At 45.6% G+C, this 70,652-nt stretch overlaps 3 protein-coding genes and 1 long non-coding RNA gene across 4 annotated transcripts; all 4 read right to left on the reverse strand.

Annotated features, from left to right (window-relative positions):
• Positions 1–633: 633 nt before the first annotated feature.
• Positions 634–6,127, reverse strand: LOC115383621 (polyadenylate-binding protein 1-like). Its single transcript, XM_030085752.1, has 10 exons — positions 6,112–6,127; positions 2,642–2,812; positions 2,301–2,494; positions 2,091–2,209; positions 1,844–1,983; positions 1,676–1,770; positions 1,441–1,578; positions 1,185–1,280; positions 836–974; positions 634–644 (listed from the first exon to the last, which is right to left on the reverse strand). Exons 2-10 carry the CDS (start codon positions 2,757–2,759, stop codon positions 634–636), a joined length of 1,050 nt encoding a protein of 349 aa, XP_029941612.1. The 5' UTR covers positions 2,760–2,812; positions 6,112–6,127.
• A 6,178-nt stretch (positions 6,128–12,305) lies between these two features.
• LOC115383662 (complement C3-like) lies at positions 12,306–37,548 on the reverse strand. The gene is made up of 43 exons (XM_030085798.1): positions 37,472–37,548; positions 36,510–36,705; positions 36,268–36,430; positions 34,290–34,384; positions 33,431–33,519; positions 33,185–33,267; positions 32,781–32,868; positions 32,486–32,588; positions 32,087–32,207; positions 31,871–31,986; positions 31,553–31,699; positions 30,949–31,048; positions 30,765–30,859; positions 30,500–30,688; positions 30,247–30,402; positions 27,733–27,862; positions 27,434–27,508; positions 27,102–27,302; positions 26,924–27,041; positions 26,740–26,828; positions 26,509–26,648; positions 25,871–26,083; positions 25,472–25,523; positions 25,299–25,388; positions 18,166–18,372; positions 17,960–18,035; positions 17,225–17,384; positions 17,008–17,097; positions 16,568–16,718; positions 16,044–16,129; positions 15,331–15,408; positions 15,077–15,232; positions 14,898–14,960; positions 14,728–14,809; positions 14,600–14,648; positions 14,403–14,493; positions 13,784–13,873; positions 13,595–13,697; positions 13,426–13,518; positions 13,214–13,306; positions 13,026–13,109; positions 12,547–12,691; positions 12,306–12,447 (listed from the first exon to the last, which is right to left on the reverse strand). Exons 1-43 carry the CDS (start codon positions 37,546–37,548, stop codon positions 12,306–12,308), a joined length of 4,965 nt encoding a protein of 1,654 aa, XP_029941658.1.
• A 5,750-nt stretch (positions 37,549–43,298) lies between these two features.
• LOC115383665 (uncharacterized) lies at positions 43,299–49,440 on the reverse strand. The gene is made up of 3 exons (XR_003930726.1): positions 49,235–49,440; positions 43,485–43,629; positions 43,299–43,387 (listed from the first exon to the last, which is right to left on the reverse strand). It is a non-coding gene; the product is annotated as an uncharacterized LOC115383665 (long non-coding RNA).
• A 15,299-nt stretch (positions 49,441–64,739) lies between these two features.
• Positions 64,740–70,404, reverse strand: LOC115383622 (polyadenylate-binding protein 1-like). The gene is made up of 10 exons (XM_030085754.1): positions 70,389–70,404; positions 66,762–66,932; positions 66,421–66,614; positions 66,211–66,329; positions 65,964–66,103; positions 65,782–65,876; positions 65,547–65,684; positions 65,291–65,386; positions 64,942–65,080; positions 64,740–64,750 (listed from the first exon to the last, which is right to left on the reverse strand). Exons 2-10 carry the CDS (start codon positions 66,880–66,882, stop codon positions 64,740–64,742), a joined length of 1,053 nt encoding a protein of 350 aa, XP_029941614.1. The 5' UTR covers positions 66,883–66,932; positions 70,389–70,404.
• Between the last annotated feature and the right edge of the window lie 248 nt (positions 70,405–70,652).

Consider the following 70,652-nt stretch of genomic DNA (forward strand, 5'->3'; position numbering starts at 1 on the left):
TGGAGCACCCTGTGGATGGTATAGAGCTGGTCCACTGTTCCACGACCAGGACGAAAACCGCATCAGTCCTCCTGAATCCGAGGTTTGACTATCGGTCGAATCTTCCTCTCCAGTACCCTGGAATAGACTTTCCCGGGGAGGCTGAGGAGTGTGATCCCTCTATAGTTGGAGCACACCCTCCGGTCCCCCTGGACTGCCAATCCAGAGACACCGTGGATTGGGTGGCAGCCGATGGCAGGGTCCCCGGCGACCCGATCCTCAGACACAGAGATGCAATGATGATATCACTTTTTTCTGAGGTTTTCCTTCTTCAATGCTTAATTTCTCTTTTCTTTCCTTCCATCCTTCCCTCTGTGTTTGGAAAGTTGATATCAATTGTTTTTTTTCCTGAGTTTTTGTTTCTTCAATGCTTCATTTTACGCCCCCCCCCCCCCACACAATTCTTTCCTTTAGTTAACTTTTTATAAATCTATTCCACCTTTTCACACATAGGGTCTATATTGGGGGTGCATGTGAAGATTTTGCTGGGACCACACATAGGGCTCATAACGGGGCAGTATGTTGGCCCCCCACTGAGGGTTTGAGGGGGTCCCCTCCTGGGGGAGCATGTGGGGCCCGTGATGGAAGCGTGCGTCAGGCTCCCACTGAGGGCACACGAAGGACTGAGATTGTGGAAGCAGCCAGGTCCCACACTGGGGGCATCTGAGGAGAAGCTGCTGCTGTTGGAGTGGGAGAGGCTGCTGCTGGGGGTGTACCTGTGTCTCTCGCTGGGGTTGCATGTAGGCCTCATGTCGGGGTTGGACAAAGGGTTCGCGCTGAGGACGCGCGTCAGGACGAGACCGGGCCAGCACCACGTAGAGCGCCTGGGTGCCCAAGACGTGGCCGTTCATCCCAGTCATGGCCCGGCTGGCCTCCTCAGGGGACGAAAAGCAGACAAACCCAAATCCTTTGCAGCGCTCCCCCTCCGTCATCACCTGCGGAAGAGACACAAATTAAACTCAATCAGTTCAGGTATGAAAACATTCAATTAAACATGCTCTTTCTCAGAGTTCCTACTTATATCTTTAACTACACCTATACCTGTCACCTCAATTTACACAAGACTCATTGTGATATGACAGGAATTACCATAAGGAATAAGAAATAAATTCAAATTTGTAATTCACTGCTAGTTGACTGCTCACCTTGACACTTGTGATGGTTCCAAAGGGACTGAAAGCTCGGTGCAGACGCTCCTCATCCATGTCGGAGTCCAGGTTGTGGACGTACAGATTGACCCCCTAGTTTATTCAAGGACAAAGGAGAAGTTAGTGCCACCCCGAATAACAGTCTTTAAACAGTACAGCCTGGGCTCAAAGGTCCTTTGCCACTTTCATTTTGAGCATGACGGATCTGCTCCTCAAAAAGTGACTGGACGCTGGAGTTAAGTGACCTACTGACCTGATACCTGGATCCGCGATCCAAACTCTCAGGCTCAAACCTGCGCGTGAGCTCCGTCTGCCGCTCTGCCTTCCTCTGGGCACGAGACACGTACAACCGCCGGCCGTTCAACACTTTACCGTTCAAGTCGTCCACCGCCTGAGAGGAAATAAACATGGGTATCGTGATTTGAAGCAAGCAGAAATGCAGAGAATATGTGATCTACCCATCAGTCTTCCTCAGAAGTGGTTCTTACCTTCTTGGCGTTCTCGTGGCTCTCAAAGCGGGCGAATCCAAATCCTTTCGAATTTCCATTGTTGTCTGTCATCACACGAACGCTGGATGTGGGTCCTGTCCAAAAAAAAAAAAGCAGCTGGTCAACATCGGTTCACATCCTCAGCTGTGAATGCTGAGTGGAAATTACCGTATTTGCTGAACAGCTCCGTCAGCCTGTTGTCGTCCATGTCCTCTCCGAAGTTCTTTATATAAACGTTGGTGAACTCCTCTGCACTTGTGGCGAGCTCCGCCTCCCTGTCTTTAAACGATCGGAACGGCTCAATAGTTCTGTTGAAGAAAACATCATGAAACATTAAGTCAAATGTGTCAAAACCTGACTTCGGAACTTGTAGTAAGCAGGTTCGAAAAGTTTAAAGAACGGAAATCACACTTACACTATCTGGTCATTGAGCAGCATGCCGTTCAGCCTCTGAGTGGCGCGCTCAGCCGCCTCCACGGTCTCAAAGTGCACGTAGCCGTACCCCTTTGAGACGTTGTTGTCGTCACAAACCACCTGGAAAGAGGAAGAGTTATGAGTCAAACACATTCACAAGCATCATGAATTTTCCTAAAAAGTTTTAACACTGTTATGACCCCATACTCACTTTACAGGACAGCACAGTCCCGAAGGCTGAAAACGTGTTCAGCAAGGACAGGCTGTCGATGGATTTGTCCAGGTTCTTAATCAGGATGTTCCCCGCTGCGTTGGTTCTCTGGGAGGGGTCTCGTCGACACCACATGATCCGCACAGGCCGGCCGTTGACGACAGTGAAGGCCAGGTCGTCCAGCGCTCGCTCAGCTACACAAAGACCACAAGAAAAGAAAAAAAACATAAGCGTATTCACAGGTTCGCCCCTCAAAATGCAGCATCAGACATGAATTGAAGAACATTAAGATCGACTGGAGGCACAGCGCCTCCTTTAGAGGTTGTTTAGACAAAGCTCACCATCTTCATGTTTCGTGTAGTTGACGAAGCCATAGCCGAGAGAGCGGCGGGTGATCCGGTGTCTGCAAACCCTGACAGAGATGACCTGCCCCACCTGGCTGAACTTCTCATAAAGCATCACCTCTGTGGTGGTGGGAAGCAGGTCTCCCACATACAGAGAAGCTGATGGGTTGATGGGCGCAAACTGGTCCAGAATTGGCTTTGTCTTCCTGTAACCTGACATCTGTAAATGCAATGTTCAGAAGGTCATTATTTTCATAAATGTCCAGTAACACATCAATGACAAATACTATTTCCAGTTTTAGTGGAAACTCTCACTTAAAAAACACGTGTTCTTACATTTGTCGGTGAACAATGCTCTTGAGGTTTCCTCGTCTGGTCAAACATACTCAAATATCCTCTGTCAAAATGAAATCTGAAGAGATCTAGCAAACACAAGCTAACTCAGTGATGGATAACTTGGTGGGTGGGTGATTCTTCTCCAAAGCGCAAAGCTACGACTGATCCGGGCGTCTGAATAGTTCAGAGTGGTGAACTGCAGGCTGAAGATGCTGGCTGTCAATGCTGGTGATGACATCACAGGTTTGATTCAAAGTTGCCAGGCAACTCAGGCGACGATGTCATATAATTCCCCCGGGGTAACTTGGACACACTGTTACTATGGAAACCAGGTTAGACATTACATGCAGTATTAATGCAGTACAGTTTTCTGGTCCCCACGGCCACATTTCTGGCTCAATCTGAACATATTATACATCAAAACGTAGCTAGAGTCCTTGTGATACTGGCAATGCTTTTATTTTTTCTGTATCTCAAATGTTTCTCTCGCCAGACGCGTTTGTTTGAGGAGACGGCAGAATTTCCTCGCATCCGCTCCAATGCATTCTGGAAAGAGATTTTCTAGCTGAAAACCAAAAGTTTACGCATTTTTACGAACTCATTCCTGCAACATGGATGATCCTACAGAAATAAAAATGTCAGTTTAATCCTATGAAATGCTTCTGACGGTTTTCACTTCAGGTTCACCAGCGGTTTTCACTTCAGGTTCAGTCGTTGGTGGGCTTACTCAAGACACTAGGCCCCGCGGGAGAGGTTGAGCTCAACTCCGGCTCCCGTGTAGCTCGCCTCCTGACCAAGCTCCCAGCAGACCAGAGAGCTGACTTCCGCCGCCATCAGTTCAAGCAGCCTGGAACCGTTCACACCCTTCACGACCTTTCCGAGTGGCTCAGCTGCGAGTCCTGGTGCCTGAGCTTCGACAGCCAAGTCAGTACAGCAACCAGCAGGGAGAGACAGTTTCCCAGGCCGGACCTTCGCACCAAGCCTCCAGTGGCAGTCCTGCACAGCCTTAACGAACCTTCCGGGGCTGTGTATGCACCAAAACCTGGGGAGAAGAAACATGTGAGGAAGGCTTATTGTCCCTACTGTCAGAGTGAAGACCATTACCTGAGTCAGTGCGGTGAGGTTGCCAAACTCACCCAAGAGCAGCTCAAGCAGTGGATCACAGTCAACAAGCGGTGCTGGCGCTGCGCGCGCAACCATCAAGCAGCTCGGTGCACCTTGAAGAAGCCTCGTCACATCTGCCAAGGGAAACACCTCCTTGCCCTCCATGAGATAAATTTCAGGCCTGAGAGGAATAATAGAGAGGCTGCACCTAAAGAAGAGAGTTGCCTTACTAACTCCGCCTCCGGCTCCCTCCTCCTCAACAGGCCTGAAACCAGTAATCGGGTCATGCTAAAGGTGGTTCCAGTACTTCTCCATCACAAGGGAAGAACCATTAGCACCTTCGCCCTGCTGGATGATGGTTCGGAGAGGTCCATGCTGTTACCAGCCGCAGCCAAATCCCTGGGCATAAAGGGCACTCCAGAGAACCTCCCCCTACGGACAGTCCAGCAGGACATCCAGGTGCTACATGGACAAAGGATATCCTTCCGGGTTTCCCCAGCTACTAACCCCAAGATCAGCTACAAGGTCGACGGAGCCTTCATAGCCGGTCGCCTCAGCCTAGCCCAGCATACTTACCCTATCGAGCAACTGCAGAAAAAGCACAGACACCTCCGTGGTCTTCCTATATCGGCCCTGAAGGATGTCAGGCCATCGCTGCTCCTTGGCTCCGATCAATCACACCTTATAACACCTATAGGACCGGTCCGACTTGGATCACCTGGCGGACCGGCAGCAGTCCACACTCGGTTGGGGTGGACCCTCCAAGGTCCAATCGGTTCCATGGGGCGGCCAGCTAACTCTGTGCAGTGTCTTTCCACCTCTGTTCCCCCACAGATGGACGGACTGAACCGCCATGTCAAGAGGCTTGGCCAGATGGACGCTGTCCCTGGTCGACCTGAAAGAGAGGTGACCCGGTCCAAACAAAACAAACAGACGGTCGCCCGGCTGGATGTCAAGACAACCTGTGTTGAGGTCAACAGGGTGAGAAAGTATACCACGCCCCCATTGCAGGCACCGAAGAAGTCCGTCATGGCCTGTCTGCGGAGAACGGAGCTGCGGTTCCTGACAGACCCTGGGCGGGTGACAACCTACCAAGCCGGTGAGCAGAAGCTGACTGGAAGCTGTACTGGGCGCCACGTGGTTTCAGCCCCTAATCCTGCAGACATAGCCAGTATGGATCCGGTGACACCCGACAGCTTCCTCATGGGGCGGCCTGATGGCTCGCTCCCCCCGGTGGTGCACCCCAAGACGGAGCAACTCAGCCGTCGCCACTGGCGACGCTCCCAAGTCCTGGCGGACCAATCCTGGTCCTCTGGGTTTACAGGACGACACCGTCGTTATGTGGATGGAGCCCCACTACCTCCAGCCCATGGCCGACTGGACTGGGCTGGAGTCTGCAGAGCAACGACGGTCACTTCAGACCTGCGGACATTGACATCAACGGACACCTCTTCACACAGCCCGTAGGCCGACTGGCGAGGTTGCCAGTCCTCCAATCGGTAGAAGACCTTCCTTCAACGTCTGGACTCTGTAAGGCTGATTGAGCCTCTTATGGCATGCAAATGTTCTATGCACATTTGGGGGCGGCTGTATAAAAGGCTGGGTTTAGGGAGTGTCCGGGTTGGTTCCTGGTGGCCGGAAATGACGACGGGTCGTCAGCTGTGGCGTGTTAATGTCCCGAGGAGCGAGTGGATTAGCAGATCCCCCTCTTTGAGTTACCTAAATCCTTGGCCTACGAGTCTGTGGTACCTCCACCTCGCAGACGTGTGCGTTTGTCCCGATCAGCTGTGATCCCTGTTCCTTCTGCGCCGCGCTGGTCTCCCTCGTTACAGCAAGCATTTCGGCTGCGACCAAGTCGTGCCTGTGTGTCATCCGGTAGTTTAATCCGTTTTTATTCCCTTAATTGATAAATCGAGTGTCGGAGTTCTCGCCGATGGAAGCGCTTGGTTTGTTCACCCACACTGCGAGTGGCGGGTGGAGTTAGTCTAGCTTCCGTGTTGTGGGAGCGTTTGTCCCTACACCCGCACAATCCGGGCGGGTGGCGTTTATTTGCCCCTATGTTTGTTGTTCTTCATTCAATTATGTATTTTTTTGTGTTGGTGTATATCACATGATTGATGTGAATGATTTATGTTAATGTATGAGAAATAGAGACTGAAGCTGATTTCTTTATTATTGTTATTTCCAGAAACTGATTTGTGATCATGGGCATCAACTAATAAATACACTCCTGAAGAGCCAAACCTCCTCATCCTCCTGTGTTCTGACCGACACCCATCTTGGTTGCTGAATCAACCTAAAGAACTGCGCCTCACGCCTTTCCTCATTTACACTCACAGTAAATAATAATCTTTTTCATTTTCACCTCTCGGTTATCGACGCACGACATTTCTTCAACGATACAAACTGGATGAAAAATAATGGATGTGTCACACTTCCTGCAGGCAGGTGGGGGCGTTTCTGCAAACGCACTGATGAGAGACGAGGCAGACCTTGTCATCGATCCGAGCAGAGATGGGGCGCCAGTCTTTGGAGGATCCATCCGTCCGGCCACCCGGTTCATATCCAGGACTAACCTATCGCTGTTAATTGGAAAATCGGTTCTCTTTCAGTCTGTGTGGTTTTTGAAGAAGTCTTGATGCAAAAGTCGTCCGTCTGTGATAAAATTGAGATTTTCTTGAATCCAGCTTGATTAAAACTGACAGAAAATATCGGGGACACGCCTTTTCTCTGTCGCGAAAACGGACATACATCATCAAATTATCCCTACATATGTCACATCATCTTTTTCGGAAGGACCTTGCGACGCTCCACATGTGCTCGGTTTGTTGATGGGAGACAAAGTTTAGCCACACTCGCCACTTGCTCGGGGCGATTTTGACGCAGAGAACGTTTATGACAGTGAGCTTTCACAGGGGACCAGTAGGGGGAGCGCGAGAGCAAAAGTTGCATGGTTTTGCTTTCAGAATAATTGTAATCAACAGGTATACAAGGCGATGAGGGTGTGTGTTTACCTGACCGTTAGATGAGGTTGTTGTGCTGTGAGGAAGAGGATCCTGGCTCCAGGGTGGGAGTGGGCAGCCTTCATCTCTCCTCCTCAGTTCAGGGTGGTCCTGGCATCATGCAGGCCCTTCAGGAACGCCAAATAAAAAAAACACAAGCAGCCCATCAGCAGATGACATGCTGCAGTCTCATCTAGTTCAAGAAATATGTTGCCAATAAAAGGAACATTACTGTACTGACATGTTTTCATGTTCATAGTTCTTGAAACCAGCAGGCTTACCAGATCAGTGTGAGCTGTGGGCTTGCTTCTGACTGGAGAGGAGATCCACGTCAGGTTCCATTCCAGTTTCAGAAAGTCTCAGAGACTGACGCAGGTGTCGATCTGACTGATGACACATCCTGGGTTTGAAGGGTTGTTCGAAACAGAACATTCTCCTGCTTCTCAAAGCTGCATCCAAGCCATCAATGGGGTCTGGGCCTAACAGAACTGCAGCTGAAGAGAGGAGACAGAATGACAATGGAAGAGATTACTTTTTTTTTAAGTCACGAGTGAATTAAGCAATCACATTTGCACATACAGCAATTAAATTACCGCTACCTTCCTGAATGCAGGCTGTGTTACTCAACCATGCATTTCTTTAATGAACATTATCGCATGACAATTCGGTATTGGTGGTGGACAACCATAGACTTATATGAAACAGACATACTAGCCGCATTTCAGCTGTGCAGCTGGAGCCGGTGCAAACAATAGACATATGTACTGATGAACAGACAGGGCAGGATCATTTAGATGTTTAAAAATACCGACAACATTTTGATTTGATTCAGTGAAAGGTTGGAATATGCAGAGCACACCAAAGAACATTTTCATCCACAGCGAAAAATTCCACGTGAGCAAAGGAAACTCAGTGAGGAGCCCATGGATGAAACCACTGATACGCCTGCTGTGGAGACCACACCCCCACTAGGAGAACCTCCGAGGATGCAATGTGCATAAAGTTGAAAAATTGAAACTAATAAGTTTCAACACTTTATATTTTCAGGCAAGTCTTAGGTTGAATGTAATCCTCTTGTCTGCAGCTACAAACACTCAATATTAAACCTATCAAATATTTAATACTTCCGTCTTCGTTCTGTTCTTTCTTTCAAGACAACATTGATTGTAACATTTTTGTTAAGTTTAAATCAACAACTTTTGGCTGAGAATTTGTCAGACATTCATGATGCTCTCGTTTCAGTGTCTATCTGCATTTTTATGGAATTTCTTTCCAACATAACTTGGGAACAGACGCAATTTGAACTATCCCCCACAGTCATTTCTCTTCGTGCTTTCACTGAAGGAGACACGTCTCGCTCTGAAGAATCACTGTTACTCTGTTTTTCCACCACTGACTGTGTGAATGTGTCTCTTTTTTTAAACGGCAATCCATGTCTTTGCACTAGCCTGCAGATAAAGGATGGCCAGACCCGTCACTGCCAAAGCGTGGCCCGTGAACATCTCTGTCTCCCTGGTGCCTGCAGCTATTGGGCCTCTTCAGATGCCATTTCCATGGACACACTTATTTAAATTGCTTTCTTGAGAGTCAAGTCAGTTTCTGTCAGTCATTTCTTTTGAGCTGCTTCATTTTTCAGTCCACATACAAGCCTGTCCCTTTATGAATCACTTCATGTATCCCCAAACTCACCCTTGCTCTATACTTTCATCAAAGGGATCAATCGAGCAAATAACTCGAGCCATTCTGTGTCACAGCTGTTGATTGTGGCACTACTTGGTTGCATATGATTCCCACAATTTACTCACAGTGTTCGTTGTTCCTGGTGTACCGTTGCCGGTGTTGCCGGTCCACTCCCCCTCTCCTCCTCCTCCTCTCTGTGCTGTTGTACAAGTTACATATTGATCTATTTTAAATTGAGGTATGAGTAGCGAGTCACGAACCCTTTTTCATCTGTTGACTAACTTGTAACACCACTTCAAGTGTTTCCTCAGCTCACAGCAGCAGTGAAGCTAAACTTGTTTAAAACCTAATCTGAAAGTATTCAAAGAAAGCGGTTTGTTGTGTTTACTTGTTCTGACAAAAATTAATGTTACTTATGATTGTCTCACTGTTTATCTTCTTTCTAAACCACAATACTCCACATTTTACCTTTTTAAAGCTTTTTTCCAGCATTAAACAGTGGACGGTCTCTGAATTATATCACTGCATGCAAACCTATGATTGTTAACAATAAACTCATCGATTCAGATCATTTTAGTTCAACTAGTTTAGTTTGAAAATTATTTTGGACACGGACAGTGACTATCCATTTTATAAGCATGTCATTAATGAGACTCAAGTGGTTGAATATCACGACTTTGACCTTTTAAATACAGTGCTGAATAAATACGTTTTGTTCATACACACGTTGCTGATGTGCTTAAAATCTCACTCATGGCGTCGACGGCCTGAAACATCTGGTGCTGCTGTGCTCCCGGTCGACGGTCATGAAGTTCAGCTTCCAGTCATTCAGAGTGGTGAATAGCTGTAAGAGTGACAATTAAAGATTTTCATTTAATTGCGATCCATTAAATTTTCCCAATTCCCTGGTCAGAAGAAAGGATCTTGTTTGCGGTCCGGGGCACGATCATTTTCTGAGGGAACCAAACGATGGACAGCAGAGCACACACAAACACAATGTTTTGACTAATTCAGCATGATGACCGATGTAAAGCATGGCAAGGGGATTCGGTGTTGGGCGGGAGATTCCAGCCAGAGAATCCTTTCATCGGCATTAATGTCCTTATATGGTTACAATGACATGTGTGTGTATGTGTGTTTGGTTGAAAGAGAGAAAAATAGACATAATACAGTCTTATAAACAATAATCAAGTAATAAACAGTTATAAACACAAAAAGTAACAATAAATAAAGTAATAAACTACCGTATTGACCTGAATATAGTACGACTCTGATTATGAGATGACCCCTATTTTTCAAATATCATTTTGTGAAAATAAAAATATGTTGACAACAATAAGGTTACTCATAAAATAACTTTTTTTGTACAATTATTCTAAACTCAAAAACTCACAACAGAGATAACATTTCACGTGATTTAAGATAAAATATAAATTATTGTAGTCTTAAATAAAAAATATTTTCTCTTTCTCAAAATAAGCAACAATTAAGTACCTCAAAGGTTGAATAACTGCAATAATGATGTAAATAACTTTATAACCATCAAATCCAAGTTCAATTCAACTTCATGAACATTCATAATTTTGGCCTCTGTGAATGTTGGATTCAGTTTATCATGTAGGTAACAGTTCTTCAGAAAGAAAGCATGAGATTTCAGCAGGTCTGAGTGTTTATTACTTTCTCCTGAAGGCACTGTGAAACTGAAACAAGATGGTATTTAAAATCAAAGCCGCTAGCTCAATGCTAACTATTAATGGAAACGCCATTATCATGCTAACGGCATTGGCATCTGCGTTGAAACTTCAAAAAAAACGGACAAACTCACAAGAATCAATTTCACCTCTATCCTGAACATCAACTAAGTATATTCGAGTACTTACAGGCAGATATTTTCGATGCAGTGTTTGAAATGAACCTTAGAAAAACAAACACCAGCCACGCTGCTCAGCCTTCTTCTCACACTGCTGTAGGCTTACACTCTGTCCAGCTCACTAGCTCCCCCTAACGGGGCGGCGGAGCCACTGCATGCAAGCAGAGGCAGTTCAGGTCACCGGTACTTTGGCTCGTCCTCCATTATAGCACGACCCCATTTTAGTTTAAACCTGCTAATAATCGGCTCTTTTTGGCAGTGGCAAAGGATTTAAATAGCATTTCGATCCGGGACGATTGACCCTGCAAGTGACCCGGGTTTCAATCAGCTCGCTTCAGTGGGAAAGGCAGACCTGGGTCGACGAGGTAATTTACGTGATGACGTCGACATAGCGTGCCTTCGTTAGTACGCTTGTTGTTTTTGGACACAGCGTGAGATATCCTTCATCAAGATGGACCCAGCATTGGCAAGATAGCGAGATCAGAGAGCTTCTCTTGATCTGAGGGGAAGAGGAGATTCGTCAACGGGACTGTGCGCTTCTCCGTTGTTTACATCGCTGTGCACTGTCGCGCTGATGATGATGTCATCAACGTGGGACACCATATAAAGCTTTGTTGATACATGAATTTTAGTTAAGATTTACACTGTCAAAAAATGTGTACACAAGCAAAAATGTAACTGGGGGTATTCGTTTTAATAATTCTTCCTAAGAATATTGCAATTTTGAATTTATTGTAGAGTTCCAACAACGGAGCAACAGATAGACGTGTTCTTTGAATAAATGTTCAAACGGCCCTACTGCTGGCGATGTTTCCACGACTCCCCTCCTGGAATATTGTCTGAACTTCCCGTAACACTCCAAAAACTCACCTTGGCCCCGCCCTTCTTCCTCCTGTCTGCTCCTTCAGAAAGGTGCGCCGCCCACCGCTGTTTCACCTGTCTGACCTCAGACGGCGCAGTCCATTGTTCGGACCCTGTAGGGGTGTGCTGTTTATGTATGTGGTTCTATACATACTTTTGGGGAACTATTAAAAGGTTATACAAAAAAAAAAGGCGTTGTATATATTTATGAACTGTTGTTATTTATTCTATCTACATCTAGTTATGTCCTTCGTGAATGTAATATTCTTAGTTTCAAACACCCCTCGGGTTTTGGTTTAGCCCAGCCAGTAACGATGGCCCAATTAAGGCACAGGTGCTGATCCTGTGCATTTTGGGGGGGATTTTTCGTATTTTATATAAATTAATCTATAAGATAGCCACATCCTTAGTTGAGGTGACTTTTCAGTCCTTCACAAATACAAATATAACAATATAATTTTAAAAAAAAATCTAAAATAAAGGAACATTTAATCAAGATTCACAAAACAATGGAAAAATATTGAAAAGAAAAATATTAAATGAGGATATAAACAAATGTTCTTGAAAAGGGGAAGAGAATTACAAAAACACCAAGAATTTTTTGGAAGTTGACACAAGGTCAGATTGGACCTCCAGAACCTCAATGAGGGCCGGCCGGCCAAATTATGAAGTTTACAAGGACTGGCAAAGAGAATTGAAATGAAAAACACCAAATTTTAAGGACAACATACTTTATTCTCCCATGCAATGTTGCATAGAAAACACATCAGATGGATGAAAAATAAAGGTTACAGTTCCTTGGACTTCGTCATTGTCGACATGAAAAGACTTGAAACTGATCCACCATGTGTTCCAAGCCCGAACAGGACGGTCGGTGTTCATCTGTCTGACACTCTTCTGTTGTGGGCCAGTACTCAACCCAGGTCTTCTCATCAAGCATGTACCAAAACCTGAAGAGTGGAAAACAACCAGCCAGAAACACAGGAGCTCATGATGAACTGATGTGAGAATAGATTATATATATAGCAGAAAAGTCTGACTGCACGTACGTCTGTTCTTGGTCGTCTCTGCGGATGTCTTGGGACGAGCCCATGATGAGATACGTTTTACCCTTTTGAAGACCTACAGCCCCTCTGCAGTGCTGATGGCTGAGGAACGAGCGCAGTTTACCCATAGGACCAACATCAGTGTTTCCTGCCATGATGACAGCACAGACCACTTCTTTTAATTCCATTTTAGAGACATGTAATGCCTTCCTGTTGGCACTACAGTCAATCGTTTGAGGAACTGCAGTTGTGTCACCATAAGTCAACTGCTTTTTGCTTGACTAACTTAACAAAGGCTCGTGTGATGAGCTGCAAGCAGTGACTAGTGGAGAGATTTTAGGATTACAAACAGGAGATTTATTAAGATCCTCTCTCTTACACATGTAAAAGATCTGTGGATAAAACTGGAGGTATAAAGACTGTTTGGCCTTTAACAGACTAAAAATGTAAATAAAAAGGTATTGAAAGTTAAAGATACTCACCTTCTTTGATGACGTCCAGTATCCTCACAGTGTAAGTGTCTGTGGACAGATCAGCTACTGTCTCCTCCAGCTGTACTTTGTATGCTGTGTAAAAAGTGAGAGACTGATTTGTTGTGATATGTCCTTTCCCACATAGAGAGACACTTTCATAATTGGAGAGAAACTTTTTTTTTTGTTTGTTTTTTTACCAAACTCTGTTTTGTTGGTCAGTGTAGCCTCACAAATCTTAGCGCTTCGCTCATCATTGCTGATTTTGCCCTTCTTCTGCAGACTGCAGCTCCCTGGAAGCAAAAACATGAAGACGACGTGTGAATGTTCAGGTCTTCTGAGGTCAAGAAAGACAACCAGACAATGTTTTACTTTTAAGGGCACATCATCCAAATGGGTGAATCTCATTCACCTTCGGCGACGCATGTGCATTCACCACCTCTGCAGAACCACAGAGGCTGTCCAGCTCTCCTCTCTGGATGGTACAACTTCACGCATTTTGTTTCTGCTACAACAAAGAAAGTTCATGAGGAACAGCTTTGCGCTACTGAACCATGGCGACTCGTGACCCGGAGACTCACCTTTATAGTATTCATAGACAGACACAGCCGCCGGCTGTAAGACGCCCACTTTGAGTGTCTGTCTGACCCTAAAACTGATTTCCTCCGGTCGTATGTGAGAAACCTGTGGAGCGACGGGGGAACCTGATGTTATTGAAGCAACACCGTGGTGAGGAGGGGAGATGAGGACGGTGACAAAGATGGCCGCACCTTGTCAAGATAGATGATGAGCGAGCCTCTTTCTGACAGCACGTTGTTCATCTCATATTTTGCAATGGTGTAGGCTCGTCCCTCAGACAACTGTGTGCACACACACACACACACACTCACATTGTAACCACGAGGTTGTTTTCAAAGAAAGATGATAAAAACAGACAATATCTTTTGCTGGAGTTTTAAGACCACATGAAATGAAAACATTTCTGACGTTTTTATCTTGAATCTATAAGATTATATGTCCTGCATCCATTAACGCTCACAAACCTACACAAATTATGACTGCTCTGAATGTAAGCTGCAGGAGTGAATCCAAGTAGTGTGATGCAGCCCTGCAGATGACCTCTTTGGGGACGTGATCACAAACGGGGTCCAAGTGTTGGTCTGAGATTATAAAAACCTAACAAGTCCAGTCTGGAGTTTGATTGGAGAAACTGGCTGAGAGAGTGGAGGGTCTGCAGTGTTTGGCTTCATTATAAAATTTTGACCATTCCACAGGCAATCTGGGGGGGAAGCAGATACTGACAGATATCCCAACAGTGTTGCACAGTGTAGCATTCAATACGCCAACTTTTAAACTTTACTCAATGTGGATGTTTTTGAAATTGCTCACCAGGTTCAAGTCGTCTGTATCCACAGTGAAGCCAGGCAATAATCCAATGTCCAAGACTGTCATAGTCGAATCACGCTTTTTGTCATTGTGCCTGTTTAAAATGAAAAATAAGAGAGGAACTACAAAAAGACACAAACATGCTCACTTATCAAAAGACTGATTTCAAACAAGCAGGACAAGAGGTGAGCTTCACTTACAAGACTTCTATTCTCAGCTGGAACACCTTCTCCTCAACATCCATTTTCTCTGAGAAAGGAAAGCATCAGATTACCAAAAAAGATCATAAACACAGGTTGGATAGCAGAAACGGAAAGCAGCAGGTTACCTGGGATGAGCTCCACTGACATGTTGAACCTCTGACAGTCACTCTGTTTTTCTTGAGGCAGAGCATAGTACATGGACACCATCTGAAACAGATGGAAGAATAATGTAAATATTAACAACGTTCACAAAAGCTTGAAAATATATTGAGGAAACACAAAGCTGATGTCTCACTGTTACTGTTGCTTCTCCTGATCCTGTGGCTCTCACTGTCATGTTGTGGTTTATACCATTACTCTGTTGAGAATTTTAGACACACACACACACACACACACATACACACACACACAAAGAAAGGTTAGACGGCATCACAGGTGTGTTTTCTGAATGTGAATGGAGGACTGTGGTTCCACCTTCAATGTTCTTGTGAGATGGTGGTTTTCTCTGTTCACGTTGAACTTGTAAGGCTTCGGCCTGCCCGGCATCAAAATGTCCACGTTCAGGTGGTACTCTGGTTTTTCAGCATTGATCCAGTACTCTGACAGAGCCTGGCACACCATGAGTGTCGCCTGGAGAGAAAACAAGGAGGAAGAAAATGTGAGGCGAAGGCAAGGAGCAAACAAAGAAAGTCCACTGAGGACAAAGAGTAAAGGAAGTTTTGTTGTACCTGGGTTGATCCTAAGCCTCCGCCCACAAGCTGCTGCTGGGTGAACCATCTCACTACAGGCCTGGAATCTTTAAAAGCCTTTATGAACAGAAGAATAAAATTCAAGTTCCTCAGGTTTGGAACCACTGGTACCAAAGACAAATGAACGAGTGCAGCTTACATCTCTCCTCATCATCATCACCAAGACTGTTCCAGTTTTTCTAGTCCTGTCTGTGGTTGTGGTGTTTCTAATGTGTCCTGTACCTGTGGTAACACCCCCCCCCACCCCGTCTGATTGCTGTTCCCTATCTTGATGTCTTGATTGCGTGATGCCAGATACCCGCTGCACTGAGCATTTAAGGGGCTGGCTGTCTGTGTCCTGTCGGTTCATGTCCCCGTGTCCTCCTCTGGAGGGAGCTTCTCCGCCTCATCTCCCAAGTCCGTGGCAGGCTCCATCCTGAGACTGTTTTGGACTTTCTCCCTTTGTTGGATTTCTTTGACACTTTCCGTTGTGGATTTTTGGACTCTCCGTTTAGGACTCTTTGCAGTTTGTTTCCCTTATTGGATAATAAAATGACTTTCATTTTGAACTCCAGCTCTGCCTGGCTCTCTGGGACTTTCTCCTGGTACTCTTCACCCTCGAGCGTGACAAAAACTCCAATATTCCCAAAAGCCATTCACCATCAAACTCTGAGCTCAGGTTCGCTGCCTTCTCAGCCTACAGGTTTGCTTACCCGGGTCTTGACCAGAGCCAGGAGAGCGTACGCTGTGGCCTCCAGTGTGTATTGATGCCCCCTTGGCACAGGCCAGTGAGACAAATCTGAAAGGCAAAAACATTGTAAACACTGTGCTCGACATGAAAGACGCCTCATCCAGCAGACTGATACACACTGTTCATGTATCAGTTTTTAAAAATGTTTTACCAAGGTTAGCCTGGTAGAGATACCATGACTTTAGGTCTAAAGTGGTGTTCTAATGTTGAATGTTTTTATAATTGCTTATTTTTAATACATCTGCAGCACTTACTGTGTTAACCCATTCACTAAATGATACTGTTGAACAATTTCCATCTGGGATTAACAAAGTATTTCTATTCTATCTGCAATGAGGTAAAATCAGACATGAAATGATTTTTCTAAAAAGGTTAAGATATCTGCACCAATTATTAAATCACTGAGAACACATAGAGTACTATGACAAAGAAATGTTTGCTGGTTGTGTGTGAATATCTGCTTGGTATATTCCACTGTAAACACACCTCGGGAAACAAATCTGTAAAGGACCTCCCGGTTGAGTTTGCCTTCGTTGGCCAGCGCGTAGGAAGTCATGGCGACGGCGTAAGGATTGGTGAGGCTGTCCAGGTGCCTCTCCAGGTAACTCACTGCTTTGTCTATACTGCCTGACAGACCCTGGAAAGATGGAGAAAGCAGGATAGACACGAGGTATTAAACACAAGCGTAGGGAAACAGGCAACAGGGTTGCAGGTTTGACCTCTTTCTCTCGCTTTGTCCATCTGAGAAGCGTAGCTGAGATTTATCATGAAATATTTGGGGTGGGGGATTTTGTGTGTCTGTTTTCATCATATCTAAAAATGCACAAAAAACTGCAATTTACACAGTTTAATGGAAATAGATGAAGTAAGTTAATGAAGTAAATATAAGAGAAGAGAGCACATGCTGGTGGCATCCTCACATTTACGGTGGCAGCACAAAGCGGCCGTGATTCCTGCATGGCGATCAGTTTGAAGGCCGTCATGGAGGCGTCTGTATCTCTTCCCTTTACGTCTCCCTACGCAGACAGAATCCCAGTCACATTACCATGCTCACATCAATGTGACTTTAAAAGATGAATCTTTTCCAGCTTTGTTATTCATCTCAGAGGGAAAATCTGAAGAATTCACAATAATTTCACTCACAGTCATTTCTGCAAGGATCACAATTCCAACTTCTCCAAACATGCCGTCGGGCTGCTGTGTGTTGAGGATTAAATACTTGATGGCGTCACAGATCACTTCTTCCTGCACCGCCACCAGACTATGGGCCATGGTAAACACCTTAGCAACATAGGCTGTCAGCCTTAAAGAGGAGAGAATGCCTTATTTTTATTTAATTTGGAATTAGAAGTGTGTTCAGTATGTTTGTGGAATGGAGGTGCACAGGGGAAGGTCTGCACACTGCAGATCACAGCACAGCTGGGACCGGCCACTTTTCGCCTGAACGACGGTTCACGCTGGCACGCCAGTCGCCTCCGACGGGTGGCTTCACCATCACCGTCTGATCAGCTGACTGTCTCGGATCCCCTCAACACCGATGAGGTCTGGGACCCTCCACGTGCACAGGTCAAGACTTCAGCAAGGCAATCCTGTGAGTTGGCCGTGCCACCTGAGCCTGTGCAGTCAGGACTTCAATAACTACATCACTGACTTTTAAACCTAAGCTCAGTTACATGGCCGGTGACGTGGCAGAATAATCCACAGGGCTATGAAGGTAAACCGGTAGTCCACCCGAATTGTTTTATGTTTTCTTTTTTGTTCATGCACCAAATTGCTGTTATTGCACTTTACTGTTCATAGGAGTGCTCAGACATTTTAAAAAGGGAGGGTAAATGTGGTGTGTTTGAGCGGGATCATGATTCTGGATATAATACTCACCAGGAGCTGCTCGGGCGATTCGGCCACACAGCAAAAGACCCGTCCCATTTACGGAAAGCCAACTCCTGATAGTAGCCTGGACAAAAAGAAATGCAGCTTTTTCAGTAACTCTAATCAAATGTGTGTAGTTTTACTTCTATGGCAGCATAGTTATAGTCATTTGCATGCTATGTGATTTATAAAGTATGTATGCTTGACCGAGTTACCAGTTTTGATGTGTTGAAGGGCTTCAGCACGTTTCTGAAAGCCAACAGCCTCCCACTGGTTGGTTCTGTCCAGATATATGGTCGCAATGACAGGATGAGTCATGTGGATCATGTTCGGCTCTCCAGGGCCTGAGGGCTTGTAGATCAGTTCGGCCATTGACTTCCCACTGATGGCATTCTCCATGAGAGCTGAAATATCTTCTCTTCCTGCACAAACACGTTGGCCGCCTTTCATCAATGTTGTACAGACATGAGAAGAGATCAGACTGCCAATCTCACCGCATGACAGAACACAAGTGGGATTTACGAAACTTTCGTATCTGACCGATATCAGCGTACGAATGAGTGGCTGTGATAAATACTTTGGCTGAAATCGATCATCATTGACGTGCCACACCCTGATATATTCATGGTTCAGAGGCCCACTGAGGTCAAACAGAGAGGAGAAGCCTTGGCAAAAAGAAAGTTTTTCTGAGCTGGAAATTGATCCCCTCATGTCTGAGGTGGAGGTAAATAAGGATGAGCTCTTCAGAATCCTAAAAACTGGAATTAAAGGAGCCCAGAATAACTCCAGAGAAAGATCACAGCAGCAGAGAGCAGCATCACTGTGGATGAACAGACACCGGCTAAGGATTGAATAAATTACGCGTCTGTCAATTTAACTCAGATAGCATTGTCCATTGCAAATATATGGGCTTATACGTTACACAGGTGACATTTTAATTGTTTCGTTTAATGGTGTCTTAGAGTCAGACACCAGCGGCACAGCAGCCAGGTCTCCTCCCCAGAGCGGTGATGGTCCCACAATGACACACTTAACAAAATTGATGACAGTTTAAAGAAGTCCTAAAAAAAAATTTTTTTCATTGTCTGTATTTAATCATTGGTCAATGCAATGTTGTGTAAAACTACATCCATCCATCCATTTTCTATTCCGCTTCTCCTTCTCAGGGTTGTGGGTGGCTGGAGCCTATCCCAGCTGCTGCGGACGAGGGTCGGGGCAGGGCGGCCCTGGACAGGTCGCCAGTCTGTCGCAGGGCTAACACATAGGGATATGCAACCATTCACACTCCCATTCACACCCAGGGGCAATTTAGGGTGACCAATTAACCTGACATGCATGTTTTTGGACCGTGGGAGGAAGCCAGAGTGCCCGGAGGGAACCCACGCACACACGGGGAGAACATGCAAACTCCACACAGAAAGGCCCCAAGCCTCGGCCGGTAATTGAACGCTAAACACTGCGCCACCATGCAGCCTGTAAAACTACACAGGTCATAATAATGTCACTCACCTTTTTTGGGGTGAACAGCAACATTCCCCTGCTGGGCCAAGACCACTGACTGTTTATAAAAATGGACGAAACTTACATGACATCACCCATAGCGTTCTGACATGTTGGAAGAGGCCATTGTCAATGGAGTAAAGACTATTTACATCCGAGTTGACCTTTCCTGTGTAGTCACTATACACCTAGTGCCATACCTGGCCCAGGCATAGATCTTACTGTGAACCATGACAACCATTTAAAATATATATTTACATATTAAAGGGACTTAAGGCAAGATTTGTGAAAAACTACACATGCATTTCCAGTTTATTCAATGCTAATGGGTCGTGAAGCATTAAAAACCTAAAATAACAGGCCAATCCGCGTATCTGTCTGTTGCCTTATACAGGCTGTGTGCCAAATAATAATGCCAAATTGCTGTTCGGGGTCCGAATTTCCCACGCAATCGTGGGGATGTGACCTAAATTGACGCTGTATGCACGTTGCCAAACAGGAAGAACATGGCCGCCGTGGACACGGACTCAAACACTGCTGGGATCAGGGGCGGACAGTGTTGCCGACTTGGTGACTTTCTCGCTAAATCTGGCGACTTTCCACTACTACTACTACTACTACTACTAGTGACAAATTTAGCAACTGTGGAGACGTGACAGGACGTCTCCGCTGTCCTCAGCAAGCAGCGAGTGCTGCCGTGAGCCCCTCCCCCGTCCTAAAGCACTCACAGGTGGTCAGTCTCACGCAGCGCTCCCTGCTGCAGTCAGAGCAGAGAGGAGGAAACCCACACCACTCCGTGTCCACATTTCAAATGAATTGCGCGTGCACAATACGCTGCTGCTCACTTGCTGACAAACCAAGAATCAACAGAAGAAAGTTCATTTGTAGTTGTATTTGTAGTTTCATTTGTCCGCTCTCCCGGTATATTATATATTTGCTCCCGGTCTGTGAATTGAAGCGCACTCCCCCACCCCCCCATACAATCGGATAACTGCATCCGTCCACTCAAAGCCCACAAAAAACACCACGAAGAAAAAAAGGACTTTTTCAGCGTTAACTCGTCAGTCCAAAAAAAAAAAAGACCGAAGCCGCAGGCACCCGAATAAATATTGGATATGCGTTTGATTCATGGAGGGAACTTCAGCTGCATTTTGGAGTGAAAACGGATGCTGACAACAATCACATAATATGCACAGTGGTCTTGCAGTAAACCGCGACGTAGTAAACAGTATTAGCATCCCTGGTGCAGCGCTGTGAAGCCGGCCAATTCTGTAAAATGTTTGTGCGCGCTCCCGTGCCGCCTTGGCTGGTGGCTGCAGTTACCCGCAGCGCCTATCGCGGCAGCACTGAGGTAAATTTTGTAAAGTTGCCTTAAGTCCCTTTAAGGCTGTCAAAAGATTAATAACGCAATGTACGAGCAGTGAGGAAGCATGGCCAGCCATGGGCTGCCCCGGGGCACATGAAACTCGGGTTGGGAGTGCAGATATGAAATACGAAATGCGAATGTAACCGAGTCAATTAGGAACAGCTCAGAGATGGAAGCTGAGGCAGTTATGTAGAGAGTTAAAAGTACCTGCTTTATTATTACTCAGTGGACACAGAAAAAGACAATATTCACCACAAATACGGTGGGAGAACAACAACGCACAACTTGGTTAAAACGCACCCGAGCAAAGCACACCCACCCTCAGTCTGTTGCTGAGCCTTGGCTGGTGTTTCCTGCAAAAGAAAACAACCAACAAAAAAAAAAATACCAAAATGAAATCAACCAAACAATCCCACCAGCTAACGCACTGACCCAGCTGAGGCACAGTAAAAACGCAGCAAGGAAAAAAAACAAAAAAACAGAAGACAGAACAAGGCAACAGAGGCAACTCGGCTGTCCCGACCCCTCAAGCCACCACGCTGACCTGCTCGCTGGGACTTAGAGGAACAAATAGAAAATATTAATGCACGCCAACACCGAGTCAGTAGACACGCATGCTGCCACATACCTGCTCCAACCCAGAAGTGCCAAGGGGAAGGAAGCGTGTCCGCACCGAATTTATCCCCTCCCACAACACAGCCCAGCTGGTCATTGGTTCCTGCCACAGCTGTGAGGCATCACCATTAACCAGCCGGTTATACTAACATCCCTGTAGGAGCCATATTATAGTGAATGGGCCATTTTCACAGCTCCACTACTTCCTGAAATTAACTGTGCACATTCATTTCCTGTCTTGCATTACTGGCCAAAATGATTAATCCAGGTGTGTCTTGTTGCAGCAGTCTAAACCAGACACACCTGGATTAATCAGTTTGGCCAATAATGCAAGACAGGAAATGAATGTGCACAGCTATTTTCAGGAAGTAGTGAAGCTGTGAAAATACCCCATTAATGTGTGACATGGTGTTTGGGGTTACTATGGCAACGCACGGAGCTTGAGTCACGTGATGCATGCAGTGATCGACAGGTAGCTACAAAAAGGGCGTGTTGGCCTGCAGTCAGCTGGAGAGAGGAGAGCGGGTTGTTGACCACATGTTTTGTTAGCGCATGTCCGTATGTAACGCATTAGTTAGCGCATGTCGCTTCCTTTGTGCAGCTACCCTAAGCACTGCACCGCACCGCTTCAGTCTGCATGTTGTATGTTGAATTGCAACATTGTACCAGTATCTATCGAGTGTGAGCGTAATCAAACCACCAAATCGCATCCCGAGTATTGGTTTGCTTCCTGGATGAGTCGGCAGCGCGTCAGATAAATACTGGACCCTAAACTTTCCTTTCAGGTGACAAGGTTGGTCTTTGAAGTCGTCACAATCCCCATGAGGTAAGGTGCACATTCAGACCATGCCAACCTGATAACATCATTCAGACTGAGGTCTTCTACCACGTTGACAAGTCTGCAGTCAGTTTCCAACCATTTAGTGATCGCTTTATCTAGCTTATTCCACGTACTTCCATCCACGCGACTGCAGCGACTCTCACACTGGAAAATGGTACTCCCTCGACTGTGGTACGTCGGCTGCACCTGGGTGTTTACTGTGGCGGCGGTTGCTCAAAGTCAATGTCCTTCACTGGGAGTTAAACTCCTCTTGACCAAGTTTTCATTTTGTCTTGCAAACTGAACCATTTTTTAAAGCGCAACAAATCCTTCAGAAGTCCATGAGCACCCTTAGAGTTTGAGATGGTGCGCAGTTACAGGTACCCGGGAGTCCATTTGGACAGTAAACTGGACTGGTCCGTACAGGCAGACACCGTGTACAAGAAAGGACAGACTCGGCTTAACTTTCTGCGTAGGCTAAGATCTTTTGACCTGTGCAGTGAGATGCTTTACATCTTTTATCAGTCTGTGGTGGCTAGTGCGTTGTTCTTTGGGGTTGTTTGTTGGGGGTGCAATATGACCCAGAGGGACAGTAATCGGCTGGATAAGCTGATTAAGAAGGTTTTGTCTGTGTTGGGGAGGAAGGTGGACTCAGTGGGAGTGATGCTCGAAAGGAGAATGAGGGCTGTAATGCAGGGCATCCTTGGAAACACAAAACGGTTTACAGTCAGGTCGGCACCACTCCAAGTCGGCCCCGGCCAACTCGGCACCGCTCCGGGATACAGTCAACTCGGCATCAAGCCAAGTCGGCATCTCGCCAAGTCGGCCTCGCGGGCGGGGGGGCTCTCGAGTGGCTGAGTTGGTCGGTGCGGACTTGACTGTAAGCTGCTTACCAACTCGGCCAAAAGCGTCTCTTTTTTTTTTAATCACGATGGTGGATAATGTACCTGGGAGCTTCATGTTTGACGTCCGAGTAGCTTAGCTACAAGCGCGCAGCGCTTAGCGGCTGTCTGGTCATGTGACCGGTCCCAAGGCATTCTGGGAATCGTAGTGCAGCGATGCCGGCTGAGCCGCGACGATTTGCAGTTTTTTTCGTGCCGGCAGCGCCGCTTCTCCTCACGTAGCAGGCAGGGAACTGGAGGACAAACTGTGTGGTTATGGTGACTGACAGGTTAGAGGTGGAGAATGGACCTGGAGCTTCATGGTTGACGTCCTGTTTGAACCGAGTAGCTTAGCTACGAGCGCACAGCGCGAGCGGCTGTCTGGTCATGTGACCAGATCATGTGACCGGCATGTGATCCGCGAACGCCGCATGATCAAACCAGTCGCCTGCATTATAATTTTATTGTAATATTCTCCACCCCTGAAGTTTGGTCAGCCAGTACAATTAATTTATTTTTACCCAATCAGTGGAAACCTAGGAAGACCGAAGCTGCATGACGAACTCGATCATACTTGTTGTATTGCATCCCAACCACAACATAATACCTGTATTGCATTATGCTTATGCTGATTTGTTCATTTCTGATCAACATTGTTAGTTTATCAGTCATTATTCTTTTCTTTAACAAACATTGTCATTTGCAAAAGCATGTATTTTGTTGTAAATGTTTGCCCGCCATCTCGTGTGCGTCAACAGTAATAGCAACTGGGACTGTAATATCAAACGATTACCAGGAGTACATGTTAAGCTGTTCATGTGGTTTCTTGGCGTTCATAAGCTCATAAACGTAGCCCTCCGGTAAAATATTATATACATTTCATTTCACTGAAATGACGGTCGTCATGTATACATTTAAATCACGTGTCAAACTCCAGTCCTCAGGAGCGGTGACCCTACATGTTTTAGATCTAATTGTAAATCTAATTGTACTGGCTGACCAAACTTCAGGGGTGGAGAACATTACAATAAAATTATAATGCAGGCGACTGGTTTGATCATGCGGCGTTCGCGGATCACATGCCGGTCATATGATCTGGTCACATGACCAGACAGCCGCTCGCGCTGTGCGCTCGTAGCTAAGCTACTCGGTTCAAACAGGACGTCAACCATGAAGCTCCAGGTCCATTCTCCACCTCTAACCTGTCAGTCACCATAACCACACAGTTTGTCCTCCAGTCCCCTGCCTGCTACGTGAGGAGAAGCGGCGCTGCCGGCACGAAAAAAACTGCAAATCATCGCGGCTCAGCCGGCATCGCTGCACTACGATTCCCAGAATGCCTTGGGACCGGTCACATGACCAGACAGCCACTAAGCGCTGCGCGCTTGTAGCTAAGCTACTCGGACGTCAAACATGAAGCTCCCAGGTACATTATCCACCATCGTGATTAAAAAAAAAAGAAAGACGCTTTTGGCCGAGTTGGTAAGCAGCTTACAGTCAAGTCGGCACCGACCAACTCGGCCACTCGAGAGCCCCCCCGCCCGCGAGGCCGACTTGGCGAGATGCCGACTTGGCTTGATGCCGAGTTGACTGTATCCCGGGGCGGTGCCGAGTTGGCCGGGGCCGACTTGGAGTGGTGCCGACCTGACTGTATCCCACACAAAACACCCTCTGCATGCAACACTATCCGCTCAGCAAAGTCAGCGCAGTAAAAGGTTTCTTTGTATGAGCAGCAGGACAGAGCATTTTAGAAAATCATTTCTTCCCTCTGCTATAAGACTGCATAACAACTCTGTTTGAACATGTACATTTTACTACCATTGCTGGTAACTTTTAATCTGTCCTTTTTATATGTTTGTCTGTATGAGTCTTTTATGTGTGTAAATGTGTGACTACTCAGACACCTGAATTTCTCCTACGGGGATCACTAAAGTATCTATCTCTATCATCTTCTTTTCATCATCACACTAAGTTTACTGCAGAAAGCGCTTCAAAATATCGCGCTACAGTCAGAGGAGCCGACTACGGATATTGCGCTGGTGTCGCTCAATAAAGAGTCACTGACACACACCGGTGTACCACAGTAAATAAGGGCGGGGGCTTTGGTGAAAGGTCAATTGGAATATATATTATAAATATTATATATATATTATTGATTTGTCTTACCTGTGATAAAGATGTGTGTGCTCTCAATTGAGTGTGGAATCATATCCTTTCTGGGAATTTGACTGTTGAGAATTTCTTCTTGTATTCCACCTGAATGGAAAAGTAGTGGTTGGATAGTGAAAATGACAAGTGAAAATAAATGGTTTTAGTGAATTTAATTAACTCAACCACACCTTCAGGGTCCAGGCTGATGATCTTAGAACTCCTAACAAGTACACCTCCAGGCTAGAAAAACAACAAGGACATTAAAGAGCACCATGGATGTTATGGGTCAAATGAAGGCCAACCTGCCCCGTAATGGATAACCTCAAGCTGTTGTGTGGAATCTGACAAATGAGCTGCTGCACACAGAGCTGTGCTGTTGTGAACATCCTTGTAAAAACACATCTTTCTTTCCCTCGAAATAATAACTTGCAAATTGCTCTCTGCAGCTGTAGCTTCTTCGTTGTTGTTAAAGAAAGCATGAGATCAACTTCCCAACTTTCAAAAATTACTTTCTGAAAGAATAAATGTCCTGAGTTCTGTGGAGGACTCTGTGGAGATGAGAAAGAACTTGTGTCGGTGTCTCTCACCACCACCCGTAGCCTCTTCATGATTCCGTCATTGAGCGAGGAGTCCTTGACAGCCGCTTTGACCTCAATCTGGACCTCTCCCTCCCTCATGGGGACAATGAAGAACGGCACCGATAGTGTGGTTTGGGGTCCTACGTTGACCTCCTGTCGATATGGCCCATGTTTGAACGCTGCACTGCACACGTGCTGCGCCTCCATCAGATCCACTCGCACCTGGAAAGCAACACAAAGACAAACATGAGTGTGAAAATCCCCACAAGTGGATTCAGGCTGCTGATCTGACCTGTGCATTGAGGACACTGAAACTGTATGTAGCAGGTTCAGGTCCCATCACTGGTATTTGAAGATGCTTTAAATAATTATGTCTTCAGTATATTGAGGGTGTTGAGGTGCTTGTGTTTACCTTTAACTTGATTTGTGTCTCTGTCATGTTACTTGTAACATACCATATATATCACATATGCAAAAGAAAACCTTTTTTTTTTAGTGACTGAAAAGCAATTGGGACAGAAATGATGCCAGTTTTGTACCAAAATCAGCAAAATAATTGATTTCTTTTCAAGTCTCGCTGGAAAAATAAATATACAATATGAAATAATAGTAACTCTTCTGTTTTAGAAAATCGAGCTGAAACATACAGTGATTGCATCGGGGGAGTAGTTGTGGAGGATGGCCTTGATCTCCAGCTGCTCTCCTCGGACAGCAGAATAAGGCAGCTTGAGGTCGATGAAGAATTGTTTACGGGCAATAACCTCCAACGGCTCTCCAACACAGATTCCTATGAGCGTGGAAGGAGGACGGCATGAAGGGTGTGAAGAGAAGGAGAGGCGCAGGTGAAACACGTTGAATTGTGAGTTGGGATTGTTCACCGTGAGTCCGCGACAGGCTGATGCCGGTGAACAGCCAGGTCGTGATGGAGTCTGGCAGGACAACACTTTTCTCAACTGATGTAAGTTCGCTGTGACACAGAGAACATTAAGCACTGGAGATTTGAACGTGCAGCTTCGGAGGCGAAAACTCTGGATGTGCATCGATTAACTGCAGCGAACTCACCACGGTCCTCCAGCAGGACAGGCGGGCAGGTCGACATCAGTCCACAGCCAACTTTCAGGGAAGCTGCTGCGAGTAAAGATGTCAATGCTGTCCACGTAACTGTCGTCGTCCTCTTCTCCTGAAGGGTCAATGAAATCCACGTCAGACAATGACCTCCTGCTGAGCCTTCGTCTCTCACTGCGAGCCAGTTTGAGACTGTCCTCCTGGTGGTCAGCTTGCTGTGTGGTCATCTCTCTGCAGCAGTCCAGAAAAGCCTCCACACAGGCCGGGCCGTCGACAATGTACTCGCTGCGTCTCTCACAGCTGTATGAAGGAGGCGTTTCCCTCATACCATCCACGCAGCAGTCCTTCTGCAGCTCGCTTGATTTATATTTATCAACTACAAATGAACAGTTTGTGCCAGTTAATATCTCTTCACCAATAATACAAAGACAGCAACATTACAAGTGTGACTTGAAAAGAAAAGACTGAATTTGTAATAATTGAGTTATCTTGAGCTGTGATTCTCACCTAAAGTGGTGGGAACCTCCATGAGAGGAGACGCTCGCTTCCGTCTCGCTGCCTGAGGTTCTGCACATTTCAGTTCTGAAAAGACACAAAGAAAATAGGATCTTGAACACATGAGTGAGTAGTCAAACAAAGAACTTTGTAATGTCCTTTGCGGTTATTCATGTCTTGTGTTTAGGTTTTTTTTTTTTGTATTTTTCTTGTCTGTTTGTTATTAGGATATAATACATATAATTCCAATGACTTTTTCAAATGAGGGGGCACATTTATATCAGAAGGCTGGGGGGGGGATGCATTGTTACCTAGTCTATGAGGAGTTCCTGAACCACGGTGTGTCACAAACAGCAGCCCTGCATCATGAAAAACTCCCATGCCGTCCTTCCCTCCGCCTGGTGTGCAGCCCGTGTCGTGCTTCTCCACTTTGTCCCACACCTGTGAGGAAAACACATAAACTTTAGGCTTGCAGAGAACAGAAGGAAGGTCTCAACCTACTGGAGCCTGCATTTTTTTTTTTTTTTACAAAATGAGTGATTGAGATATTTCAAAACTTGTGCAAAACTTAATTATCCTGTCCTGTCCAGCATGGAAGCAGTAGAATGGAGGTCTTGGCTGCTGTTACGTGCCCGACAGAGTTGTTCTTCCAAGAGGAGCTTATAAGCGTAAAGCTCCTCTTGTGAACATGCTTTCTTACTTTATTTGAGTATTGATACATGATATTGCTCGACCTGACAGGGGGACGGAAAGACAGATAGACAGAAAAACAAGTGAACAGACAAGCAAACAACAACAACAACAAAAAGAGTGGAGAGAAGGAAGAGTGTGCAAAGATATGATGGTCTTTCAGTTAATATCGACACTCCAGACGACCGGCTACTGCACCTGCATGAAGACATGACAGAGGGCATCCTACGGAATTTTGATGGAGAACATACAGTGGGGCAAGAAAGTATTTAGTCTGCCACAATTGTGCAAGTTTTCCCACTTAAAATGATGAGAGAGGCCTGTAATTCAGAACTCAACGGGGCTGTGGAAGACAAGTCTAGAGGCTAACTCAAAGCCAGTGGCACAGGTGAGCATCAAATGCGGCATATACCAAGGTCCCCTGTCCCCCCTGCTGTTCTGCATAGGCCTGAACCCCCTCAGCCAGATCATTACCAAGAGTGGCTTTGGATACCGGTTCAAGAGCGGAACAACTGTCAGCCACCTCCTCTACATGGATGACATCAAACTGTATGCCAAGAATGAGCGTGACATCGACTCACTGATTCACCTCACCAGGATATACAGCAATGACATCGGGATGTCATTCGGACGAGATAAGTGTGGAAGAATGGTATCAAGAAGAGGGAAGGTGATCACAACTGAACGAGTTGAAGTACCTGAAGGGAACATAACAGATGTGCAGGACAGCGACAAGTACCTGGGGATCCCACAGGTAAATGGTAACCATGAGGAGGCAGCTCGAAAGTCAGCCACAGCCAAATACCTACAGAGAGTAAGACAAGTCCTGAAGAGTCAGCTGAATGGCAAAAATAAGATCCAGGCCATAAACACCTACGCCCTACCAGTAATCAGATACCCTGCTGGCATAATATCCTGGCCACTGGAAGAAATGCAAACCACTGATATCAAGACAAGAAAGCTCCTTACAATGCATGGAGGGTTCCACCCTAAGTCCAGCATACTGAGGCTATACACCAAGAGAAAGGAGGGGGGCCGAGGACTAGTGAGCGTCAGAGCCACTATCCAGGAGGAAACCAAGAAGTATACCAAGAAGATGGCCCCCAATGATGATCTGCTAAGTGAATGCCTCAGACATTAAAAGCCCAGTAAGGAGGAGCCAGAGGAGCAATCATGGACAGACAAAGCCCTGCATGGCATGTACCACCGACAAATTGAAGAAGTGGCTGACATTGGAAAAACATACCAGTGGCTGGAAAAGGCTGGACTGAAGGACAGCACAGAGGCACTAATCATGGCTGCACAAGAACAGGCCTTGAACACAAGATCAATAGAGGCCGGGATCTACCACACCAAACCAGACCCCAGGTGCAGACTGTGCAAAGAAGCCCCAGAGACAGTACAGCACATCACAGCAGGGGGTAAGATGCTGGCAGGCAAGGCATACATGGAACGGCACAACCAGGTAGCGGGCATAGTGTACAGGAACATATATACCGAGTATGGACTGGAGGTCCCAGGGTCAAGATGGCAGACACCTCCTAAGGTGGTCGAGAACAATCGAGCCAAGATCCTGTGGGACTTCCAGATCCAGACTGACAAGCAGGTGATGCCTCTGTGCTGTCCTTCAGTCCAGCCTTTTCCAGCCACTGGTATGTTTTTCCAATGTCAGCCACTTCTTCAACCTGACATAGTGGTGGTGGATAAACAGCAGAAGACAGCTGTGGTGATAGATGTAGCAATCCCAAGTGATGGCAACATCAGGAAAAAGGAGCACGAGAAGCTGGAGAAGTACCAAGGGTTGAGGGAACAGCTGGAGAGAGTGTGGGTTGTGAAGACAACAGTGATACCAGTAGTGATCAGGACACTGGGAGCAGTCACCCCCAAGCTGGGAGGATGGCTCCAGCAGGTACCAGGAACAACATCTGAGAGCTCTGTTCAAAAGAGCACAATCCTAGGAACAGCTAAGATCCTGCAGAACCCTCAAGCGCCCAGGCCTCTGGTAGAGGACCCGAGCTTGAAGGAGACAGACACAATCCCGCCGAGTTGGCGAGAACATTGTGTGTGTGTACATATATATGTATATACACACACACTTTTTTTTTTTTATTCCTGCTTGAAGAGTGACACGTTGCCTTTTTCTGCGTGAGCCGGTGCTTGTTGTTCAGGACGTAGACGCCTTTGTCCACTGCCACCAGTCCCACCGTGGCTCCGGGGTCTCCGGTGACCTTCAGATGCAACATCTTGCGAGGGGGATAGGATGCTGCAGGTCTCTCCAGTTCTAGTTTCAACTAAAAGTGGAGCAAACAAGTGAGAAATGAAGCTGAATTGATGTTTTCTTTCTTTGACTTCATATAAACTCTCTTGTAGAAAATATCCACATCTCACCGAGCCCATGCAGGAGTCTTTCACATCCACCCAAACGGAGTCTGACACCACTGCATGGTCTACATGGTAGTAAGCAACGATACGGAAGGACGGCAGCATTTCTTTGGTGATGGGAATATTCAGTGCAATCAGCACTTGTCCTTGTGTCTTGAAACGTCCAAATTTCAGGAGTTGACCTCTGCTCAGGATCTGCAGAGACAGTCCACACAGTTAGTCTACCTGAGTGAGCATGTGAGTAAAGTTGCAGGAATGAAAGAGGACTCACCAGGTACGTGATGTCTTGTTCCCTAACTGGCAAACTGTTTAAGGACAGGTGGGCCATCAGGTAGCTTCCTATTTTTACATCTGCTGAATCCACACCTCAGAAAAAAAAAAAGTAATAAATCACCACTGTATAAAATCACCACATTAATAATGAACCATTTGATGTCATTGTATGTGTTTCTTACCAATATGGATGAATCTGGCAGGGCTGCTGGCGTATGAATGTACTGTCATTCTGGCCTCTGCCTGCCTTGTTGGTGTCAGTCCAGGATCATTGGTTCTGGCCTGGAATCAATATGCACAAAGACAAATTAAATAATACATCCAGGAAGGAGGACCCTTGCAAATTCTGATCATAGAATATTGGAGAAGGATTAGGATTAAATAAGTTTTACTTCTTTGTAACTCGTTTCAGACATGTTGAGCCAGATATACATTTGTATTTCCATGTGTACTGTATGTCCTTTGATTTTGTACTGATTAACGTTATTTTCTCCTTGTGAAAATGTGAAATACTTTGAGCTGCTGAAATATTTTACAGTACAATTTTTTTGGTGCTCACACCATGTGAAACATTAGATTATGAAGGACATCGAGGGGATTACCCACCGAAGGTCATGTAAAAATGAGAATATTGGGAGCATTGGGAAAATGGTCTTAAACTGCAGAGCACACAGAATGTTTTTCATTTGGAGATACATCCGTTATAAAACAACCAATAAAAAGTTGTGTTTGTACTCTTTTCTGCTTCCATTTACAAAGTTTGGAAGAAAACCTTCTTGGACTCACTTGGATGTCGAGAAATTGTCGATTTCCTTCTGGATTGACGGTGAACCTTGCAATGCCATTGCTCCCAGTGACTCCTTGAATGTCACCAGGAAAAAGTAATACTGGAACGTTTCCAGCTGGAGTCTCATCAGGGTTCAAAACTTCAACCTGCCGTCAGTGGAGAAATAGTAAAACTTTATGCAGCTGCAACTCTCGCTCTTTTTCTTTGCTTTAGTGCAATATATTATATTAATGTTATAATATCAACAAGTTCACATGTATCGAACTATCCTAACTTTTGCAGTTAATTTTTATGTGCACACAAGTGAAGCTCCTCACTGTGAGATCAAATGACATTCCTGGTTTGAAGTATCTGGGAGTTTTCTTGAAGTGGATGGTGTAGGGTGAAGTGACAATCTGGATGCCTCTGACTTCTGCCTCCACCATTTCAGTACCTGCAGCAGGAAGGAAGCCACAAAACCAGCAGGAGGCGAAGAGCAGAGGGTCATCTGTTAGTTTCATTCAGCTGCATCAGCAGACGTCCTGGTCTCTTACCCAGCTTGGTCAAAACACTGACAGAGACAAACATGGAGTCTCCGACAAGTTCCTGGATGTTGGGAACGGTCTGAGTGATGTGCTCCCTCTTCAGTACGGCACTCCCCTCGCCCCGCTGGACCTGACGCCGCAACAAACAATCTTCAGCATTTCAAATCTTTGCAGCTTCATAAATAATTATTACAACTAAGAGTTTAGCAGTCCAGTTTTGGAAGTCATTTAAACATCCTGAACTGGATTTGTTGACATTATCAAAATACAGACTGTATTTGTGATTGCATCAGTACATGTGCAGGGCAGAAGACCTGACGTTTTCTCTTCCTGCCATGGAGGGTGCCATCAGTTAAGTTTGCTTTGTGCCCCTTTGCAACATTTGAATTAGGATGAATCTGTACTTACTGGGAGCCTCTGAATAGAGGCCGGGAAGCCCTTCTTCTGTCCGTCCTGCATAACTCCAAACATCACATAAGCCGTCCCGTCCACCGCTTCACCGAACAGATACCTGAAACCACAAGAATGAGCCAGAACAAGCCTCCACAGGGACTTAAACAGAACTTTAAAAAACAAGGTGGTCAAATTTAGCAGCAACAGAAGCCATTCTAAAGATTCTAAAGTGATTCATTTGTTTTTCTCATCTCTCACAGTTATACCAACAACCCAGCCTGAACTGAAACTCCTCTAAAGTTTGACTCACGTTGCTCTGATTTCCACAGTCAGGTCGCTGCTGTCCACGTAGAAGAAGGGGACCCGAGGCTTGAGTTTCACCTCGAAACTGGGAAGCACTGGGAAAAGAAAACATTTTTCATGTTATTCTGTGGTGGTGGGGCGCTGTGTAGCTCGACTACCGGGCAGAGGGAGGTTGCTGGAGTTGGCTGTGGAGAGGAGGGTGGGGAGGGTAACTGTGATCAGCTGTGGATGATTATTGATTACCCCTTCCCCCTCCTCTGACGGCCACATCAGGCATAAAGGTAGAGACTCCAGGGACATCCCTCTGTCCTGCAACCGAGCTACACCACGCCCCACCACCCCGTGTTCCTTTAAGGGAAAATATATATATATTCACAGAAACTCGAACAGAGACGTTAAGAGGAGACTCACCGTATTCTTTAACCTCAAAATCTGATGAATAGCTTTGTTGTGGATTACTCTGAAACCTGCTCACCACCTTCCAAAGGCCACAACTACACACACACACACACACACACACACACACACACTCTATTCATTTTTCAGCTTGCATTCTTGCAAAAACCTTCCATCTGATGTGGATGTTATCTGCTCCTGCAAGTCCGTAGCATAAAAATTTAAATTTATAAACAAATAAAAATCTAATGAAATACTCACCTTCCGATTTCGGGGAGTTGATAAGTGCCAAAGTGAATCCCTGATCTCAGAAAGGTTGGACCAATTGGTAAAATGAGGCCATCAGGGGTCTGAGGGAAAGAAAAACACTTTTATCATCCAGAAATCCAGTCCAGACATGACTTTACTTTTATTTTACGTGGATATATGCAGCTCAGAGAGACACATATCTCTTGCGAGCAACAAAAAAAGATTATTTTAATTGTATTTTTTTTAAATATTTTTTTTATTATGAAATTGTTGTGATTCCAAACTGTAGACAAAAGGAATTAAAGAGCTATAAATGGGTTTAAATGTTCCAGTTTTCTATTGATTTTTAAGCGCGTCTACATGTTCTTTATGTTTTCGGCTTTGTTCTCACATTTGTATTAAGAAACAACTTGGGGCCTCGCCACTTTTGGGCCAGATGTTATGGGGGTTTGGGCTGGTGTCTGGGGGCTGCCCCTTTCCATTAAGGTTTGGGTCGGGGGGGACTGCTCATCTGGTTGGGAGGGTTTGGGGGGGTTGTGATATCCTGGGTCTTAGGGTGCACATCCGGAGCCCTGGGGGGGTTGCTGCCTTGGGGCGAGTAGCCGCCTGTGGGTGCTCTGGGCTCAGGGGTGGCCGCCGGTTGTCTGGGCCATGAGGGCCTTTCTGGCTGGCCTCTGATCTTCTCAGGGGTCAGAATATATATAAATATAGAATATATAAAATAAAGTTAGAAATCATATTAGCAAGAGGAGCTTTATACCTACATAAGCTCCTCTTGGAAAAGTAATCTGTTGGGCTCACAGCCAGACCTCCATTCTACTGCTTTGATGCTAGACAGGACAAGGATAAAAAAAAGAGAAAGAAACATCACCACAATCTCAATGTCAACAGCGTCTTCAAATCTGGTTCGTGGATCCCTCTCCACTGGCTCCATTTGGGGCGTCACAGCAAACAGCCTGTAACGAACTGTGATGAGAGGACAGAAAATGGGAGAGTTCAATTGCGGAAGGGACAACCAGTGAATCTTCAGTTAAACTGACGGAGCCTTGGAGCTGGGAAATAAGCTTCACTGCAAAACCTTGAATGCAACAACAGCAGTATTTCACTTGTTATTAGTGTTGTACCAATACGGTTCATACATGAAGCGTGGAGGAGGATGTGGAATGATGCTGACTCATTGAAATAGCTCGTAAAGTATCTCATGTAAAGTAATATGGCTTTCACCATGTGACAATGTCAACCAATTGGGCGGAAGAGCACACATTTTAAAAAAAACAAAAGTTAAATGTCAACATATTCTTCTCAGAATATTACATACCGCTTCCTTTAAAAAAAAAAAAAAAAAAAAAAAAAGAAGGAAAGAAACTTATAGGAGTCCTCACTAATAGCCAGAATATTGCACTGGAAGAACAGCTCAAATATTAATAACAATAAGTTTAAGCAACAATTTCTGCAGAACCTGCACAGAAAAAGATGCAGTATCTAACTATACTGCATTATCAATGACATCAATAGTAAATTCAGTTTATTACACGACTGCACATAATTTCAAAGTGTAGCATTCAAACCATAATTTGACAAAGAATGCCAAACATTGAATGCATTTGCAACATTATCACAGATCCAAAATGTCTCTGGGCTTCACCACACAACCGGATCGGGTGTGAAAAGCAACAGTTTCAGGGGTTGTTGATGTTTGGGGAGTGCGTACTGCCCTTTCAGGTATCAGAGGCATCACTGGAGTGAGAAAGCGGCTCTTCTTTTGTGTCCAGGAGGTGACTGCGGTTCCTCCTGTACTCAGCTCCATCTGGTGTTTGAATATGATGAGATCTCGCAGTGTCGGCAGCCGTGACAACTGCTGGCTTCCCACGTCCATATTCCTGGAAACGATTGTTCTGTCCTGCGTGTAGAGTTGAGAGTGGCTTGTCAGATCTGTCACACTACTTCTTCTGTTGATTTTGACGAAGCACTCTTATGGTGTGAGTGCCACGGCAACTGACAACTTCAGGCCTGGGCTGCTGGTGTGTGTGTGTGTGTGTGTGTGTGTGTGTGTGTGTGTGTGTGTGTGTGTGTGTGTGTGTGTGTAGGCAATGATTAAACGAAGGCGACGACCCATCAGCAGCTGGGCTGGTGTTTTGAAATTCTTCACAGGTGTACTGCAATACTTGAGAAGGCTTAAATATGGATCCTTGTAATTTGCTTTGACCTTTTGCATGAGTGATTCGGCAATTTGAACTGCTTTCTCTGCGCATGGTGTGGACTTGCGGTGATATGCTTGAACTTCCACGTGTTTCAAACTCCTTGCATTTGTATTGAGGACCATTATCAGAGAGGTTTGTGGTCAAGATCCACGACGACATGACGCCCATAAACGCATTGGTGAAAACACTTGCATCCGAATAAGATAGCTTAAAGCTCTTTCTCGATCCGCGCATAGTTTACTTCACTGTCAGTGAGTGATCCGGACACATAGCCAATGGGTTTACCTTCTTGCAGCAGGGTTGTGCCGACTCCTTCAGTAACTGACGGAGTGGAGCAATGACATCTGACAGCATTAGGGAAAACTTTGTCAGATAGTTCACCATGCCAAGAATAGTTTCCAGCTTTGTCTTCGGGTGGCTCCACGTCTCTGAAGGCTTTAATCTTTACTGGATCGAGTCTGACTCCATCTTTAGAGTAATATGTAAGTAATACGACTTTCAACAAGTGACAATGTGAAAGTTCATCAGAAAATCCAGTATTCAAACAAAAACATCATCTGAATTGTTACTGTTGCTATAATTCATATTGTAGTGACTGACTTCTCTATCAGGACAGGTGTCGTCAGGCTTCAGCAGCAGCAGACTCACCGCTGCTGTCGGGGGTGTAGACGGTCTTGTCTGTCTGGATGAAGATGTGTCCAGACTGGAAGGAAACTAAGACGACCTTCTCCAGTGACTGATCGTCAAACTGAGCTTGCAGGTAAACGTACTGCTTCACGCTGGGATCCCTGCTGAATTCTACAGCCGGGATCTAAAACAACAGACAGACAGTGAGAGGAACGAGGGGCCTTCAACAGAACCATTTCTGTATTAGGATTCGTTTCCCGCACCTTGACTTGTCCAAACATTTGGTAGTTATTCTGCCTGGTGAGAGTCACAGACGTGGAATCGAGGTATTTAGTCTTGGTTGGGTGGTTTAACACGTTGATTTGGACCCTGATGTCTCCCCCGGTGCAGTCCTGACACTCCACAAAGATGTTTTCTGTTGTTTCCACTCTCAGCAGGTTGGGGGCCGACAGGACTTTGCTGCAGAGAGGAGAGAAGACAGAGAACTGGGATGTAGAGAGGCTTCAGAGTGAAGCTTCCTGGAATCTTCTTTATGTCAACTTGAATTCTTAAAATTATGTAAATGACTTATTTTCTCTGAAGGTCCAGCTCACTCAAATTAATAAAGCTTGCGTCCCTAAAGCATGTATTTGCTCAGACGAGGGTGATGAGCTGCTGCTGCCTGGACTTTACACACAATGAGTGATCTATTGATGAGCTTGACAAACATCCAGCGGGGATCAAATCAAACTTCTGTCAGCTTTGGGCTGGGCTTTCCTTTTTTTTTATGTTGTTATTTATTTATTTATTTGGAAACTTCAAAAAATAAATCAACAAACTGCTATCTGAGTTCTGTTTTCATATTTTCTGACAAGGGTGGAGGTAAGAGAGTACAAAGGCTCAAATTACTGAATATAAGTCGTGTTTTTGATGCATACTGAACATGTGGAAGCAGAGATAATACAGCTCAAACCTAGAGTAATATGTTATTGAGCCTGTGTGTAATTTGAATTCTTCCTCGAATTGAAAGCATTTAATGAAACATCTCTGCTTGTTGAGGAAAGAGAAAGAAAAAGAAGCACTCGCTAATATAACTCGGGATAAAAAATGTACGGTACTCTTGAGTATTTGTTGACAGTACTCCATTTCAGAACTCTATCAGCAGTGGCACTTCAGTACATTTTGAGTCGTCTGCCCGGTCTACCGTCAAACAGAAAGTTGAAGAAGCTGCAGCAGGTCTACTCACAGCGGAGCTTTATCAGCCGAAGCCGTGAGAGAGGCAAAGGCCAGAGAGGCCAGCAGCGGCAGCAGAGTCTTCCTCATCCTCCTCATCCTCCGTCTCCTGGTCCTGGTGCAGCTCCTTCCTTTTATTTACCAAGCGATCTCCTCCTGCCTCATGCGTAATTATCCCAAAAGCAACTCTCAGTGAAAACAGACAGGCGCTTGACCTGCCAGCAGCTGTTGGGAAACATTATTGGCACTCAGAGGAAAGCGATAAACATGAGAAAATCAATGAGATGAGACAAGAATGTGTGTTTGGTAACATCCAGCAACGTTACGAGTCCAAACATTTGGTTGCACAAAGAAATCAGATGGATTTCTCATAAATATATTTGAATAAATACAAAAAAATATAATCTAATAAATTAGAAAAAAAAACTTTTTCAGAAATGAAATTTAACGGCTGCGCTCAATGATAGCCAATAATATTACACTTCCATTACAAATGTCATCTTGACTTTGAATTAATGTAAATTAGATCACAAACTATGACCAAAACATGCAGAAAACTGAAAATTCAGATTTCATATTGTTTTCCTTGCCTATGTAGCTTAAGGTGCAGTCAGCAATTTTGGAGGAGAGGAGTGAGTTCGTTGGCATTTGAAATGAAAACGTATCCAAACCCACTTCTCTCTTCATACTCTACCCCAGACTACACCCCGCCCTTCATACTCACCCCAAGCTCCACCCCTGAAGTTCATGGACGCGCATCATCACGACAACGAGCGTAGAAACTTTGCAGCAGACCAACATGGCGGAAGCCGGACCGTCTGATGCTGAAGGGTAATTTAGCCTATAACAACAGGAGTGGTATTTCGCTCTTTGAAAGTGCATGTGACGAGTTTTATTAGTATTGTAGCAAAGGTATATTATACATTATATATATATATATATATATATATATATATATATATATATATATATATATATATATATACACACACACGCACACACACATACACACACACACCCAGTGGTATGAAAAAGTATCTGAACCTTTTGGAATTTCTCACATTTCTGCATAAAATCACCATCATGTGATCTGATCTTTGTCAAAATCACACAGGAGAAAAAACAGTGTCTGCTTTAACTGAAACCACCCAAACATTTATAGGTTTTCATATTTTAGTTAGGATAGCATGCAAACAGTGACAGAAGGGGGAGGAATAAGTAATTGAACCATCACATGTAATATGTACATGTAACATGTAATATTTTGTGCATGTAAGATGTAAGATGTCCAACATACATCTGTCACACACACATATCAGCTAAATCTAACTATAATGAGCAAGATGAAACAGTAAAAGCTAGTAAAATTTGGTATAAAGTAATCATAGTAAACAAGAAAAATATTAAAAGACAATCTCATGTCAAATTTAGTAATTTCCAATTTACACATCTGCTACATCAACAAAGGCAATGCAGTTAGCAGCCTGACAAACGCACAGTTACATAAATATGTCAATTACGAAGCTTTTATGACAACAAAACGAGTTTAAAATCACAAACGACAGTATTCTGAAATCAAACTCGGACTACTTCAAAATAAAACCTCAAATTAGTCAGAGAATATATTCCTGTAAGTTTCACACTTAAGTACAGCACAACAGTCACTTGAATTACGGTAAATATTTACACTGAGAACATCTTAAAACAGGATACTATTGGCTGGATGTGCTCAACCGTGCAAACTGAACAACTGACATGTATTCATTAGCCGTGTTAATTTTGAAAAATAAAACCACAAACTGTCCAGAAGTGTCCAACAACAAACATGACAACATCTGTGGTTCACCCACTTACAGGGGACGTGAGCTGGGTTTAGACCGTTGTGAGACAGGTTGGTTTTACTGATGAGTCATCATTAACGACCATATGGAGCAGAGAAATCCCTTTTGATTAGTTTTCTTTCATTTAATAATCACAGGTTTTTATTCAGTGATATAGTTCGAACACAAGATGCAGAGGCTACTGTCTTTCAGTCTGACAGGATTAAAAACTGATTAAAAAACAATTTCAAGTGGTCAAATGTGGAGTATTGATGTATTGTTGATTTGACTATTTCAGGTTTGATTTTCTCCTTCTCAATGTCAATCACTGTTGATCAAGGGTCTTTTGTTTTTCTCTCTGTGCCGAGAGAGAGAGAGAGAGAGAGAGAGAGAGAGAGAGAGAGAGAGAGAGAGAGAGAGCCAACATAAATCAGACTGGTTTTAACTGAAACTTTACTCAGTTTGATTTCCTTCTTTGAAATTTGATTTCCAGGGAATTATCTGAAGAAAACTTCTCGTCATTATTAGAAAAGATTAAACAAGATCATAAAAAAATGGAGAATAGGCTAATTAATGTGACATTGGGAGGAAAAACTCATTCTATTTGTGTTCTGCTCTTGGCTTCAGACCAGTTTCAGGACTGACTTCAGGCTCGGTTAAGGTTGGACCTTAAATTAATTTCAGTCTTTGTTTTTGATTTACAAGAACAGAAAAATGAAGTTACAGCCAATTATCTTTACCAGTAATAATTGACATTTACAACAAGTATACAGTGTGTAGAGATTCACCTTCAAGTCTCTGAATAACTTAAGTCACCGTCAGTGAGCAGGTGGAGCAGACCAATCACTTTTATCGATTAGTTTTGCCATTTTTAATGATAACTGGTGTGGAGGCAGTACAAGCATCCTTTTTGGTTCAAAATCTATTTACTGAGAAACATAAATAATGAACATTATAACAGTGAAGGAAAAATAATGCAGACATTTACATAGTGCATACACATAAAACAGGAATATTCACACCCCCACCCAATCTGTCACAGAGCGATCAATATCTCAATAAATCAAACTAAATTGATTATTTGTATTTTATCAAGTCTTGGAGCAGAAACACATTCAATTAGGAAGCAAGTGCAAACATTTGAAATAAGAAATAAATTAATGTCATTTGTGGGGAAAAAAAGAACTTGTTAGTAAAACTGCTGACAGGATTAAATATTGTTAAGATTTCAAATAAATATTTGTCTTTACAGTGAAATAATTCTGCCACAATATGGAGACAGAGTCGACAGTCTTTAGTCTGAGAGGATTAAAACAATAAACAACACTTTAAAGCTGGGGTGGGCGATGTTGTCCAAAAGCACTTTTTGTCATACTGAGTGAAATGCTCCTTGCCCCCTGGGAGAAGTCAATGCATTATGTGGACGGAAAAAGGTGCGGAAAAAATCTGACGACTGTAGCGGCCAAAGGACAGTAAAAACTCCGACAGCTCGAGACAGCAGTCAATCTGAAATATGTAATATTCCGCTCAAAAATGCAATAACTGAACACGGAATGAAAGTATCCAAAAATCCCAGACAAACTCTTGAGCAAAATATGCTGCCAGTCATTCATTCCAACAAAACTGAGTTTAACGGTTGGTCTGCCAGAGATCTGCCCATTCAAGGCAGAGTTCTGTTAAGCAAAGCAGCAGAGATGTGAAGAGAGCATCTGGTTTCTCTTCTTCAGATGTCTCCACACCCGCTTGTTCTCAACTCCATAGAACTCAAATTCAACTTAAAGAATAAACTTCATCACAGTAAAAGATCAGTCCTCATCTGAAGGAGGTCTCAATCCACTGACTTCAACATCATTTCACCAAATTATGAACATTAACTGGGTTAAAAGATTTCTTACGTGTCCAAATAAACATGTGGAATATTATCCTAAATAACCCACTGAAGTCTCTTGGTGGTCTTAACTTCCTATTCTATTTCGTAGGTGCTTAGCCCACCTACGGGCTAAGCACTGCGTGTTTGTCAAACAGCGTGTGTTTGTCTTTCAGTGGCTGTGAGTAGCAGGTCCTGGCCGGCTGAACACCATCGTTGGGAAGTCATTTTACACTGCGAGGACATTTTTGCCCAGTCCTCACAACGTACGTGATGTTAGATTTTTGGGTTAGGGTTAGAATTAGGCTTAGGTTAGGTTTAGGATATGGTTTTGGGTTAGCTGTGTGGGTATACAAGTGTGCGAGAGAGAAACAGAGATGAAGACGGAGAGAGATCGAGACAGAGAGTCATGCAATGTACCTTGTAACTGTATTGAGTTGACCAGTCAGCACCATGGACAGCACCATGCATACTTGATGCATGGGTGTGTGTTCGTGGCTGTCTTTCACACAACATACCTGATAACAGTGGTATTTCAGCACCATGGACAGCACTGTGTTTACTCTATGCATTTGTGTAAGAGTGCGTCTTTCACAAATGTACCAAAAAACTGTATTTTAGTTGAAACTTCAGGACCATGCACAGCACTATATTTACTCCATGCATGAGTTTCTAAGCGTGTGTGTTTGTCTTTCACACAATGTATCTTATGACTGGATTAAGTTGATAATTCAGCACCAAGGACAGCACTATGTTGACCATATGCGAACAGGGGTGTCAAACAGCAGGCCCGTGGGCCAAAACGGACTCAAGAACAATGGACTCAATACATCACTGAGATCCGAGCATCGGCGATGCTGCCACAAAAGCTGACAACCAACATTTCATTGCATTTTGCACCAGAAGCAGCATGAACACTAACTTCCAAATCCCCCATGATGCACCACTCAGCAGTATCTATGAGTCCGAATGTCTATTTTTCCCCAAGGATGGTAGAGCCACGACAGGCCCTTCTCTGTCTCCAATCAGCAAGTACTCGCTGCATTGTACATTGTCATCATTTTCTGCAATAACTGTTTGGTTTTTTTTGTGAAAATGTCAATATCTTCAAACATATCAACAAAGAAAAGTTTAAATTCAAAGGTTATTGTGAATTAAAATGGTTTTGTGAGAATCCCGAAATTTTCATCATCAACACCATAATTCAAATTTTTAACCCACAGGTGTCAAAAACAGTCATGTGAACAGCTACTCTCGACTGAATGGTGACATCTGCGGAGCATTTAATAGTATAGAATGACTGGACAACACATTAATGCACCTCAGATTTTCCAGTGGCTGATAAGCGCACTGCTCAAGGGCCAGGAGGGAACTGTGATCATGACTGCAACACAGATTGTCCTCTCAGTCATAGTCATTGAACTTAAGAAAAAAATGTCATCCAATATGAAGATAATTACTATTATCTTACTATCGTAACAGCAGAATAACTATTGCAACAACACATCATAAGAGTAAAAACTCATCTGTTTCACAACGGTCTAAACCAGCTCATGTTCCCTATTAGTGGATGAACAATCCAACACTTGGTGAATTCTGCTTCACAATGATAGGAAGAGTCGACATCAAAGGATCATCAAACAACATCGTTATGAACGCTTGGCCGCCACAGGCGAGTCGTCTTTCACCATTTGATGAAACTAAATTTCAACTTTTAAAAAATGTCGAGGTTTGTGTGGCTCAAGATGGAGGTGAATCATTTTGCTTCCAAATTGAAGCTAATGAAGTAAAACAATCCACCAAAAATCTTAATTTTTAAATTTCACACCCATTCTAACTAACTTTGCCATGAATGTGTCAAACAACTGTTCTTAGTACAATAATGAACGGCAGACATTTCACACATGTCAGGATCAATGTATTGAGATTTCTTTGTGAGGCAACATCGCCAATACAATTTATGAAGTTTACAAGGACTGGCAAAGATAATTGAAATGAAAAACACCAAATTTTAAGGACAACATACTTTATTCTCCCATGCAATGTTGCATAGAAAACACATTAGATGGATGAAAAATAAAGGTTACAGTTCCTTGGACTCATTGTAGACAATGAAAAGACTTGAAACTGATCCACCATGTGTTTCAAGCCCGAACAGGACGGTCGGTGTTCATCTGTTTGACACTCTTCTGTTGTGGGCCAGTACTCAACCCAGGTCTTCTCATCAAGCATGTACCAAAACCTGAAGAGTGGAAAACAACCAGCCAGATACACAGGAGCTCATGATGAACTGATGTGAGAATAGATGATATGTAGCGGAAAAGTCTTACTGTACGTACGTCTGCTCTTGGTCGTCTCTGCGGATGTCTTGGGACGAGCCCATGATGAGATACGTTTTACCCTTTTGAAGACCTACAGCCCCTCTGCAGTGCTGATGGCTGAGGAACGAGCGCAGTTTACCCATAGGACCAACATCAGTGTTTCCTGCCATGATGACAGCACAGACCACTTCTTTTAATTCCATTTCAGAGACACGTAATGCCTTCCTGTTGGCATTACGGAGTGTGCCGAGTGAGGAACACACCACTGATGACTTTACCTGAGCAGGTGAGATTATTGCTATTTTTTTCTTCAATGAAAAATGAACACTTCATGAAATCTGATCCAGACTGAAAGCAGTCATCCTTAACTATCATTGTAAGTGTGGAGTCGGCTGAATATGTCTCATTTGCAGACACTGCAGAGCCGCAGTGAAGATGTGAACAAAAAAACAGCTGCTTTCTCCAGAGACCATTCTTCAATATATGTTGGTCTCCAAACTCTAGAGCTTCTGATTTGCAGAGAACCTGCACAGCGACTGTTTTCTCCCACCAACCTGGTTTCAGGAAACCCTGAACAAACCAAATCAGACCCTGACAGGTCTGGTCAGACGGGTTCGTCTTCACCTGCAGTCTGCCTGAACAACGACTGGACCCATTCAGCAGCCGCACCGAGTCTGAACACCAGGGTTGGGGAGGAACGGATTACATGTAACAGAGTTATGTAAATAGGATACAAAAGAGACGTAACTGTAATCCTTTATAGTGCATTAAGGAAGTGTAATCTGGTTTCAGGTATATCTGATACAAACAGGATTACTGAGCAGGATTACACTTGAAAATCAGATTGAATATTCCAGACATATGAACTGTCCACAGACTTTACGACCCAAACCATGACACTACCATAGATATATAAAGTGAAGATGCAACAGATGTATGCAAGCAGTGATGGGAGTAACTGTGTTAGTTTGTCTCCACTGGTTTGCCTCATTTCTTTACACAGAAATGACCTTTTCAAAACTCCAAGATCATTTGGCAAAGCAGTCTTACCCCATGTTTCCACCAGACGCGACGCAAATTTTTCGCGCGATGACATTACACACAAAGTGAATGTAATTCCATGATTGTCGCTCAATCTTGAGCGGCGAGCGGTGAAGCGGCGATTGATTTTAGCGAAAATTCGCTTGCCGCTTGCCACTCAAGTTGAAATAATCTAACTTTTCAAGCAAAATTGCTTGTTGATGCGCCAGGACAGTCTATGAGCGTCCTCTTGATACCCCCCGCCAGAGCTTGGAGTGTGGTGATGTTGCAGCGAGCTGTGAGGGTCTTTTGCATTTATACCAGTGACAAAACTCAAGCATCTAGCGCGACGTGGTTTCACTTGTCGCGCGAATGAATTCACGTTCACCGCTTCTGGTGGAAACACAATGTTACAGTTAACCACAACACCAGATTGATGTAGCATTTCCTGTTTGGAATTTTTTCTGTCAAGTGTTCATTTATTTCTTTAATCATATATTTAGTTTTCTAAATAAATGAACATGCATCCTGAAATTCCATTAAGAGGGGATCCAGATTCGTTGACAGATTTAAACACATTTTCAAAAGTATGGTATTGGCCCGAATATAAGATGACTGATTATGAGACGACCCCGATTTTTTAAATATCATTTTGTGAAAATAAGAATATGTGGAGGACAATAAGGTTACTAATAAAACAATTTTTTGTTGTACAATTATCCTAGGAATACTTACAACAGAGATAAGATTTCATGTGATTTAAGATCATGAAATATTACTGCAGCATTAAACTATATTACCTTTCTCAAAATCTCAGGCTATCACTCAGTGAATAAGCAACAAATAAGTAGCCTCAAACCTTCAGTAACTGCATTAATGATGTAAATAACTTTATAACCATCAAATTCAAGTTCTATTCAACTCCATGAGCATTAATAATTCAGTCTAATATATCTTGGCGGCTTGGCAGTTGTTTGTTGACTCTGCTGCGTTGATTACCATCGGTTTAAAGTTGGCATCAACACTTCGCCTCTGTTGTTTGCTCACTTGTCTAGCGTTCCAGCCCCTTTATTCCAGATGGTCACGTTCCTCCATTTTTCATCAGATCACTGTGACCACACACGTCATTTGACTGTCACACTTCATTCGCTTTCTGGTCACCGGTCCTTTGGTGTCATCTAGCGGCACGGATGTGTAACGACAATCCAGCCCTCGATTATAGTACGATCCCATTTTGGAGGATACAGTTTCTGAAAAATATATCATCTTATATCCGGGCCAATGCAGTAATGCAATAGTTACTTTGCCTCATAGCTAGTTATTTTTAAAATATGGTAAGTAAGTTACTTTGTTGAGGGAGTATCTAGAAACGATAACTATCCATACATCCATTTTCCACAGCTTATCCGGGACCGGGTCGCGGTGGCAGCAGTCGAAGAAGAGATGCCCACACTTCCCTGTCCCCAGACACTTGCTCTAGCTCTTCCGAGAGGATCCCAAGGCGTTCCAAGGGTATGTCCTAGGTCATCCCCGGGGTCTCCTCCCGATGGGACATGCCCGGAACACCTCCCCAGGGAGGCATCCAGGAGGCATCCGAGAGGTGCCCAAGCCACCTCAGCTGGCTCCTCTCGATGCGCCCTATCTCTAAGGGAGCGCCCAGCCACCCTGCGGAGGAAACTCATTTCAGCCGCTTGTATCCGGGATCTCGTCCTTTCGGTCATGACCCAAAATTCATGACCATAGTTGAGGATAGGGAAATAGTCTGGCCCCTCTCGATGCGGAGGAGTAGCGGCTCTACTTCGAGCTCCTCCCTGGTGACTTAGCTCCTCACCCTATCTCTAAGGGAACGCCCAGCCACCCTATGGAGGAAGCTCATTTCAGCCGCTTGTATCCGGGATCTTGTCCTTTCAGTCATGACTCAAAGCTCGTGACCATAGGTGAGGCAGGGAACGTAGATTGACCAGTAAATCCTTCTTCACCACAACGGACCGATACAACGACTGCATCACAGCAGCCGCTGCACCTATCCGTCTGTCAATCTCACGCTCCATACATCCCTCATTCGAGAACAAGACCCCAAGATAATTAAACTCCTCCACTTCGGCCTTGAATTTTGAGTCTTTCCACTGACCTGGAGAGGGCAGGCCACCTTCTTCCGGTCGAGGACCATGGCCTCGGATTTGGAGGTGCTGATCCTCATCCCTGTCACTTCACACTCGGCTGCAAACCGCCGCAGTGCATGCTGTAAATCCGGGTTCAACGAAGCCAACAGGACAACATCATCTGCAAAAAGCAGAGATGAAATCCTGTGGTTCCTGAACCTGACCCCCTCTGACCCCTGGCTGCACCTAGAAAATCTGTCCAGAAACATTATGAACAGAACTGGTGACAAAGGGCAGCCCTGCCGGAGTCCAACATGTACCGGGAACAGGTCCGACTTACTGCCGACAATGTGGACCAGACTCCTACTCCGGTCATAGAGAGACTGGACGGCCCTTAACAAAGGGCCCCGGACTCCGTATTCCCGGAGCACCCCCCAAAAGACACCAGGTGGGACCCGGTCGAACACCTTCTCCAAGACCACAAAACACATGTGAACTGGTCTGGTGAACTCCCACGAACCATCGAGCACCCTATGGAGGGTATAGAGCTGGTCCACTGTTCCACGACCAGGACAAAAACCGCATCGTTCCTTCTGAATCCGAGGTTTGACAAACGGTCAAATCCTTCTCTCCAGTAACCTGGAATAGACTTTCCCAGGGAGGCTAAGGAGTGAGATCCCCCTATAGTTGGAGCACACCCTCCGGTCCCCCTTTTAAAAAAGGGGAACCACCACCCCAGTCTGCCAATCCAGAGGCGCCGTCCCTGACCGCCACGCAATGTTGCAGAGACGTGTCAACCAAGACAGTCCCTGCACATCCAGAGACTGAAGGTACTCGGGGTGAATCTCATCCACCCTTGGTGCCTTCCCACAGAGGAGCTTACCAACTACCTCAGTGATTTCAGCTTGGGTGATGGACGAGTCCACCTCTGAGACCTCAGCCTCTGCTTCCTCCATGGAAGACGTAGCGATGGGATTGAGGAGGTCCTCGAAGTGTTCCTTCCACCGTCCTACGATATCCCCAGTTGAGGTCAGCAACTCCCCACCTCCACTATAAACAGTGTTAGTGGAGACTTGCTTTCCCCTCCTGAGGCGCCGGACAGTTTGCCAGAATTTCTTCGAGGCCGACCGATAATCTTCCTCCATGGCTTCTCCGAACTCCTCCAAGATCCAAGTTTTTGCCTCCACAAATGTTTGGGCTGCAGTTTGCTTGGCCTGCCGGTACCCGTCAGCTATTTCTGGAGTCGCACGAGCCAACAAGGCTCGATAGGATTCCTTCTTCAACTTGATGGCAGTCCTTACTTCCGGTGTCCACCACTGGGTTCGGGGGTTGCCGCCACGGCAGGCACCGGAGACCTGACGACCACAGCTCCGAGCAGCTGCTTTGATAATGGAGGTGGAAAACATGGTTCACTCGGACTCAATGTCTCTAGCCTCCCTCGGTATATGAGAGAAGCTCTCCTGGAGGTGGGAGTTGAAAACCATGCTGACAGAGGTTTCCACCAGATGTTCCCAGCAGACGCTCACAACACATTTGGGTCTGCCAAGTCTGTCTGGTTTCCTCCTCCGCCAGTGAATCCATCTCACCGCCAGGTGGTGATCGGTCAACAGCTCTGCTCCTCTCTTCACCCGAGTGTCCAAGACACGCAACCAGAAGTCAGATGACACGACAACAAAGTCGATCATCGACCTCCGACCTCGGGTGTCCTGGTGCCAAGTGCACTTAGGGACACTCCTGTGCTCAAACATGGTGTTCGTTGTGGACACACTGTGTCTAGCACAGAAGTCCAATACCAGAACACCACTCGGGTTCAGATAAGAGTTATAGTTAAATCTGATCTGCTCTAACTATAACCAATTACTTTTTAAAAGTGTCTTGCCCAACACTGATTAGAGTGTGCGCACTGCATTTGAATTAACTGTTCTTCCTTGTGTCCACCAGGGGGCACAGGAAACCAAAGGAGCCCCAATAGTGAATCTATGAAGACCAGCCTGCTTCCAGCTGATCAAGCTCCTGTACAGTTCACCTCCATGGAGCACAGCTCCTCCTTCAGTGATTGCTTCCTGAACGCTTGTCCACATTGGCCACAGCAACAACCGTTGTTGGTATTAACTGAGGCTGAGCACAGAGTTCAGCAGGTATTCACAACGGTGAGAGCATTTTGTGTTTGTGGTGTGTGAGAATTGTCAGTACACTGACTGGATGAGGCATTATATTTGTCCTCGTCTTTTTTTCTGTTTACTGGTATAAAATTAAAACTGCTCTGGTACGTAACCTTTATATTTTATTTCAGCAGTTAGAGTAAGTCAGTGGTAAGAGGTCAACCAGAGGAAACACTGGAATCTCAGCAGAAACAATGAAAATCAGAGGAAAACTAGAATCTCAAGAGAGACAGTAAAAATAGAGGAAATACAAAATCTGAGTTAACAGCAGAAGCTCAGTGCAACTCCAGGAGTTGTCTATTTTTATCTATCTATTCTATCCTCAGATTTTAGGTTTTTTTCTGACATCATTTTGTTGGAGACCAATCAGCTGATCTCTAGTTTGAATAGCAAACTGAAGGAGCAGAGAAGCAGCAAAAAATTAATCTGCTGTAAAACCAGGAAGAAAATATTGATATTTTTTTTTTAAGTCTGCAAAACATACCTGAGCAGGTGAGTTTCAGGATGAGAGAGGAGAAGAATGATGCCACACAGTTCGACAGATCAGATCCAGATTGAAAACATTCTGAGTTGATTCTCCACATAGATTGTCCTGACACAACAGTTGGTTGTACAGAAACAGCAGAGCTGCAGTTCAGATGTTCACAGATGAGAGCTGCTGTCTTCAGGTTGAATCGATTATTCATCACAGGTCTCTGTTCACCAAGATGTTTCAGCTCCAGACTTCCCGCACAGCGACTGGCTCTTCCCACCAACCTGAACTCATCGACCCCTGAACCCAGAGCAGAGAGAGAAGAGTGAGAGGATGAAGTGAGTGTGAAGAGAAGAGGAGTGAAAGCTGCAGCTACTCTTCTACCTGAGCAGGTGAGTCCAGCAGCTTTACCAGGTGAGCAGCTGCTTCTAGCTGAGCCTGAGCTTCTACAGTCCAGCAGAGCAGACTCATGGCCTCCACACTGGAACTCTGGGCTCCACCTGGGAGTCTGCACGTCTCCGTAGAGCGCCCCCTGCAGGACTGAAGGAGCCCCACAGCCCAGCTCCCGACACACCACCTGTGCATCCTGCAGGTCCAGGTCTGCTCGGACGGGTTCGTCTTCACCTGCAGTCTGCCTGAACAACGACTGGATCCATTCAGCAGCCGCACCGAGTCTGAACACAGGACAGGAGGTTACTGCAACTACAACCTCATCACAAACACTGCAGCTACAACCTCAAAAAACATTGTACCTACAACCAGAAATGGTTTATGTGAACAAATGGAAAATAAAAAACCTTGACTTTTTAATGCTTCATCAACTGTGATGTTATGTTAAAGGCTTTCTGTCTGAACTCACCATGTTGAGAACATGGAGTTAATTGAAACCAAATTGGTCTTACCTGAGCACGTGAGATTAATGAAAGAGGAAGCATAAGAGGACCTGAAGAAATTCTTCAAATCTGATGGAGACTTGAAACATTCATATTCAAAACTCCACGCAGATCTGTATGATGACTCAGATGTTTTCACTGAAACAGCAGAGCCACAGTCCAGACATTCACAGACTGCAGTTGATAACTTCAGATTCCAGTCCTTGTCGTCCACTGGTCTCCATTCTCCGAGGTGTTTCAGCTCCACTCCACCTGAACAGCAAGAGCTTCCTCCCACCAACCTGAACTCAACATCAGCGTCTGAGCAAAGAGCACAAAGTCAGCAAGAACAAAGATTCTCTTTCTTTCTTCATCTTTGAGGACTTTCTTTACCAGCTGGACGGTTTCTGTCTTCCAGATGGACTCCTGAGGGGAAACAGAGAGAGAGTTCAGTATTCATCAGGTTTTAGTGATTCTCACTTCTGATCATGCAGCTTGAGTTCAGTGTCAACATTCCAGTGAAATATGTTTGATCTGAAGATGAACTGAATGTACGAAGAGTCCAGCTCAGGTCAAGAGCATCCAGACTGGGATAAGAGAGTTCAAAGGTCAAGATTAACTGTAAAAGCAAATCTAACAGAGTCTGACGTGAAGTCTTAAAGTCTGGGACAGAAAATCCATTGCCAGTTTTTAATTGACACCAAGGCTCCGTTTCCACCACTTCTCAAGAGAAAACTCATGTTTGTTGGTTGTTGTCGTCCATCGACTGAGCATGAGCAGAAGAACTGTTGGCCCGGCCGTGCTGTGCATGTGCAGCGGCAGTGTTTCCCCAGTCAACCAGGAGACGCCCCGAGCGTTTCCAAAAAGTGTCCTTTTCTCTCCTCTACAAGGAAACGGAGCGTGAGTGGTTTCAAAAACTTCCACCTTGGAAGCCATTTCCAAAAACGTGTTTTCAGTGACTCCAAGCATCGTTGTGTAAGCAGAAACCCCAAAACATAACAAAAGTTTTGTTCTATTGATAGATGCAAAACTTTTCCAAAACAAAAACTCAAGAACGATTTGTTGCCACCTGAAACATTGTTGTGTAAACGGGACCAGAGAAACAAAATCTGGGAATACGTCTGAAAACTATGATGTGGTTCAGGCAGGTTTTGGAGTCATAGTAGGTTAGTTCTGTGCTGGTTTGGGGTTTTTCTCTGGACTGGGATGGTATCAATATGACGATCAGCTGTCTGTCACTGCAAACTGATAAATTCCCAAAAGAAATTAAAACAGTTTAAGTCATTCCACTGGACGACACTGGAGAAAAACACCAGATCTTTAATACGAGGGGGTACCCAAAAAAAACGGAATTTGGTCAGAAAACAATAATAATAATGAGTTCCGACTTCTGGCCGTCAGATGTGCTGCAGGTAAGCCTCATGCACATCTGTGAGAAATTTGAGCTCCGAGAGTTACACTGACGCCTGTCAGGCGCTATTTAAAGCAACAGAGTGCAGCGGCGGACTGCGATTTTCTTCCAAAATGGCAACATTGACTGGGAAGCCAGAGCAGCGCGTAAACATTAAATTCTGCTTTTTGCTGGGAAAAAAACAGCAGCAGAAACACTCACCTTGTTGCAGCAAGCCTACAAGGATGATGCTCTGGGGAAGAATCAGGTCCATGAGTGGTTCGGGTGGTTTAAAAAGGGCCAGATGTCCGCGCGTCAGGTGCGCTCAGCCGTGAAAACAATGCTAAGCTGCTTTTCTGCTGTCCAGGGTATCGTCCACAGCGAGTTTGTCCCTCCAGGTCAGACTGTAAATCAGGACTACTACATGGAAGTCCTCAGACGGCTCCGTGAGGATGTGAGGAGGAAGCGGCTCGCGTAGTGGCGGAGTGGAGCCCGGTTGATCCACCACCACAGAGCGCCAGCGGACACGGCGCTGCGCATCACGCAGTTTCTGGAGAAGAATGAGATGAATCTCCTCTCCCATCCGCCTTATTCGCCAGATGTAGCCTTGAGTGACTTTTTCTTGTTCCCCAAGTTGAAGAAGGAGCTGAAGGGACAGCGGTTTGCAGATGTGGAGGAGGTGACAGAAAAATCGCAGCCGGCAAAAAAACGGCACTTTTACGCGCGGGTCTGACGACGCATTCGTGAAGTGGGAGACGCGGCTGGAGCACTGCATTAATGCGGATGGAAATTATTTTGAAAGCGACGGTAGTGTTTTATTTTGAAATGTCATAAATAAAAAGTTATAATCAAATTCTGTTTTTTTTTGGGTACACCCTCGTAACAGGCCTGTTTCTTTACTCCCACAGTTTTCCAGGATCATATAAAACATTTTCATTTGATGAATTTATTGACAAACGCAAACTGCTGCCTGAGATTCAACATGGATTCAGATGGAGTTTTAACTCTGGATGTTTGTCCAGGTTGAGAAACTTTTTTTTAACTATGTTGAGCAAGAAGTGATTTGATGACAAGTGGATTTATATCATTAGATCTGATAGGAGACTGCTGTTACATGTCAGGATGTGGTTGTGTTTCCATGAATTAAAGATATCTTCTCCGATTAAAGCAGTCTGATTTGACATAATGTGTATTCTGCAGGATGAAAAATAATATTCACAGCACCTAAACATGTTTGTGTTTCTTCATTCTCCATGTTCTTAAACAGGATTTCAATCAGTTAATTCCAATCAGGCTGGATCAATAAGTAATACCTTTATGCAGCTAGAAGATCCAAAAGCTCACAGCTTAATGCCGAAACACACTTACAGGATGAATTTTGTCCTGATCTCTGATGATCAACGTCAGCAAAGGATTGATGGATGTGTGAAAACGCCATGGTGTGTGATGTTCCTGTGGTGTGAGGTGTGATCAGAGTGATTGATCCGGTGGTGAAAACGGAGTAAAAAACCTGCAAAAATGTGTCACTGGCTCAAAATGGATAGTTCATTACTCAAAAGCAAATTTTCCTGTCAGCGTCATTAAAATGAAGCCCTGTCACCAAAACTTGTTACAACTAATAAGATCAGTTCAGAAACTGCTTCACACACTCCTCATCAGTGAAAGCTGAAGTTCACCTGAGAATAATTCTTCAATTTAGGACATATTTTCAGGAAAAATATTGAAAATGTCTCAAATCTGCTTGACGCATGTTGACAGCTCGTCAGTGGTTTCAGTGGTCCGGTACATTCCGGTACGGAGTTCCAGGACTTCTAAAAATGTCCACTGAGCGTCCTGGAACTTCTCAAAGCTCCAACATCGTAGCGGTTCGCTCACCAGCGCGTCTCTTTGAATCCTTCAAACAGCCGCTTATCAGAGCACATCAGCCTTTACAGTGCAGAGCGTACGTTTACTCCCCCATCCTGCACAGACTTCATTACCCATACTGCCCTGGGCTTCACCACAGAAGTGTGCATGCCTCATTCAAGCTGCCTGCAGTAAACACGCCATTCCAGCCAAAGGGTGTGTGGAACCAAAGCTCTTCAGTTAAGACAATATAAAAGGAAAACTCTGCCATGCTCCCCTGGCTCAAAGCTTCAACAAGAAGAGAAGGACGATTCAGCAAGGAGAGTTCATCTGGACTGACGGGACATGAGCAAACGATAATGTTATCAAACCAGAAACTGCTGCTATGATGAGAACAAATGACTGAATGTTGAGGAGGCTGAACTGACTGTTGAGCAAAAGGAAAAAGTCATGTGAGAAATGCACCAAAGCCACTGAAAAAAACCGTCATGAAGGAGGTAAAATCTGTAAAATACAACAATTTATCTTGTTTTCTGATGACACCAACATTTTCTGTCCAGGGTGAATGTAGAGCAGCTCTCAGAGGAAATCAACTCAGAACTGAACACATTCAAATAGTGCTTTGATTCAAATAAACTCGAGTGACTCTAGTGAAACATCAAACATGCTGAATCCAAAATATCCACAAATCTTTCAGTCCTCAGCAAAGCCGAATCCTTCCTAAACAGCAAAGCTCTCCAGATGAGATATTATTCACTGATACTGTCGTACTGGAACGACTGCCTGGAAGTTTGGAGCAAAAGCTCCAAATCCTCACTGCCACCGCTGTGCTCACTCCAGAAAAGAGCCATCAGGATGATCCATGAAGCAGCTTTCAGGACCACACTGTCTTCTTTCCAGTGTGTGGAGCACTGAAACTCCCAGACGGAGGAGAATTCCCAGCAGAGAGAAGCAGCAGTGAGCAGCAGAGTCCTACCTGAGCTCCACAGCAGCAGCAGCAGCAGCTTCAGCTCCATGTTCAGGTCGACCACGTCTCTCCGAGTCTCATCATCAACTGTCCCCAACATTTATCAGCCATTAGGTGGAGCTTCCACACACACCCACGTCCTGTCTGCATGTTTTTCACCAGACGCTAAAGACTCTTGTTGTCACAGACTCACATGGGAAACTTTTTCTGCCTGGATTCAAATGAAGCAGTTTTCCTCCTGGTGTCCAGTCTAACATCATCTCTCATATTGGTGGATTTACACACCTGAGGATTGACTTTACATGTCTTTATTGCAGTTTTACACCTGCTTTTTGGCTTCCGTCACTTTCTGGAGGTTTTTCATGTATTTGTTGTCATTTGCATCAGGTTTTTTTATTTTTTTTTGGACTTTTAACTCTGGATATTTGTGCATGTTATGAAACTTTTGTAACCATGTTGAGCAAGAAGCGATTTCCTGAGAAACGGACTTGTATAATTCGATCTGATAGGAGGCTGCTGTCATATGTCAGGATGTGGTTGTGTTTTCATGACAGAATTACAGATATCCTCTCAGATTAAAGCAGTCCGACTTGTCTGAATGTGCCGGTGCTCTCTTTTGCATAAGTCAATCTTTAAAGAAAAAAAAAATTAATGAAGTGCAGGCATGGCTCATCCCGAAACAAACTTGCCTCTTGATTCGACCGCTCGTTTGAAACACTGCTATAAACTCATTTTTCCCCCAGGTTTACCTCTTCAGCAGTTAGCAGACACCATACACAGCAAAAGATTTTCTATGTGAGTTACAGAGCAGCTGGATGGAGTCAGACAGTCACTCTGTCAACAGCGCATGCTTACTTCTCTCATAAAGCTCAGTGCAGTATGGGTAATGAAGTCTCTGCAGGATGAAGTAGTGAACGTGCGCTCGGCACTGTGAAGGCTGATAAGTGGCAGGAAGAGCTATTTGAAGGATTCAAATTAAACTGGCCAGATCCTGACTCCCCAGATGAGAATAAGACTGTTTGTGTGGGACAAAGTGGGACACCAACGTATTCTTGATGCATCGAGTCCAAAATAACATTAAAGAAAAAAAAAAAAGCTGCCCCTCATCTTATAACGTTCCAAAGCTTTGCTGTGACGGGGAGTGTTGCCAGTGGCAGCTGGTGGTGAATTTATTTGGTTGGGCACCTCATCGTTCTTCAGTTTCAGTCTTCAGTGAGTGTTAACTTAAATACAGTACGTTTATACACCATATAGTGAAGGGGAATCTAAAAGGAGCCTCAAGCTGCAGCCATCAAACAGCTGGTTGGTTTAATTTCATGTCCTTCATTTAGATTATTCAGTAATTGGTGGAATCACTACTAAAATGTATTCATTTATTTTATCTTTATTTAACCAGGAAAGTCCCAATGAGATTAAAAACCCCTTTTTCAAGGGAGTCCTGGGGGTTACAAAGTTACACTTTCAAATAAAAAAGCGCCCCAAACTGTTTATCTGCTCTTCTGTGGCAGATTATTTCCAGAAAATGAAGCAAACGCATTGTTAGTTTATTATTTAGAATTTATTCCCCCTTTGCCCCCGGCCACCTCTCTTCTACAGCCACCACTGCGTGTTGCACAGTGTGGTAAACAATGGTTATTTCAGCTACTATTCCCTCGTCTGCATTTGAATTTTCTTTGGGTTCTTTCACTTGGCGAAGTGCCAGGATGCTCAATTGATGTTTTTAAAATTCTCGGAACTCTGTACCAGCAGCTCCCACCTCTCCCTGTTTCACCGTCTCCAGAACACACTGAGCGTTGAGGAGGAGTTTAACAGCAGCTCCAGCAGCGCCTTGTTGAGTCGTCCAGCCAATCAGGGAGTGAATACCAGGCTGATGATGAGGGAGCGGACAGACTGGACTCACACTACAGGAGTTCGAGTCACAAAGACTGAACATGTTCATTACCGACCATCCCTCCTTCTTCCTCAGTTTTCCAAAACGCTGGAGAAATTCTTTTTGAAACAATTAGATTCATTCCTCTGGAAGCTTAAAGGGGCTGTATCATGCTTTTTTAGCTAGTCCAAACCCTAGAAAAGGCATTAACATGGTATTTATTTTTGGCGCTAAGGAAAAGTCATTTTGTGTGAAATAAAAGATTTTCTGGGGCTAATTCTGAAACCCGGAAGAGAAAACGCTCTGTTTCACTGAAAATCCCGCCTCTCCCCCTGTGGACTTTGACTGACAGCGTACTTTAGCTTTAGCTTCTCTACATGCAAACACACGCGAAAACATCTTTTCCTGTTAGAAACTCACCAAGCGCAGACCCTTCAGACTCTTGCTTGACTGTTGCTTTCAGACGATGGTCAAAGTTTATTTCCGTAATCGGAGATACAAAAAGCAACAACGCTGATTGCCGAGGGCCTGTGGGAGGGGGGCTCAGGGGAGCCATCTTCACCCTGTGACGTAAACATGGGAAACAGAGCGTTTTCATGGGTGCGGGAGGGGCTGCCTCTCTGAGCAGCATAAACACGAAGAAAGCTCAAACGCACAGGCACTAAGGGAAAAAAATGCTTTGGGGGTGTTTTTGGTGAGTACATAACTATATAACAAGGTTAAAACCCTTTTAGCTCGGGGCCATTTTCGCCTAAAAGTTCAACTAAAGACGTACCCAAAGTAAACTGAATGCTGTTCTTGAACTGTTTGGAGTACATGCATGGTTGGGGTCTCATTTTAAAGCTGACAACCTGTATTTTCACCCAGTGCAGTCAGAATTACTCTAGGTGCTACTGGCACAGATTTATTTATGTTGCAGCACACTGAATTAGGATGAATTTCATTCTCGCCTGAATTTTTTCCCTCATAAAACACCTGGAAATAAGTGTGGAAGCACTGTGAGAGCTTGAAAACACAATTTTACTAAAGCCTGGGGTCTTACATAGTTCAGGTCAAAATGTCAGAGCAGTACTACAGGAAATGAGTGTTTCACACATGTATTTGTACTGCTCTGCCCCAGCGGGGTCAATTTTGGACATCCTCTGTATACCCTCTGGATGCCCTCTGTACAATGGTATATGTTGGTTTTTGGCCCGTTTTTACATTATTTTCACTCCAAAAACTCATAAAGTACTCAAAAAATCACTTCAGATAGGCTTCAGTGTGGGATAAGGCACTCGGATTGAGAGGAGCAGGGATAGACAGCAGGTGCATCCCTCAGCAGATGTCTGAGAAGTCACAAAACCCCGCTAGCGGGCCAGCCAGCCATTCAGCAAGCTCATTGGCTACCAGCCTTGTCAGTCAAACGTTTCTACCGACGTGATTGGCTCAGAATTCATTGACGACGAGTGATGACGACCGATGACGTGGGCCCATCAGTTTCGGCAGCGGTTGGCTGGTTAGCCATCGGAGGGAGGGATGAGTCACTTCATTGGTTGAAATATGATGAATAAGCAACTGAAACCGATCAGTCGCCATATTGGATATCCTCAGCGCGAGTGAGAGAGGTCTGGATGTTTTTATCTGATAAAAAAATGGATTATCGGACGCACACGCGGAGAGACGCGCCGCGTCTAATTCTGGATTATTTGCTTATTTCAAGACATGTTTTGGAAAAAAGGCTATACTTTCTAGCTTTGCCTGGATGCATACGTTTGGACTGTGGCAGTTTTTGCTGGATTATCTGGATTATGGATCATCTGTGATCAGTTATGAGCCTCCAAAGGTGAGTTGCGCTGTTTACTTAATTTGCTGTATGTTGGACAAATGTGTTTATATTACCCGCTGTGGTAATCACATCTGAAAGAGGTTTATACCAGCGGATTCATGAGAATATCAGCTTTCTAACGGTACATAGTGCGTCTGTGGAATTTGCAAAATGCGTCTGGATATTTGATAAATGCATCGGGAGAAGTTGACCGGCCCGCCGGCGGGCCGGTCTGAGCTGAAGGGGTTAAAACATACAAAAAGTGAATTTTGCATGATACAGTCCCTTTAAAATAATAAATGAAAATTAATTTGGATTCAGAGAAAACAGAACTACTCATGTCATAACGCAGATGGCAGAAGAAACTGCTAAGGCATCTGAAAATGACAGATATCCCATTGGTATTGATGCTGACCTGCGGAAAGCCTTTGACATTATAGACAATAAAATACTACAGAGGAAACTGGAGGAATCTGCTCTGAGGCACAGCGGACTCTTGGCTGGAAGGCTGTCTACAAATAGATTGTACATCACCACAGAGGAGTCAGAACAGAAGAAACTTGAACACAGACTACTTTTACAATGTAAAACATTGAAATTCATTGACCTTTTGTAAACTACATCTATCAAGGACAGATTCTACATCATTTGTTTGATGCATTTAAATGTTTATTTCATTAACATGTTTGTAAGAGAGATATCAATTGATTCTTTCAGAGGATTTTTCCTTTTCAACGTTTCCTTTCCTTTTTCTCTTTCCCTCCTCCCTTCCTTTCCTCTGTGTTCGGAATGATATCAGTTTTTCAATGTTCTCAGAGGTTTGTTTTGCTTTTTCAATGCTTCATCTTTCCTTCCATCCTTCCCTCTTTGATGGGTAATGATGATATCCCTTATTTCAGAATTATTCAGTATGTCGGCATTTAACTTCCACAAGAGGTTTCTAACCCTTTTTCTCTAAGTTGATTGACACTTAACTAGGGCTGTGGTCCGATACTCCGAATTGTCTTTATTTTACATTCTCTTACTCTGAAACGTTCACTACTGAACATAAAAAATAGTCTATTCTTGAATAGATTCTGTGTGGGCATGAGTCGTACGTGTAATCTCTGCTTTTGGGATGTGGTTCTCTCCAGACATCGACGATTCCAACTTCTTTTATAAAGGAATTAACTTTGTTCGATAATGAATTTTCTTGATTAATGGATTTTGATACATCTAATTGGTGGTTTACTCGAATATTAAAGTCTCCACAGATTACTACTCCTTGAGAGTTTACCATTATGTCAAATACCTGTCTATAAATGTTCCAATCGCATACGGGTGGAATGTAAGTATCTAGAAGTGTTACATCTAGTCCTTCAATTCTTCCCGTAATTTTAATAAACCTTCCATCACCATCCTGAATTTTGGATTTTTTTCAAACGTTTTTATTGAACTTTTCAGATAGATCAACATACGATATTTTGATCTTGATGTTACTTACCCCTTTTAATAACAATAAAAACACACAACAATGAAATAATTACAACAAACACACAAACAGTCATGGACATTGAACAAGGTCCAGACTTGGACCTCATTCAATGTCCATGACTTTACTTACATGTAAGATTTTACTCCCATTTCCTGACCCGATGCTGGCTTGAGGGATAGCCTCGATTCCACCGATGTGTTTGAGGGCCCTCCAATATGATGTCAGCCATATAGTCAGTGCAAATCCACTTTGTGCAAGAAAGAATGAGGCATTTCTTACATAAAGTAGAAAACCATTACTCATCATCCTCTGCTGGTGTAAATCTGAATGCTTGTCGTTTTGCGTAGTCCCTTGAGGATTGTGTTATTCGATACTGCTTCAGGCTCATTTTGCTCATCTCCGGGTTAGCCGCGCGAGCGTCTGCGGGGCTGTCATTAGCGTCTCCGGCGTGTAGCAGCTACACTTCTTTCGTAGTCAACTTTGCTGGCTTGATTATACGAGCTCGGCATCATCCCCCTTTCTTCAGAACTCGTAACAAATGAGTTCATCTGTTTCACTTGACTTTCTGGGGTAGATTTCTCCTTTTTGGTTGGGAGACCTCTCTCTAAGCTGTCGTCCCCTGAGACCCGGAAACCATCTTTCTTTGCTTCCGTCCTTCCCTCTGTGGTCATAATGATGTCATTCACTTTTTTCAGCGGTTTTCCTTCTTCAATGCTTAATTTATTTTTTCTTTCTCTGCTTCCATCCTTCCCTCTGTGGCCTGGGTCTGGGTCGCGGGAGCAGCAGTCTCAGCAGAGATGCCCAGACTTCCCTGTCCCCAGACACTTCCTCCAGCTCCTCTGGGAGAAGCCCAAGACGTTCCCAGGCCAGCCGAGAGACATCGGCCCAATCCCAATTCTCTGCTTAATCCTCACTCCTCAACCTTGATCCTCAATCTCAAATTAAGTGCCTCCTAAAAACAAGTGTTAAGGAATGTAATGTCACTTGGAAATGGGACAACCCTTAAAGACAGTTACGTCCTTGGACCACAGGGGGCAGCACTGCGCAAGAGGGTAGAAGAAAGCCGAAAGAAGTGCAGCGTTTCCTGCAGGAAAAAAGTTTAGCCAGGGGGGAGCGCGCGGCGGGGAGTTTTTGGACCGTCGGGAGGGTGCTCGGGGCTCGCGCGACGCTTCTTTGGACCGTCCGAAGGAGAGAGAGAGAGAGCACACACGCGTGGACCGCTGTTTTTTTCCCCTCTCCGTTGTCAAGGCGGTGCAGAATTTAGTGCGGTGGTGGGGGTGGGGGTGGGGGGGGGGGGGGGTGGGGGGGGGGGGCTGGCAGCAGTGATAATTTTGGTCAATGATCCATAACAACGCCCTTTATAATTGTAAGTAATGCGCCCTGCATTAGAAATGTTTAACATTTTGCATGTGTGACCTTGTTAATAAATGCATTCAAATGAATTTTCTTGATTTCTTTCTAATAGCCTTTGTAAATATTATCTGTGATAGAAAGTTAATACAACTACTCCCAAAGTAATATACACCATTTTTTATTAATAAAATAACAGCAAAACGAACTATTTAACAAGCATTCTGGATTCTCCTTAACTCCAAGGTAGGTCTGGTAAAATCTCAAAATTAAGGGAGATAACGTCCCTTAGTCTCGCTCCTTTCCTCAACTTGTTTAGGAATGGGACAGCACTTAACTTCACGGGAGCGCGCATTTTGAGGAATGAGGAGTAAGATTGAGGATTAAGCAGAGAATTGGGATTCGCCCTTTATCTTGATTTCTTTCTAATAGCCTTTGTAAATATTATCTGTGATAGAAAGTTAATACAATTACTCCCAAACTAATATACAAAATGTTTTATTAATAAAATAACAGCAAAACAAATTATTTAACAAGCATTCTGGGTCATCCTTAACTCCAAGGTAGGTCTCGTAGAATCTCAAAATTAAGGGAGATAACGTCCCTTAGTCTCGTTCCTTTCCTCAACTTCTTTAGGAATGGGACAGCACTTAACTTCACGGGAGCGCGCATTTTCAGGAATGAGGAGTAAGATTGAGGATTAAGCAGAGAATTGGGATTCGCCCATAGTCTCTCCAGCGTATCCTGGGTCTTCCCTGGGGTCTCCTCCCAGTGGGACATGGCCGGAACACCTCCCTGGGGAGGCGTCCAGGAGGCGTCCTGAACAGATGCCCGAGTCACCTCAGCCGGTCCCTCTCGATGTGGAGGAGAAGCGGCTCCACTCCGAGCTCCTCTCTGGTGACTGAGCTCCTCACCCTATCTCTAATGAAGCGCCCAGCCACCATACAGATGAAGCTTGTTTCAGCCGCTTGTATCCGGGATCTTGTCCTTTCGGTCAGGACCCAAAGCTCATGACCATAGATGAGGGTGGGAACGTAGACTGACCGGTAAATCAAGAGCTTCTCCTTTCGGCTCAGCTCCCTCTTCACCACAACAGACCGATACGACTGCATCACTGCAGCCGCTGCACCGATCCACCTGTCAATCTCACGCTCCATCCGTCCCCCACTCGTGAACAAGACCCCAGGATACTTAAATTCCTCCACTTGGGCCAGAGTCTCTAAACTGACCTGGAGAGGGCAAGCCACCTTCTTCCGGTCGAGGACCATGACCTCGGATTTGGGGCTGCTGATCCTCATCTCTGTCGCTTCACACACGGCTGCGAACCGCCCCAGTGCAAGCTGTAGGTCCATGTTCGATGAAACCAACAGGAAAACATCATCTGCAAAAAGCAGAGATGAAATCCTGTGGTTCCCGAACCGGACCACCTCCAGCCCCTGGCTGCACCTAGAAATTCTGTCCATAAAGATTATGAACAGAACCGGTGACAAAGGGCAGCACTGCCGGAGTCCAACACGCACCGGGAACAGCTCCAACTTACAGCTGGCAATGCGGACCAGACTCCTACTCCGGTCATACAGAGACCGGACAGCCCTGAACAAGGGGCTCCGGACTCCATTTTACCGAAGCACCCCCCACAAAACACCACGAGGGACGCGGTCGAACGCCTTCCCCGAGTCCACAAAACATGTGGACTGGTCGGGCGAACTCCCACGAGCCCTGGAGCACCCTGTGGATGGTATAGAGCTGGTCCACTGTTCCACGACCAGGACGAAAACCGCATCAGTCCTCCTGAATCCGAGGTTCGACTATCGGTCGAATCTTCCTCTCCAGTACCCTGGAATAGACTTTCCCGGGGAGGCTGAGGAGTGTGATCCCTCTATAGTTGGAGCACACCCTCCGGTCCCCCTGGACTGCCAATCCAGAGACACCGTGGATTGGGTGGCAGCCGACGGCAGGGTGCCCGGCGACCGGATCCTCAGACACAGAGATGTAATGATGATATCAATCATTTTTTTCCAGCAGTTTTCCTTCTTCAATGCTTAATTTCTTTTTTCTTTCTTTGCTTCCATCATTCCCTCTTTTGTTGTGATGATGATATCACTTCTTTCAGTGGTGTTGCTTCTGAAATGCCTAATTTTTTTTTTTTTCTGTCTCTGCTTCCATCATTCCCTCTGTGGTCTGGGGCCGGGTCGCGGGGGCAGCAGTCTCAGCAGAGATGCCCAGACTTTCCTGTCCCCAGACACTTCCTCCAGCTCCTCTGGGAGGATCCCAAGGCGTTCCCAGGCCAGCCGAGAGACATAGTCTCTCCAGCGTGTCCTGGGTCTTCCCCGGGGTCTCCTCCCAGTGGGACATGGCTGGAACACCTCCCTAGGGAGGCGTCCAGGAGGCGTCCTGAACAGATGCCCGAGTCACCTCAGCCGGTCCCTCTCGATGTGGAGGAGAAGCAGCTCCACTCCGAGCTCCTCTCTGGTGACTGAGCTCCTCACCCTATCTCTAATGAAGCGCCCAGCCACCATACAGATGAAGCTTGTTTCAGCCGCTTGTATCCGGGATCTTGTCCTTTCGATCAGGACCCAAAGCTCATGACCATAGATGAGGGTGGGAACGTAGACTGACCGGTAAATCAAGAGCTTCTCCTTTCGGCTCAGCTCCCTCTTCACCACAACAGACCGATACGACTGCATCACTGCAGCCGCTGCACCGATCCGCCTGTCAATCTCACACTCCATCCGTCCCCCACTCGTGAACAAGACCCCAGGATACTTAAACTCCTCCACTTGGGCCAGAGTCTCTAAACTGACCTGGAGAGGGCAAGCCACCTTCTTCCGGTCGAGGACCATGACCTCGGATTTGGGGCTGCTGATCCTCGTCTCTGTCGCTTCACACACGGCTGCGAACCGCCCCAGTGCAAGCTGTAGGTCCATGTTCGATGAAACCAACAGGAAAACATCATCTGCAAAAAGCAGAGATGAAATCCTGTGGTTCCCGAACCGGACCACCTCCAGCCCCTGGCTGCACCTAGAAATTCTGTCCATAAAGATTATGAACAGAACCGGTGACAAAGGGCAGCACTGCCGGAGTCCAACACGCACCGGGAACAGCTCCAACTTACAGCTGGCAATGCGGACCAGACTCCTACTCCGGTCATACAGAGGCCGGACAGCCCTGAACAAGGGGCTCCGGACTCCATTTTACCGAAGCACCCCCCACAAAACACCACGAGGGACGCGGTCGAACGCCTTCTCCAAGTCCACAAAACACATGTGGACTGGTTGGGCGAACTCCCATGAGCCCTGGAGCACCCTGTGGATGGTATAGAGCTGGTCCACTGTTCCACGACCAGGACGAAAACCGCATCAGTCCTCCTGAATCCGAGGTTCGACTATCGGTCGAATCTTCCTCTCCAGTACCCTGGAATAGACTTTCCCGGGGAGGCTGAGGAGTGTGATCCCTCTATAGTTGGAGCACACCCTCCGGTCCCCCTGGACTGCCAATCCAGAGACACCGTGGATTGGGTGGCAGCCGACGGCAGGGTGCCCAGCGACCCGATCCTCAGACACAGAGATGCAATGATGATATCACTTTTTTCTGAGGTTTTCCTTCTTCAATGCTTAATTTCTCTTTTCTTTCCTTCCATCCTTCCCTCTGTGTTTGGAAAGTTGATATCAATTGTTTTTTTTCCTGAGTTTTTGTTTCTTCAATGCTTCATTTTACGCCCCCCCCCCCCCCCCCCCCCCCCCACACAATTCTTTCCTTTAGTTAACTTTTTATAAATCTATTCCACCTTTTCACACATAGGGTCTATACTGGGGGTGCATGTGAAGATTTTGCTGGGACCACACATAGGGCTCATAACGGGGCAGTATGTTGGCCCCCCACTGAGGGTTTGAGGGGGTCCCCTCCTGGGGGAGCATGTGGGGCCCGTGATGGAAGCGTGCGTTAGGCTCCCACTGAGGGCACACGTAGGACTGAGATTGTGGAAGCAGCCAGGTCCCACACTGGGGGCATCTGAGGAGAAGCTGCTGCTGTTGGAGTGGGAGAGGCTGCTGCTGGGGGTGTACCTGTGTCTCTCGCTGGGGTTGCATGTAGGCCTCATGTCGGGGTTGGACAAAGGGTTCGCGCTGAGGACGCGCGTCAGGACGAGACCGGGCCAGCACCACGTAGAGCGCCTGGGTGCCCAAGACGTGGCCGTTCATCCCAGTCATGGCCCGGCTGGCCTCCTCAGGGGACGAAAAGCAGACAAACCCAAATCCTTTGCAGCGCTCCCCCTCCGTCATCACCTGCGGAAGAGACACAAATTAAACTCAATCAGTTCAGGTATGAAAACATTCAATTAAACATGCTCTTTCTCAGAGTTCCTACTTATATCTTTAACTACACCTATACCTGTCACCTCAATTTACACAAGACTCATTGTGATATGACAGGAATTACCATAAGGAATAAGAAATCCATTCAAATTTGTAATTCACTGCTAGTTGACTGCTCACCTTGACACTTGTGATGGTTCCAAAGGGACTGAAAGCTCGGTGCAGACGCTCCTCATCCATGTCGGAGTCCAGGTTGTGGACGTACAGATTGACCCCCTAGTTTATTCAAGGACAAAGGAGAAGTTAGTGCCACCCCGAATAACAGTCTTTAAACAGTACAGCCTGGGCTCAAAGGTCCTTTGCCACTTTCATTTTGAGCATGACGGATCTGCTCCTCAAAAAGTGACTGGACGCTGGAGTTAAGTGACCTACTGACCTGATACCTGGATCCGCGATCCAAACTCTCAGGCTCAAACCTGCGCGTGAGCTCCGTCTGCCGCTCTGCCTTTCTCTGGGCACGAGACACGTACAACCGCCGGCCGTTCAACACTTTACCGTTCAAGTCGTCCACCGCCTGAGAGGAAATAAACATGGGTATCGTGATTTGAAGCAAGCAGAAATGCAGAGAATATGTGATCTACCCATCAGTCTTCCTCAGAAGTGGTTCTTACCTTCTTGGCGTTCTCGTGGCTCTCAAAGCGGGCGAATCCAAATCCTTTCGAATTTCCATTGTCGTCTGTCATCACACGAACGCTGGATGTGGGTCCTGTCCAAAAAAAAAAAGCAGCTGGTCAACATCGGTTCACATCCTCAGCTGTGAATGCTGAGTGGAAATTAAATCTGACTCTCTTACCGTATTTGCTGAACAGCTCCGTCAGCCTGTTGTCGTCCATGTCCTCTCCGAAGTTCTTTATATAAACGTTGGTGAACTCCTCTGCACTTGTGGCGAGCTCCGCCTCCCTGTCTTTAAACGATCGGAACGGCTCAATAGTTCTGTTGAAGAAAACATCATGAAACATTAAGTCAAATGTGTCAAAACCTGACTTCGGAACTTGTAGTAAGCAGGTTCGAAAAGTTTAAAGAACGGAAATCACACTTACACGATCTGGTCATTGAGCAGCATGCCGTTCAGCCTCTGAGTGGCGCGCTCAGCCGCCTCCACGGTCTCAAAGTGCACGTAGCCGTACCCCTTTGAGACGTTGTTGTCGTCACAAACCACCTGGAAAGAGGAAGAGTTATGAGTCAAACACATTCACAAGCATCATGAATTTTCCTAAAAAGTTTTAACACTGTTATGACCCCATACTCACTTTACAGGACAGCACAGTCCCGAAGGCTGAAAACGTGTCCAGCAAGGACAGGCTGTCGATGGATTTGTCCAGGTTCTTAATCAGGATGTTCCCCGCTGCGTTGGTTCTCTGGGAGGGGTCTCGTCGACACCACATGATCCGCACAGGCCGGCCGTTGACGACAGTGAAGGCCAGGTCGTCAAGCGCTCGCTCAGCTACACAAAGACCACAAGAAAAGAAAAAAAACATAAGCGTATTCACAGGTTCGCCCCTCAAAATGCAGCATCAGACATGAATTGAAGAACATTAAGATCGACTGGAGGCACAGCGCCTCCTTTAGAGGTTGTTCAGACAAAACTCACCATCTTCACGTTTCGTGTAGTTGACGAAGCCATAGCCGAGAGAGCGGCGGGTGATCCGGTGTCTGCAAACCCTGACAGAGATGACCTGCCCAACCTGGCTGAACTTCTCATAAAGCATCATCTCTGTGGTGGTGGGAAGCAGGTCTCCCACATACAGAGAAGCTGATGGGTTGATGGGCGCAAACTGGTCCAGAATTGGCTTTGTCTTCCTGTAACCTGACATCTGTAAATGCAATGGTTCAGAAGGTCATTATTTTCATAAATGTCCAGTAACACATCAATGACAAATACTATTTCCAGTTTTAGTGGAAACTCTCACTTAAAAAACACGTGTTCTTACATTTGTCGGTGAACAATGCTCTTGAGGTTTCCTCGTCTGGTCAAACATACTCAAATATCCTCTGTCAAAATGAAATCTGAAGCTGAAATTTAGAGAGATCAAGCTAACTCAGTGATGGATAACTTGGTGGGCGGGTGATTCTTCTCCAAAGCGCAAAGCTACGACTGATCGGGACGTCTGAATAGTTCAGAGTGGTGAACTGCAGGCTGAAGACGCAGGCTGTCAACGCTGGTGATGACATCACAGGTTTGATTCAAAGTTGCCAGGCAACTCAGGCGACGATGTCATCAAATTCCCCCGGGGTAACTTGGACACACTGTTACTATGGAAACCAGGTTAGACATTACATGCAGTATTAATGCAGTACAGTTTTCTGGTCCCCACGGCCACATTTCTGGCTCAATCTGAACATATTATACATCAAAGCGTAGCTAGAGTCCTTGTGATACTGGCAATGCTTTTATTTTTTCTGTATCTCAAATGTTTCTCTCGCCAGATGCGTTTGTTTGGGGAGACGGCAGAATTTCCTCGCATCCGCTCCAATGCATTCTGGAAAGAGATTTTCTAGCTGAAAACCAAAAGTTTACGCATTTTTACAAACTCATTCCTGCAACATGGATGATCCTACAGAAATAAAAATGTCAGTTTAATCCTATGAAATGCTTCTGACGGTTTTCACTTCAGGTTCACCAGCGGTTTTCACTTCAGGTTCAGTCGTTGGTGGGCTTACTCAAGACACTAGGCCCCGCGGGAGAGGTTGAGCTCAACTCCGGCTCCCGTGTAGCTCGCCTCCTGACCAAGCTCCCAGCAGACCAGAGAGCTGACTTCCGCCGCCATCAGTTCAAGCAGCCTGGAACCGTTCACACCCTTCACGACCTTTCCGAGTGGCTCAGCTGCGAGTCCTGGTGCCTGAGCTTCGACAGCCAAGTCAGTACAGCAACCAGCAGGGAGAGACAGTTTCCCAGGCCGGACCTTCGCACCAAGCCTCCAGTGACAGTCCTGCACAGCCTTAACGAACCTTCCGGGGCTGTGTATGCACCAAAACCTGGGGAGAAGAAACATGTGAGGAAGGCTTATTGTCCCTACTGTCAGAGTGAAGACCATTACCTGAGTCAGTGCGGTGAGGTTGCCAAACTCACCCAAGAGCAGCTCAAGCAGTGGATCACAGACAACAAGCGGTGCTGGCGCTGCGCGCGCAACCATTAAGCACCTCGGTGCACCTTGAAGAAGCCTCGTCACATCTGCCAAGGGAAACACCTCCTTACCCTCCATGAGATAAATTTCAGGCCTGAGAGGAATAATAGAGAGGCTGCACCTAAAGAAGAGAGTTGCCTTACTAACTCCGCCTCCCTCCCTCCTCCTCAACAGGCCTGAAACCAGTAATCGGGTCATGCTAAAGGTGGTTCCAGTACTTCTCCATCACAAGGGAAGAATCATTAGCACCTTCGCCCTGCTGGATGATGGTTCGGAGAGGTCCATGCTGTTACCAGCCGCAGCCAAATCCCTGGGCATAAAGGGCACTCCAGAGAACCTCCCCCTACGGACAGTCCAGCAGGACATCCAGGTGCTACATGGACAAAGGATATCCTTCCGGGTTTCCCCAGCTACTAACCCCAAGATCAGCTACAAGGTCGACGGAGCCTTCATAGCCGGTCGCCTCAGCCTAGCCCAGCATACTTACCCTATCGAGCAACTGCAGAAAAAGCACAGACACCTCCGTGGTCTTCCTATATCGGCCCTGAAGGATGTCAGGCCATCGCTGCTCCTTGGCTCCGATCAATCACACCTTATAACACCTATAGGACCGGTCCGACTTGGATCACCTGGCGGACCGGCAGCAGTCCACACTCGGTTGGGGTGGACCCTCCAAGGTCCAATCGGTTCCATGGGGCGGCCAGCTAACTCTGTGCAGTGTCTTTCCACCTCTGTTCCCCCACAGATGGACGGACTGAACCGCCATGTCAAGAGGCTTGGCCAGATGGACGCTGTCCCTGGTCGACCTGAAAGAGAGGTGACCCGGTCCAAACAGAACAAACAGACGGTCGCCCGGCTGGATGTCAAGACAACCTGTGTTGAGGTCAACAGGGTGAGAAAGTATACCACGCCCCCATTGCAGGCACCGAAGAAGTCCGTCATGGCCTGTCTGCGGAGAACGGAGCTGCGGTTCCTGACAGACCCTGGGCGGGCGACAACCTACCAAGCCGGTGAGCAGAAGCTGACTGGAAGCTGTACTGGGCGCCACGTGGTTTCAGCCCCTAATCCTGCAGACATAGCCAGTATGGATCCGGTGACACCCGACAGCTTCCTCATGGGGCGGCCTGATGGCTCGCTCCCCCCGGTGGTGCACCCCAAGACGGAGCAACTCAGCCGTCGCCACTGGCGACGCTCCCAAGTCCTGGCGGACCAATCCTGGTCCTCTGGGTTTACAGGACGACACCGTCGTTATGTGGATGGAGCCCCACTACCTCCAGCCCATGGCCGACTGGACTGGGCTGGAGTCTGCAGAGCAACGACGGTCACTTCAGACCTGCGGACATTGACATCAACGGACACCTCTTCACACAGCCCGTAGGCCGACTGGCGAGGTTGCCAGTCCTCCAATCGGTAGAAGACCTTCCTTCAACGTCTGGACTCTGTAAGGCTGATTGAGCCTCTTATGGCATGCAAATGTTCTATGCACATTTGGGGGCGGCTGTATAAAAGGCTGGGTTTAGGGAGTGTCCGGGTTGGTTCCTGGTGGCCGGAAATGACGACGGGTCGTCAGCTGTGGCGTGTTAATGTCCCGAGGAGCGAGTGGATTAGCAGATCCCCCTCTTTGAGTTACCTAAATCCTTGGCCTACGAGTCTGTGGTACCTCCACCTCGCAGACGTGTGCGTTTGTCCCGATCAGCTGTGATCCCTGTTCCTTCTGCGCCGCGCTGGTCTCCCTCGTTACAGCAAGCATTTCGGCTGCGACCAAGTCGTGCCTGTGTGTCATCCGGTAGTTTAATCCGTTTTTATTCCCTTAATTGATAAATCGAGTGTCGGAGTTCTCGCCGATGGGAGCGCTTGGTTTGTTCACCCACACTGCGAGTGGCGGGTGGAGTTAGTTTAGCTTCCGTGTTGTGGGAGCGTTTGTCCCTACATATTATGTCCCAACAGATGGATCAGACAGCGGCTTGACTTCAATGAATGAGGCTTTATTTTTGCATACATTTCCCACAATGCCAGGGCGCGAACAGCGCCTACAAATACCTGACGCATGCTGACGTCAGCACCATGTGACCAACACCACACTACACCCGCACAGTCCGGGCGGGTGGCGTTTATTTGCCCCTATGTTTGTTGTTCTTCATTCAATTATGTATTTTTTTGTGTTGGTGTATATCACATGATTGATGTGAATGATTTATGTTAATGTATGAGAAATAGAGACTGAAGCTGATTTCTTTATTATTGTTATTTCCAGAAACTGATTTGTGATCATGGGCATCAACTAATAAATACACTCCTGAAGAGCCAAACCTCCTCATCCTCCTGTGTTCTGACCGACACCCATCTTGGTTGCTGAA

The sequence above is a fragment of the Salarias fasciatus genome (genome assembly GCF_902148845.1).
Source record: "Salarias fasciatus chromosome 23 unlocalized genomic scaffold, fSalaFa1.1 super_scaffold_20, whole genome shotgun sequence".
Lineage (NCBI taxonomy): Eukaryota > Metazoa > Chordata > Actinopteri > Blenniiformes > Blenniidae > Salarias > Salarias fasciatus.

Excerpts from the sequence above, each read along its gene's own strand:
- LOC115383662 (XM_030085798.1), bottom strand. The coding sequence starts at position 37,548 with ATGAGGAAGACTCTGCTGCCGCTGCTGGCCTCTCTGGCCTTTGCCTCT. Across the intron at positions 33,268-33,430 it reads CAACTCCCCGAAATCGGAAG|TTGTGGCCTTTGGAAGGTGG; the intron begins GTGAGTATTTCA and ends GTGTGTGTGTAG. Across the intron at positions 15,233-15,330 it reads GAGGCTTAGGATCAACCCAG|GCGACACTCATGGTGTGCCA; the intron begins GTACAACAAAAC and ends TTTTCTCTCCAG.
- LOC115383622 (XM_030085754.1), bottom strand. The coding sequence starts at position 66,882 with ATGATGCTTTATGAGAAGTTCAGCCAGGTTGGGCAGGTCATCTCTGTC. Across the intron at positions 65,387-65,546 it reads ATCGCGGATCCAGGTATCAG|GGGGTCAATCTGTACGTCCA; the intron begins GTCAGTAGGTCA and ends TGAATAAACTAG. Across the intron at positions 65,081-65,290 it reads GAACCATCACAAGTGTCAAG|GTGATGACGGAGGGGGAGCG; the intron begins GTGAGCAGTCAA and ends TCTCTTCCGCAG.
- LOC115383621 (XM_030085752.1), bottom strand. The coding sequence starts at position 2,759 with ATGCTTTATGAGAAGTTCAGCCAGGTGGGGCAGGTCATCTCTGTCAGG. Across the intron at positions 1,984-2,090 it reads CTGCTCAATGACCAGATAGT|AACTATTGAGCCGTTCCGAT; the intron begins GTAAGTGTGATT and ends TTTCTTCAACAG. Across the intron at positions 1,579-1,675 it reads GCCACGAGAACGCCAAGAAG|GCGGTGGACGACTTGAACGG; the intron begins GTAAGAACCACT and ends ATTTCCTCTCAG.